Genomic DNA, 72089 nt, shown 5'->3' with positions numbered 1-72089 from the left:
ATGTGCAGGCCAACGCAGAGGACTGTGATTTTGCACCATAGTTGCTGCAATACTTTTACCATGTTCACTCAGTACAGAATTGTCTTGGTCCTTTCTGTCTTGGTTTCCGTAATCTGAATTTTTGTTTCCTTTTTGTCTGTTTGGCAGATTCTTGCCTGTAACTTTGGGGGGAGTGTGAGGGAAGGGAGTACTGGTACCTGCAGTTCCTGCTGCTGAGCTGCCTCCATCTCTCTTCACACTCCAGGCCCTTTCTGTGTCCCACGACGTGGGTCTTGACTTCTCTGTAATCAAGTTATCTAATACAGAAACCTTGTGTTTTGTAGGAGATGCTTTTTGGTTGAATAAAATATATAAAGATTTTTAAGGAATCATTAATTCTGAAAGGTGTCCTATGTTTCAGACTCATTAGAGAGTATAATTCTACTTCTAGTAATCTATCTTAATGAAACAACAAGACGTGTTAAAAGACTGTGGGCTAAGATATTTAATGGAACAATATTTATTATGATCACATGACGAAAACCTAAATGATACATGGTAGAGTTATTGTTAAATTATTGTACATCTATACAGAAGAATATTAGGCAGCTCTCTCACTCTCTCTCTCTTTTTTGTTTTTTGTGAGGAAGATCGGCCCTGAGCTAACATCCATGCCAATCCTCCTCTTTTTGCTGAGGTAGACCGGCCCTGGGCTAACATCCATGCCCATCTTCCTCCACTTTATATGGGACACCGCCACAGCATGGCTTGACAAGCAGTGCATAGGTGCGCGCCCGGGATCCGAACCCAGGCCACCAGCAGCAGAGCGTGCGCACTTAACTGCTACGCCACGTGGCCGGCCTGTTTTGTTTTGTTTTGTTTTGTTTGCAGAGGAAGATTCACCCTGAGCTAACATCCACTGCCAATCTTTCTCTTTTTTTTTTGTATGTGAGCCGCCACCACAGCATGGCCACTGACAGACAAGTGGTGTAGGGCAACACCCAGGAACCGGGCCCAGGCCACAAAAGTGGAATGTTCCAAACTTAACCACTAGGCCATCGGGGCTGGCCTAGGCAGTTCTTAAAATTCAGATGTTTCAAAGACATTGCAGGAATGTGGACAGTGGTCTTGGTCTAATGTCACGTGGAAAGAAGCAGAAATCATAAGATTCTGTATAGCGTAGTTAAAAGTGCATATGCTTCACACACAGAATGAAAAAAGTGCTGCACAAAATGCCACGAGGGCCAGCCCCAGTGGCCTAGTGGTTAAGTTCGTGTGCTCCACTTCAGTGGACCGGGTTCAGTCGCATGTATGTGTCAGTGGCTCACGTACAAAAAAAAAGAGAAAGATTGGCAGTGGATGTCAGCTCAGGACAAAACTTCCTCAGGGGGGAAAAAAAAACATGAAATGGTAAAAATACTTAACTGTAGTGGATGATGCAATTTCTTATTCTTTTTCCAAATGCATCTCTATTTGACTATTTTCCAATTTGATTGTGTACTATGGGCTAGGAGAATATCTTTTACTTTGAAAATACAGAATACGTACTGTATAAAATCTATGATTTTTATTCCTTTGAAGGCTTTTCTCGGGATGAGAGTTTACCGTTGTACATAGTTCTTGCAATATTCCTTATGAACTATGAGACCTCCCTTTTTAAAATTGGGGATAGCTTACTGGTTTTCTGATTACATCAATAAGAACCACTGCCATAATCAATATATGGAACATTTTTATAGTCTGCAAAATGTTTCCTTGTCCCTCTTTGCAGTAACTGCCCTACCTCGGCCCCAGGGAGCCATTGATTTGCTTTTGTCATTGTAGATTCATTTTGCTTATAATAGAACTTCACACAAACGGAATTATCAAATCTTAACATTATAGTTAAAATATTCCTACAAATCATCTAGTTCAAATCCTGTCAATAGCTTCCCAGTGCCTTCAAGATGAAGAAATTCCTTACTGTGGTGTATTGGTTAGATGTAGGTTTGGTTGCTTCAACAAGACCCAAATAATAAATTCATTTCTCCCTCCCTTAATGGTCTGGGCATATGCAGTCCATACCCAGTTTAGAAGCTCCACGACTCAGGGACCCAGGTTCCTTCTGTCAGGTTGCTCCACCATCTCTAGGGTACTGCTGAGAGGACTAACCATCGTGTCCACCTCCCAGCCAGCAGGAAGCGTGGGCAGGGGAAGGGCAGGACATTCCCTAGCCTAAGTGAATAACCAGAAATGTTCACACATTGCTTCTGCTCACATTCCATTCATCCAAATGTAGTCATACAGCTGCAGTAGCTTCAGGAGAGGCTGGGAAATGTGATGTTTATTCTGAGTGGCTGTGTGCTCAGCTAAGAATGGGAGATTCCATTTCTATGAGAGAGATGAGGGCATGAATATTGAGAGATGTCTAACAGCTGCTGCCACAGTCTACTCCTCTGTATAGCCAAATATCCATAAACACACATAGAACATATGTCCCACATATGGAGTATCCTCATCTCATCTCCAAGAAACATGACCTCAGAGTCTCCTAGAATTGCTACTTCGAGCTCAGAAGTCAAGATCTCTAGGTAGTGCTCAGTTCTCTAATAGGGCCGAGCCTCCTTGTCATATGGCAAACTATAAACTCAAGGCTTAGTTTACTTCTATTTCTCTAAAGCCTCTGTTCCTAATTCCTTGTATGTCCTTCTAGTTGTATTTTATTCACATGTAAAAAACAATGTATCCTTTTATGCAAAAGTAGCCTCTCTATACACTGTTTCACCTTGTTTTATTGAAATGCTGGGTTATAGAGTAGATGCATGTCTACTTTTGCTAGACCTCCTCTAATATGAATTGTGCCCATTTACATTGACACTCCCACCAACAAAGCATCCTAGCCCCTGTTTTTGCCAGTCTTGCCTGAGAGTGTGTTTTCAAACTTGTGCATTTTTCATTTATCTAAGAGATGAAAAATTACATCTTCATGTAGTCTTAATCTGTATTTCTCTTATTGTCAGTAAAGCTGATCATTTGGAGACATGTTAGAATCCATTTGTGTTTTCCTTTTCTATGAAACTCTATTCTTCTAGACCCATTTTCCTAATGTGTCATTTGGCTTTCTCTTCTCATTTTCAAACTCTTCATATATGTGAGAAGATGTTCCTTTTCCTGTGCTCTGAGTTGCAAATATTTTCTGAGTTTGCATTGCCTTTTGATTTTTCTCATGGAGTTTTATGCCTTGTAGATGTTTTTCAATTTGACGTAGTCAAATTTCTTACTTTTTTAAATGTCTTTTTGGATTTTGAGACATGGTTAGAAAAATTCCCATCACCCACCCACTTCAAATTATAAAGGAATCCTCCCACATTTTCTCCTGTACTTTTATGTTTTTTTAACCAACTTTAATGAGGTATAATTTACATATAACAAATGGCCTCCATTTAAAGGGCATAATTCAATGAGACTGGATTTCATGGGTTTACCCCCATGAAACCATATGCTTTCTTTTTAAATCTTAAATCATGATCCATTTGTAATTTATGTTAATGTTGATTTTGAGGCAAGGACTAAACTCTATTTTTTTAGTTTTCAGATTATTGCCCAGGTGTCTGAACACCCTGCACTGAGACGCCTCCTTTATCATACGCTACATTCCTATTTGTATTTCAGTCTACCTTGGACTTTCTCTTCTATTGTATTTGTCTGTCTATTCATATAATCTTATTGCACTATTTTAATGATTAAAGCTTTATAATTGGATTAATTTTAATGAAATGGTACCAGCTGCAGTACCAATTATGGCAGAAAGCATGGTCCTCCTCTGTTAGGTATTTGAGAGCAAGGTGGATGTCCTGGGTACTTGAGCTGAGAGTTTATCTTTCCTTATGCCAGCCCTCTTCTCTACCCTTAGAGGCAGGTACCCCATTTTTACACATCTCTCTGTCTCTACTCACTGCCTGTCCCTCTCTCTGGCTCAATCCTCAAGGCCCACTGCTCCACTTCAGCCCTGTTCAGGATACCCCTCACTATTGACTTCTGCCCTGCTCATCTCTCAATAAGGAAATTGCAGGAGGATTACAAAGTTCACAGGACTTATCAAGAAATCTCTGCTCCCAGTTAAACTTCCTTCACAGCACTATTGGACTTGGTGCCATTTGGGGAGAGCTAGCAGCCAGGGGCAAGGGCACTGATAGGGCCTGGCCAACTGTGGGCCTCCTCACTGGTCTCCCATGGCCACTGGTGGCCCCTCATCCTTCCCCACCATTAGAAATAGGCCACTTCCTGGGAACAGAGACTGTCTGTCTGATCACGAGGCACCTCTGTGGCTGGCAGGCTAGGCAATGAGTGAACATTTCCAAAATAAATTAGCACAAGCACCACATAGATCTAGATGTATGATATTCCCACCATCCTCAGAAGACTCCCTCAGGTTCCCTTGTAGTTAATACTGCCACAAAGGGTCATCCTGCTTCTATCCTCCATCACCATCGTTTCTGCCTGTCTCTGAACTATGTGTACAAGAATCACACTGTGTAAACTCCCTGGGGTGAGTCAGTTGGTCTTCCAAGAGGCAGATGCTGATACTGAGTTAGAACTGTAAAGGGTGTATTAGGGGTGACAACAGGAAAGATAAAAGTGGAGGGGGCAGGATCGGGCAGGGAAAACCATAATAAATTGACACAGCCGGTTTTTCACTGCTCAGGGTCCTCCTTGAAAATGGTTGTCGTGTAAGGCAAAGAGATTTGGGGTTATTTCAGTGTGATCTTATTTCTTTCTCTATATATTTGTCTTCTATGATATATCTGTGGCCTCTGATGAACACCCAGTGTGTGGCTGCATCTGTGTGTCTATATTTAGGGGAAAATAATTGTCTTCAGATCTCAGGTATAGATCTCTGAACTCACATATTCTCAAAATTATCTTTTCCTTCTTTAACTGGTAGGACCTGAATTTCAATAGGACAAGACGGCGGCGCGGGGGGCGGGGTCTCTTTGCTTTATCTTTTGAAGCAGAGATTGCGAATCTCTGGGCCTCAGCTCTTACACCCTTAGTTTAATTGAATGTATCTCAGTGACCATCTTCTGATAATCTTCTGTGTGGAGATATTTTCATTTAAACAGTGAGAATGGTGAGTGCCAACATGTCCCAGCCATTTTGCAGGCACTTTCATTATGTACTTAATCTTGTCTTCCTCACAGTCACCTCAGAAACGGATATCACCCCCTCACACACACGACGGGGCTGAGGGTCTGAGTAGGCCCCACTGAGAGTTGGTATTAGGTGCAGAGACGGCAGGAACACAGGCAAAGAATCGCGATACTGTGTGGTAAATTTGGAGAGATGCAAATCTGACAGTCATGGGTGGTGACTAGAGGATGAAGGGATGTGGTGAGAGGCGTCCAGCAGGGGTGGCTCCTGATCAACCTTGAATTCCCCAGGAAGAGTCTGACTCATCCTGAAGGCCAAGGCCTCCGCTTGGCTCATCTAGATCCTGTCTTCATGTTTAGTCTCACTGGGGCACGATAAATTCAGGCAGACAAAGGATCCTCAAAGAGCCAAGTTAAATTTCCAAACCTCCAGGGATTTTTCTGTCACACAGATCCAGAACTTTCAGAAATCTGAGGGAAACAAGAATCTTTATTTAGATTATGAACTAAGGGCCTTATGGCAACAGTGACATTGTGTTGAGGATAATCGCATGCCAAGACTGTGTGATTTCAAAACATGCAGTGGCTCTGCGTGGACTTCACGCTGCCTTCACACTCCCTGCTCAAGCTGCTTGCCTGGCTGGGAATGGCCTTCTAGCTCCTTTGAAGGGAATCCAACAAACCCCCACTGGGCACCTCCTCAACTCTTCCTTCTCTTCACAACCTCCTGCTTCATCCTGGTAAGATTCATATCTCCCTCTTTTTTTCTCTGCGGTCCTTCACTGCTGCTTCCATTAGGGTGATCACAAGATCTTTAATGGAAATCTCTCTCTGCTATAGGACACCTTAAGCCCTTGAAGTTAGGGGTGCGCCTCATCCCCCACAGAGCCCGGTACATGGTCTCTGTACAACATGCATCTGCAGAACTGCTCTTTCTGCCTTTCTGCAAAAAAGCCTCTTTCCTTCTCCACAAGAGATACCTGCTCCCCAGCTCAGTATGGGCAAATTCACGGCCCATTGTATGTATCTCCTGAGAAAGTTGAGTGATGTTACAATGACTTCCGCCAGGTTTATGCTTCCGTTGCTAAGCTCTGTAGTGCCATCCCTACATCTTCTCCAAAGACGCGACAAGAAAAGTGATGCATATGCTCTACAAGTCAACACATAGTGTTCAGATCATCTTACTAATTGGTGGAGGTGGAGGCGATGGTGGAAGTCCCAGAGGCCGCCAGCGTGGAGGAGGTGGAGGTGACGCGTAGTCCATGAGTGGTGATAGAGGGCAGCCCATGGCTAGGGCATGCTGAGTAATTCTGGGAAAGGAGCATGTGCCCTTGCAGCCATATTGACCTGTAGAATAGAATTAAAGTTTTGAAACGTTAATATTGCGGGCAAAAACACTAACTGCAACAAAAGCTGAACCTCAATGAAGCAGGAACAATACTTGTCCCCTCCCCCTCCACCAGGTTTCAAAAAAGTAGCATCAGTGCCACAAAACCCCACCCCTCCCTCTGTGTCCAATGGAGAACTTAGGGTAGTTATAGAAGTCAAGGCAATAAATTGTCACCACCCATGTCACAGCCTGTGTCTGCAAATGTAGGGAGGTAGCAGTCAAGTCCTAGAGGATCACAGAGACAATTCCAGACTACTAAAGAATGTATGTTCCAGACAAACAAGCATCTTTATCCAGGACCACTCTCCAGCCTGCCCTTCACCATGGGCACTCCAATTTTCCTACTTTTGAGACAATGGGGTAGTTGACTGGGTGACAAGGCAAAAGCAAATATCTAAAATCTTGAAGCCAAACAGCTCAAATGAACAGCTTTTCTTAGTGAAAGGTAAATATGGTCACTAGATGTACTTTGAAAATTCTCTGCTCTGCATTGAGAGGGATAGGCCTGCTCAACATGGCTAGAAATCTCTAGCCCTCTCTCCTGCAGTTTCTCAGTTCTACATTTCTTGGAGGGTAGGCAGTGCTGAATGATATAAAAAATTAACCTATGGTATAAAAACAGAAAAAATTCTTCCTAAGTCCTCAAATAAAAAAAGGCGTTGTGGTATTATTACCTGAAACAGCAGTGAACAGCATGGAAGAATGCAGCACTCAATTCACACAGTGAACAAAAAGGCTCAAAAGTCAAACTATGGTAATAACTTAGTAGCAAAACTGTCACCAGGTCCCTCTTCTTGACGTTCCAGTCTCCCTCAGATTGCAGTTTAGCACGTGTACTTTGAATGATGTCATTAACAATTTCATTAGTGCTTTCAAGTGTTTGGATGTTGTTCTTCAACAAAAGTTGTAGGGAATATTTACTCATTAATTTTACTTCTTTTTTGGGAATATAATCTAGGAAAAAGAGGATTTTTACCTTAAACTTACCTGCCTCATTATAAAGAATCTTATTTTGCCTCTTGGTTTCTTGAGCACATTTCTTTGCTCCATTGATCTATACAAATATGTAACAAATGATTCAGAATTCAAAAATATTAATTATAGCGATAGCAAAACCTACCTCACATAGGTAAGTCCTTACAGAAATAAAAAAAGTGGTACTTTGCATATAAGATGCTTGCTTTGGATTTAGATTGTTATACAATGTAATGAAATGGGACACTAGGATGAAAGAAGAGACAGCAAAATAAATGAACTAGAAGAAAGTGGAAGTACTTCAAGGTGAAGCCTTGAAAACAAAATTAAAGGATGGTTATACCTTTTGTTCACAAATGGATATTTTTTGACAAGTTCTGAGTTTTCCTTCATGTAGTTATTCATCTTCTCAGAAATTGATGTAATTTAACTAAAAAGAGATAAAAATCATTTCTAAGATTATTACCAAAACCAAGAAAATTGAATTACCCCATGTGTCAACAGTAAAGGCCCATTATTTGGCACTAACTTTTTAGCACGACTATGATCCCTGAAGAAAGCAAGGTTTAGTGGCATTTGACACGTAGGAAACATATGGAAATAAGAACCCTATTTCAATGAGATTCCTATTTAATCTTTTTCAAAGATGGGTAAACACAATAAAATGTCTTAGCCTAACATCCCATCATCAAGCAGTATTCTTAGAAAATGTGAACATTTCAAATAGCCTTGTCATCATCAGAGGAGAAAATGAGAAAAATCAAGCATCCTATGTACTTACATGTTGTCCTCCAATTATCAAATAGAATAAACAGATCAGTGTAATTGCTTTGAACAACAAAAATCAAAATGAAAAACAAAAAACAAAACACCTGACTTCTTCCAGGTTATCTCCACTTCCACCCACCCTTTAAAATTACCCAGAGAGATCCTTCTAAGTGTCACTCAACTGGCTGCTGAAAAGCCTCTAATACCTTTGTGCTGCCCAGCAGATTCCCTTTCATGAGAACCAGGGTGGGAGGCTCTTGAGGAGAAGGACTTTGGAATCAAACACACTTGGGTACAATCTTGGCTTTACCATTAGTCGCTAGAGGACCTGCATAACTTACAATCCTTATAAGACTAGCTTCTTCATCCCCAAGATGAGAATGTTACTATCCACCATTAGAGGAAAACAGCACACATAAAGCACCCAATTACAGGTGGATAACACATGTAAAGCTCCAGGACACAGCCCACAATTCCACACTCCTCTCAGAGGCATTGAATTCTGTCACCTGACCACAAAGTGCAAACTTATCTTCTATTTGCCCAACGTGAGAGCTCTGATACCCTGATCACTCTTCTCGCCATCACCACTGCTGCATTCACTGTGACAAACACCAGCAGTTGAGGGCCTACTAAGTGCCAGGCAGGCACCTTGGCTCTCAACAGACAGCACCACTTAATCATCACAGTCTAGGAAGCCCGTACAGAACGTCTGACCCCTATTTTGCATCATGTTCATTTCCACTCATTCTCCATTGGCGCAGTGGCTCCCTCTGCTTCAGACTCATAACCCTTGGTTGTGACACACTTTGCCTGGAAATATCTGAGTTCTTTTCTAAGCTGTAAGCTTCCTGATAGCTCCAATACTGTTTTATCATTTTTACATTTCACCAAGAGCTGGGTCACGTCAACGTACTCGCTGCAAACTGCAGAGCCATACCATCACTTACTTCCTGAACATTTCTGTACAAAATTAAACACACCCTATTGTCCCTACTCCTGTGATCTGTTCCTCCTCCTGTTCTCTTATCTCAGTAGATGGTTCCTCCTTCTATATTGTGATTTATACTCCAACCCAGGAAGAATAACATATTCAAGAATTAAGTGAATTAGACACCAGAATTCACTGTATATATTCCCAATTGAATTAAAATCCACCTCAAACACCAGCACTGAGAAAATATTATAAACAAACCTAAGGCCGAAAATCTTACGTTGATATACTCAAGGCTTTATCTAGGAGGGGAAGAAACAATTAAATTTGATGTCAAAACATATTATCAGCAAAAATCTATAGTTTCTGATAAAATTTCAAAATAATCAATGAAATTATAATCATTTTGTTCAGTATAAAGATTCAGAAGTTTAAAAATAAGAAAATATTAGAATTTCCTTTTTAAGTCATGATACTTCAGAAACCAACTCTGATAAAGAGCACAAAGATAAGTAACTTATTTTTGAGCAGAAGATATTTTTACATTTCACTAAATTAACACCATTTATGTAATTTTGATAATGAATATGGCAGGTATTTTTCTAAATATACTAATGCATCATTTACCTAATTTTTTTTGTCCAAACCCTGTATCCACACTGAAGTCCAGAACCTGGAATTGTTTTAAAAGCCTCCAAAAGAAAAAAAAAAGATGAGGAAGGACAAAATCCTTGTGCTAAAATAATACCTCCTTCAACCAGGAGAAAGCTTTTCTGAAATTTTACACAGAGTTGACTGTTTGCTGCATTGATAAACAATTACAACACATCAGGTCCTATGACTTTCCCAGACCACTAAAAACAGAGGGTCATCAAATGAGAAAGAGAATGGGAGATGGCTAGAGAACAAGCACAATCAACAACAGAAATGACACCTAACATTTCAAGAAAGGGTGAAAAGTGCTGCCCAGACCTGAGTCATCCCCTGCAGGATTATAACTCAACAAAATCCAGGCAGAGCCCCATTTTAATACCACGGAAGACACATTTTCTTGAGCCCTAAAACATATTTTCCTTTTCAAAAGATTTAAATGATGATCAGGTGCTAAGGCCAGCCCAAGAAACGTGCCAAGACATTGGAATATCATTACAGTATCAAAAGCCAGCCATAATAATGTTGTTACAGGAACATGCATCTATGGAGGGCAAACAGAAAATCATAGATATACCTTTAACTTCACGTAATGCTCGGGAACGAGTGAGCTTCCCTGTCCCCTGTCCCCTGTCCCCCAACCCGACAGGCAGGGGCAAGTGGGAGGAGGGATAGACTCACCAATTGCTTAATATTTATATTTCTTCTGAAAGGAAGGGTTTAAAAATTGTAGTTTTTGTGTTGCAAATATATTGTCTTGCTCACTGAGTTCTTTACTAAGAAGAGTCGAGTTTTACAAAGTTAACTTCCATTTCAAACATTTTTGTGTTCAAATTAGTAATCTAAAGGAAACAAATAAAAGAGCTGGACTCCTGGATCCTGATCCAACTTGTAAGGAGCTTGGAAGTTGTCACTCCTGTTTACGTAACGAGAAAAAAGCTGAAGAAACTGAAAGTCAAAAACTCTTTGGAGATCTGTCAGAGATCTGATGTCACAGGGGCAACTGTTGCCTGCAGAATTAGGGAAAGAGACTGGCTGGTGTGGTGACTATAATCATCACTTGTTGGACCAGAAGCTCAAGGTCATAAATCTCTGTAGGAACCAGAACAACACAGTAGGAAAATTAAACTGTAATTTATAAATTCTTGGAAGCTCAGTGTCAATAGAAACTTGCAAAACAGGAATACAAAGAAGAAAATTAAAAAGCACATAAAATTCAAGACCAGTGGGACAATTACAAAAGGTGTAACATACACATAATGGGAATACCAGCAGAAGAAAGGAAAGGAGGAAATATTTGAAGCAATAATGACTGAGAATTTTCAAAAATTAATGATAGCCACCAAAACACAGGTCCAGGAAGCTCAAGGAATTCCAAGCAGAATAAATACAAAAAGAAAATCTACACCTAAACATATATTATTTAAACTACAGAAAAACAAAGACAAAGAAAAAATTTTGGAGGAAGCCGGGCCAGAGCAGGGGTGTGTAACACCTTGCCCATAGAGCAGCAAAGGTAGGAAACACACCAGGCTTCTCTTCAGAAACTGTGCAACCAACAAGAAAGTAGAATGAAATATTTAAAGTTTTGAAAGAGAAGAACCATCAACCTAGAATTCTGTAGCCAGTGAAATTACCCTTTCAAACAACATTACAGAGTAAGGGAAACTATTCAGGGATAATGAGGGGTGTTACTCTAATGGTAAATGGGTCAGTTCTCCAAGAAGACATAAAATCCCTAATGGTTATGTATTAACAACAGAGTGTCAAAATACATGAGGCAAAAAATAGAATTGCTAGGAGAAATAGATGAATCCATTATTATAGCTGGAGACTTCAAAACCCTCTGTCAGTCATTGACAGATCCAGCATGCAGAAATTCAATAAGAATACAGTTGAACTGAAGAGCATCTTCAATCAACTGGAACTATTGATATCTGTAGAAGAATTCATCTAAAAGCAGAATACTCATTCTTCTCAAGCTCATATAGAACATTCACTCAGATACACCATATTCAGGGCCATAAAATACATCTTAACAAATTTAAAGTGATAGAAGTCATAGAAACTATGTTCTCACACCACAATGGATTTAAACTAGAAATGAGTAACAGAAGGATAGCTTGAAAACTGTAAAAAAATTGCAGACTAAACAACACACTTTTAAGGAACACATGGGTCAAAGAAGACATCTCAACAGAAATTTAAAAATAATTCAATCTGATAATGAAATAGGACCTACTAAAATTTGTGGGATACAGCAAAAGCGGTGCTTATAGGGAAATTTGTAGTACTGAATGCAAATTAAAGTTCCAGTGACTATCAAAATTCCTACATATTTATGATTAAAAGTATATCCATTCTTTAGTAAACTCACAGCAAGGATAGTTCTCCAGAGGAAAATGACAAATGCAGAAATTCCTAAGGAGGCAGTAATAATGATCAACTTCTACAGAATTCCGAAAACATCAGGCCCAAGATGGAAATGGTCAGATAGAATATGGACTAGCTGAAATATGATTGGAGATCATGAAGAACCTCAAAGACATTTACAATATTTCTGTCACAAAGTATCATCTTTAGAAGCCCTAAACCAGCCTCCAGGAAGTAACCACACCCCTCAAATATCTCCTCATGGAGGAGACAGAGGACAGATGGATTAAAAAGGAGCAGGAGGAAACTTTTGGGAGTGATGAGTGTGTTTTCTATCTTAATGTGGTGATGGTTTCATTGCTGCATACATAAGTCAAATATCAACAAATTGTATTCATCAAAAATGTGCTGTTATTATACACAAATTATACCACTCTTAAGCTGTGTGTTATACACAAACTTTTAAGAGTTTTATTTTACTGACAAACACATTGGAAATATTTTTTTAAGGTAACAAAACTTATGAATTTATAACCCAATTTATAATTGAAAAATACGTGAAATCAATCTTATAGTAGATTGGAAGCCTGGGTCTTCTGTTGTATATTCATGAAGTACCTGGATAAAATTCTTTGGAGCATCTTTGAAAACATGCCCAAATATGTGGAAGAATGGGCAAAAATAACAATCAAAAATGTTTGTTAAAGACACAAATGAGAATAATATAGAGAGAGACGTTTATAGATACGGACATAACTTAGAGAGATGGTCAGCTGCTATTATAATAATACTGGGATTATTATTCCAAAAAAATTAAGTATAGATTATTGTTTAGTCCAAGTTTCTAAAACCATTGAGTTTTTCTTTCAATGTTCTCTTTGGTTCTGAACCAGAGCTCATAATGTCAGATTTCTGAAGTACATCAAGATTTGTGTAATAGTGTGATCTTTTATGATTAAAACTGTGAGAATTGAAGTTAGTTAAAAACACCATTCCACATAGCTAATAAAAAGAATTCACATTTGTATTTCATAGTATTACACCTAAATCAATCAATAGCAAACGTGAAAATTAATTTGTAAGAGAATATAAAATTTCTGGAATGTATGTTCACCAAAACAAATGGCAACACAAAAAGGCAAACATTGTTCTATAAAAACTAGATTCATAAGGATTTTAGGAGAAAACAAACTTACAATGTAATTCATGCTAATCCACATACCAAACTTCAGTTTTGTGCAAATAAAGCTTCTCTAGAAAGTGGCCTCTGAAATCTATAACGTTTTCATCTTCAGCCCTCACAGCTGGAGTCAGTAAAATGTGTGCTTGTGGGAAACATACACTGTCTTTGAGTCACCACTGACTGAGAGAGAGCAGTAGCTCAGCACAATGGTTAAGTACGTGGATCAAATGCACAAAAAATATAAAGACCATCTGGTCACTACCTGGTAAAACATTCCCAGTCATGGGGACTCTTGTTACATCTGGCAACTGTTGGAAGCTGAAATCAGTAGTTCACTCCTACCTAGATTAGATCCAATGGGGCCAATAAATCTAAGATTCTGATACTCAATGACCATGAACAAGGATGGATGTGGGAAATGCAAGACAAGTGAGTTTATCCAGGTGCTCAAAGATGAGGTAGGGAAAGAGGGCATAACTCATCTATGAGAATGTAGCCTAGGTAGAGGGGGGAGAATTCCAAAAAAGACTATCAAGAAATTTCCTCATTTGTAGACTCAAAGGAATCAGAACAGATTCTTCTTTGATTGGAGGTATTCATTGGGATGATTCTGCCTCAATGTGAGGCTTGTTCCCTACCACTGGACCTTTTCAGATCCCTCTCTAAGAATCTGTTACATGCCAATCAAAACAAATCTAGTTAACTCTATGGGGTACTTTCAGTCTTTGTCTCCCTCTCTCTCTCTGTCTCTTTCTCTCTCCTGGAGATAGAGATGTTTTTAATGAGAGAACGAATACTTTCACAGTAAGAATCTGGAATTTCTTTATATTTAGACAATCCTGAGGACATTAAGGACCCTTTTTGCTTTGAGTAGATCAATACTCTGGACATGAACACTTTACTAAAGAAAGGACAACTCATTCACCTCCTGGTCATGTCACTCCTAATAATTTCCGCATTATAAACATCCCAGCTGGATGCAGCCACTTGTTTTCTGATGGACTTCTCAGGGATCCCATCAACCCGGTTTGAAACAGAGTCCCTGGGGGCAGCTTCCAAGAGCAGAAAGGAAAGGATGACTCAGAAGTTGCTAAAAGTGAACAAGCCAGAAAGCACAGAGCACAAATGACATTTCCCTTTTTAACAGACTAGCACCAACACCAGCGATTAGATACCACTCTTCCCAGGGCTGCCAACCTTCACATATATGAATTATGTACTTATAGGAAATAAAACTACACATGAGACGGACTCAACACTTACATAGCTTGAAGTAGGATCTTGACAAGTCTTCCAGGAGCCTATCTAACTCCCATGACTCCTATTAAATAAGAGTTTCTTATCTTTTTAAAAATGATTTTATTGAGATATAATTCACACAGCATACAATTTTCCCGTTGAAGACATACAACTCAATGGCTTTCAGTATATTCACAAATTCTTCCTTCTAGACACTATAAAGTTACTGTTTTCAGGTTTCCATCCTGTCAACACTGCTATGTTTGGTCCAAGCAATGCTGACAGGACCCAGAACTTGATGTGAACAGCTATGGGCAGAATCCATTCAGGCTGGTCAAGAAACCTGCTGTGAGGTCCTCGGACTTCAGGAATGCCTGAGTTCCCAACAAGGATTCCATGAAAAAGCTGTTATTTAACCACCATAAGAAACAGCCCAATAAAAAGGAAGCTATCACTGATGTCTGATATTTATTCACATTCTTATTAGTGTAACTAGGAGACCCAAGGAGGAGGAACCAATAGACCATCATCTGCACCTCCATGTCCTGGTTCTCTCAAGGGCCCTGAGGTTGCCAGGAAGGCGATTGGGAGGCAGGAATGTGGAGGGGGTCAGTGGAGGGGTGGGGAGAGGGTCCAGGGAGGAGTTGGAATTTGGGATGGATTATGGAGTGGGTGTGTCAGGAAGGGGGATGTTTGGCACCTGGGAGGAGAAGAAGGGAGTCAGGGAAAGTACTGGGTCAGATCAAGTCCTAGAAGGGAGGAAGGAGGGTTCAGACAGGTCAGTAGGTCAGCAGGACACAAGGAGCAGTGAAGTGAACTCTCAGGAGCAGTTGGAGGGGATGAGGACTTCGTCTTCCTCTGAGCCTTCTCCTGTGTGGGTGCTGCCTTAGCAATCCCTATGCTTTACACTCCCTTTTGACCAATCTCCTGCCTTCACCCCTGGTTCATCACAGTGCACACCTTGCATGACCTCATTTTTAGAATGCCCCTCTCCCAGCTGGTGCCTCATGAGGAGCCATCCCAATGACAGGTCCTCTCTGGAACCATCACAGACCTTCTGGTTTCTGGTCCTTCCCAACCCAAGTCCCCTGTCCCCCACTTCTGGGTGCTCCCTCCTTCCTTTCCAACCTCCCAAGGTTTCCCATGGGCATTTGCTTAAAAACATATAAAGCAAATTATGACAGAAGTGAAAGAAGAGTCAAATACACAAGTAGAGTGGGAGGTTCTCAGCAACTCTTACAAGAAGGAGAGAGAACACGTGTAAGAGGTAGAAGATCTTAATAGCAAATCATCCTAATCATATAGTGTGTATCCATATGTCTAACTATACTCACATAACAACTGTTGAGGACACATATATTTGTTTGTTTGTTTATTTATTTAAGTTGCCGAGGAAAATGTGCCCTGAACTAACATCTGTGCCAATCTTCCTCTATTTTGTATGTGGGTCGCCGTGACAGCATGGCCGCTGACGAGTGATGTAGGTCCATGCCTGGGAATCAAACTCAGGCCACCAGGGCAGAGCACGCTGAACTTAACCACTAGGCCATGGGGCCACCCTGAAGACGCATTAATTTTTACCACATATGATCATTTGCAAACTTAATCCTATTTATTTGGGCTATGAAGCAAATTTCAATATTTTTTGGAGGAATGAAATCACACAGAGTGTGTTTCTACTAATGTAATTGTGCTACAAGCCATTGATAGAAAGCTAACATGATATTTCCATATGTTTGGAAATTTTATAATATTTATAAATGTGATAAATAAAATATGACTGTGGGAAGAAATCCCAAAGGAAAAGAGGCTATATTTGAACTGAATGATATGATTATGATTAAATGCTAATAAAATACATCTCCTTCTGGTCTGGATATTCCACTTCGTGTGACCAGATTGTATGGTCTCAAAATCATTCCTAATTAACCAGATATTTTATCACCTGAAACAGCAGTGGATATGTCTCTTATCTATGTTACCCTGCTACCTGTTAGGATGGGCTTTACATTATGAACCTCAGTGGGGAAAATCCAAGCTGACTCTCTCATGATTGATCTCCTGAGATCTACAGGACAGTGAGCATTTTAAGAGAGAAAGGTCATCATCGTCTCTCCTGGGCCACATGGGGACAACACCAAGAGAGCTTGTCGGCACCAGGAGTGATGGGCAGGGAGAGTCAAGCAGGTGGGCAGGGGACCAGGGACCCAGGTGACTGGGACAAACCCCACTGGTGATCATCTCTCCTGGGCCCCATCCTGAGCTTCCTAAGGTGCTGTTCTGCATGACTGCACACAGTGTTTCTCCAGCTCATTCAGGCCCATGGAAGCTTAAAGTCGTTGCTTTAAATCCCACCATTTTTTATGATTACATTTAGTAAATTTACGTGTATAGTAAATAGGAAGCATTCCATCACTATTATAGTGGAAAATCAGTGTCTTTTACCATAAATATAAGGAAACCATAAAAAACAAGCAAAACAAAAACCAAACAAGGACAACAAAACAATGGTGCATATTAAATTCTGTTTACATGTTGTTGCCTGCCTAAAACGCCCCAGAGGGGGTCTGTCCTGTTTACAAAAGGAGAGACCAGTACAGGAGGGGTGGAAGTCAGACTAGCCCAGAAGTGAATGGGAGAGAGGCCCATCCTTCTCAGGGACTGAGGACTTCTATGAAGGGTGCCAGGGTCACCCAGATCATAGCTCCAGCAGGGAGGAGGGAAAGAATAAGAAGTGACAGAGGTTAGGGGCTTGGAACAGGTGAGATCTTTCCTGCAGCCCAGGAAGCACTTGCTCCCAAAGCCAGTGTCAGCCTCATGCAGGGGAGCCCCTCATGACCCCTGGAGGCCAGGCCAGGAGCCTTGGGCTTGAGACCCAGCTGTGCTGCTTCCCAGCTGTGTGACCCTGAGCGGGTTTCCTTCATTAAAATGGGAGTGTCCATGCCTGTGTCCAAAGACTGTCACAAGGACAAGCAGCAGCCACGTGCTGAGCCCCTGAGCACATCAGCAGCAGCATCTCCCAGGGGCAACTGTCCTCCTAGAACTGGTGTCTTAGAAGGTGTGCAGCCATTAAAGGGAACAATGATACAACCAAAGGCCCCTCCTGTTACGGGCCTGTGCTAAGCATTGCACTGTGCAGGCATCATCTCATGGCATCCTGAGGTCAGTACCATCTCTATCCCCCTTGCACAGATGGGGAATCAGGTTCAGAGTGGTCAGGAAGAGGGTTATACCAAGGCTGAGGAAAAGGTCAGAGGTGACGGGTCTGGGAGGGGATTTTAGGAGAGGGGGAGGCTGAGGCCTGGAGACTCCAGAGGGAGATGGGGCCAGAGAGAAGCTTTGCCCAGGGCCCAGCTTTGCTTGGGGTCTGCCCTGCTCTGAAGATGAGGACAATCCAGCCAGCCATGGTCACACCCTAGCTCCTCAACCTGAGACTGATGGTCAGTCATTGCTGTGGTGATGATATTATTGTCATATAATAGTCCTGCTGATGGCATTATTGTTATTGTTGTTATTGTGGGAGAGGGTGAAGCCCACTCTGACACGTGGCAGGGTCCTGGGGATGCTCACCTCTCTCTCTCTCTTGACCTCGGGATCTGCTAAGCTGGGCCAGGATCCCTACCCTGGGCCCCTGTCCTCAGAGCCACCCTTCACTGGTCACTCTCTGGTATCTCAGGACCCAGACACAGCCTTCCAGAAGGCCCTGGCATGGGGCAGACGCCCAGCACTCGGGTTGGAACCAGGGAAACACCTCCTTCCATGACAGCTTAGGTGGGGCGGGTCATACCAGGGTCTATTCACCCCGTCTGCCTGCGGTGGCCTCCACTGATTGCCAGTGTTGCTGAACCAAAATGAGTTCACTTCCTGGCGAGTTAAAAATCAGACTCTCCACCAGAAGTAGTTGTCTCACAGACTATGGTATATTAGCAGGAAATAGGAGACCATGCAGAGTCATTTCCAAAGTCATGGCTCTCCCTGAACAAAGAGAAGCAGGTCCTTTTATTTCAGGTGGGGAGTGAATATTTAAAAGGGAAGTTGTGTCATCACATGTAGAGGTGGGTAATTGCGGGTGCAGGCGCAGTCTGAAAACATGTTCTCCCAGACATCGCGTGGTATGCCAATAAGGCCTAGGCCCCTCCCAGGGTGGAGATTCTAGTATTAAGACGAGGAAAAGGGCATTTTCTGGTCATCTTCAGGTCGTCTGTGCTGGCGCTGCCCTTGCAGTGGGGCTCAACCTGGTTCGGGCCAGTTGACGCTGGTATCTCTTCCTGACAGTTCTGAAAAACAACCTCGAGGGAATGTTAAGCACCTTTCAACTTCCTTCAAGCTGCTTAGAGAAGGAACTGCGACAAAAATCCCTCCTCTAGCTTTTTTATCCTGCTTCTCAGTCTTGAGGGGCGTGGGCTGGAGATCCATCTTTGGTAACTGCTTCCTGCTGGGTATGCGCCTTGTCGTTGTAGGGACGAGTAGAGGAGCTGAATTTTTGCCTACCTAATCTAAGATGCGTTTGTGGGTCCCCAGGCATTGCCCTGAGCTGCTCCTATCCCTGTGTAACCAGCATTTGTCATTTTATTGCTTTAATGCTCTTTATCACAAACTGCACCAGACAATTAGGTATACGAGGTCCAAAGAGCAAGAGAAGAAGCATAGCCGTTAGGGGGCCCAAAAGTGGGAGGAACCAAGCTAAGCTGGGGAGGGTTTGTTTGACCCCACTCCAGATTTGTTCTGTGAGATCTGGTTGACTCTTTTCTGTTATCCAAGTAGCTGTTTTCAGCCACCTGGTTGCACTTTCTTCTATGGTTCCACTAGCATTAACATAGAAACAGCAAGACATGTCTGCTAAGGCACAGACTCCTCCTGGTCTGCCAAAAGATAATCTAAGGAATTCTACGATCAAGAACCATTTTGGCTAAAGAGTCAATGGACTTTTGTAACACGTTAAAGTCTAGGCTTGATTTGCCGGCCTCCATGGCCGCTATGGCAGTGACTTCCTTAATAGTGACTGCATTATAAATGGTACCTCCCACCAATGCCACCAGTGGCCCAATTAGGGCAATTACTCCTGCCACCACTAGGCCACAACTCGTTTTGTATGTCTATGGTGAGTTTCTTGTGTGTGTGTTTTATTTGTGAGAACTTTAATCTCATCTGTAGGTGGAGTTACATACCCTATCGTCCATGTACCTCTCATTTGGGTGGTATCTAGACATCTGACCTCCCATCCCTGGCTTGTTTGGCCCCCAAGGAACATGAGTCCCAAGTGTGAACAGACAAGGCTGAGTTCAGGAGGGGTAGTCTTATTTGGTAAGAGAGTTACAGAGGACTGTAACCACGCTTTGAGACCAGGCATCCTGAGTGGATCACACCCAGAGTAATGACTTTTGAGTCTGGGGCTAATGTCACCATTACCTTTAATCTGGTTTACCCACATACTCCATTTGGTCCCCGTATTTTGGCACTCTAATGGCCAACTTACAGTCACCCATTTTCCCCTGGAAGAAGAGTTTCAAATCAGAGAGCAGTTTGCAGGAAAACTCAGAGTCATCAGTCGTCTGCAACAACCTCTATTGATATTTTAGGCGTGGGCACCCTTTTTACTTGTGTGTGGTGAACCCAAAGGGATGACTCCTTCTAATTTTAGGGAAGAGTGTGTGGTTAGTAAAACCAAGCGAGCCCTACCCAAATAGGATTTATCTGATCTTGGGGTGAACTGCTTCTCCAAGTTTTAAGATAGACCCAATCTCCAGGCCCGTAAGGGTGGAGTTTGACCTCTGTCGGCATGGGAGGACAGAAGTTTCCACATTTATTGAGGGCACCTACCACCTGTTTCTGATTGATTATGTGTTTGATTGCCATGGAAACCTCTGGGTCTGGGTTTATGAGTGAATCTGAGTCCTTAGGGAATGGCCTCCTATAGGTCATTTCAAAGGGGCTGAGCTTCGGTTTGCCTTTGGAGCTGCCCTCATCCAAGTGAGGGCTATTGGCAGTAGTTTTAGCCAATTTTCGCACATCTATTGGAAGAGTTTAGCCAAGGTTTTCTTCAGAGTTTGATTGGCCTGCTCAGTTTTTCCAGACGATTGTGGTCTCCAGGCAGCATGGAGCCTCCATTTAATTCTTAAAACTCCAGCCACTTCAGAGGTTATCTTTGATATCAAGGCTGTCCCATTGTCACTCTGAATTGATCTGGGCAACCCCAAATGGGGAATTATCTCTTTTAACAACAACTTTATTACCTCACTTCCCCTTTCTGACCTACAAGGAACTCCATGCAGTAAATGTATCCACAAACACAAAAGGTATTTATATTCCCCGGGGGCCATGGGCATAACAGTAAAATCAACTTGTCAATCGTCCCCTGGTAAAGTTCTCCTGATCTGAGTTGCTCTGGCTAGCGTGGGTACAGGAGGTCTAGTCTGCATGTTGCTGTTTTGGCAATAAACACCTTGTTCAGTTATTTTGTCAATAAGTTCCTTCATACCTGGGGTGCTTATGACTTTCATCAGCCACAGGTATCAGGTCTCTTTTCTGTAATGTGTAGAATCACGAGCACTCTTAAGGAGCCCCCAAGCTGTTTGTTTGGGGACCCATACCTTCCCTTGTTGGTATCATCCAGCCTTTGATTATTGGGGACCATTGGTAACCCTTTGTGGTGGCTTCCCTTGCTTCATCAGAGGAATACACTGGCATAAACTCATAGAAGGGTAGAGTGGGAATTATTGGGAACTGGAGAAGCTCTCTGGATATGACCACTTTTCTCACAGCTGCATCTCCCAAGTTATTTCCTCTTATGGCCTCTGATTCTCCTCTTTGGTGGCCTTTGCAGTGGACCACAGCTACTATCTCTGGGCCCTGTACCACTTCTAGCAATCTAAGGATCGTTGGCCCATGTTTAATTTCTTTACTGCTGCTGTTAAGAAGTCCTCTTTCTTTGCAAATGGCCCCATGGGCGTGAACTATAGAAAAAGCATATTTAGAGACTGTATATATTGTTATTGTTTTTCCTCTTCCCAATTCCAAAGTTCTAGTTAATGCAATTATTTCTGCTTTTTGAACCAAGGTGTCTGGTGTTAGCCCCTTGACTTCTATGGTTGCATGCAGGGACACTACTGCATACCCTGCTCTTCTTTGTCCATTATGCATGAAGCTGCTCCCATCTAAAAACCATACTTCCTCTACATTATGCAATGATTCACTCTGGAGATCTTCGCAGATAGAGTAAACCTGATCAATCACTTCTAGGCAGGCATGGGTAATAGGCCCATTGGAATCAGGGAGTTGGGTAGCTGGGTTTAGGGTATGACAAGGTTTTAAAGAAATCTGAGGAGAATCTAGCAGCATAGCTGGATACTGTAGGACTCTGTTTTGAGATGGCCAAAGATGTCCCCAAGTCTCTAGTGGGCTAGAGACTTGATGGGAGGTCCACACCATCATAGACTGGCCCATCATCAATTTCTCTGCCTCCTTGGTTGATATGCAGGTGGCAGCTACAGCTCTCAAATATGAGGGCCATCCTTTTACCACAGTGTCTAGTTGTTTTGAGAAATAGGCTACCACTTTTTTTAAGGGTCCCATCATTTGGGTTAACAATTCTATGGCTATTCCCTGCCTTTCATGAAATATATGTTGAATGTCTTGCTCAGGTCTTGTAGGGCCAGCACAGATGCTTCCATTAGCAAGTTTTTATGCTTATTGAAAGCTTGATCACACAACTTGTCCCATTCAAAGGGGTCCATTTCTGGCCCTGTTTATCATAGAGAGGCTTAGTAATCAATCCAAAGTTAGGGATCCAAATGTGGCAAAAGCCAGCCACCCCTAAGAATCCTCGTAGCTGTCTATGAGTCTTTGGTGGAGCAAGTTGACACGTTGCCATTTTTCTCTCTTGAGGAAGGCTACGTTGCCCCCTTGAAATGATAAACCCTAAATACTTTACAGTTTCCTTAAAGATTTGTGCCTTCTTTTTAGACACTTTATATCCCTTACTGGCTAAGAAATTTAACATAGCTACAGCATTTTCATCAAAGATTTTCTTAGTAGGGCTGACTATTAGGATATCATCTACATACTGTACGTAACACAGTACTCTGTTCTAATTTTAATTTCCTTAAATCTCAGCCCAGAATTTCCCCGAAGATAGTAGGGGAGGATTGAAACCCTTCGGGTAAGACAGTCCAGGAGTACTGTTGCCTTTGGTGGGAGTCTGTGTCCTCCCATGCAAAGGCAAATATTTCCTGGGACTCAAGATCCAATGGAACACAGAAAAAAGCATCCTTTAAATCCAGCACTGTATAGAATCTGCTCTTTCCAGGGATATTAGCTAGCAGGGTGTAAGGATTAGGTACTACAGGATGTATGTCTCAGACTGCTTCATTGACAGCCCTAAGGCTTGAATAAATCTACATTCTTGCATTCCTGGCTTTTTAATGGGTAAAATGGGAGTGTTCCATGGGGATCTACATGGCCTGATCAATCCTTGTTCTAAAAGTCTGTTAATTATAGGAGGGATTCCTCTTATGGCCTCTGGCTTCAAGGGGTATTGTTTTACCAGGGCCAATGATCTATTTGCTTTAATTCCACATTTACAGGCATGGCACTGGCTGCTTGCTCCACCTGCCCTTGTGCATATACTTCTGAATTAACTTGGCTTAAAACATTTAGGGGAAATTCTTCCTTTTCAGGTGCTGGCGTATCTTGCAATAGGGCCATGAGCTCAACTCTCAGATTTTAGGGACTTGGATCTCTGTTCTATCTCGTTCTGAGCTTACTGAGGCCCCTAGCTTAGATAATATGTCCCTCCCTAAAAGGGGAACAGGGCATTCTGGTACATGTAGAAAAGAATGCCTTAACATTTTAGGTCCTATTTCACAGGTCAAAGGCTCCAGAAACCTTTTAGTTTCTCCTCTTCCTGACACTCCTTTTATATCACACGTTTTCTTAGAAAGCTTTCCCTTTTGGATGTTCAACACTGTGACTGTGGCTCCAGTGTCTAGCAAGAATTCAACTTGCTCTCCTCCCACTGCCAAAGTTAACTGGGGCTCCTCAGGGGAGATGAGGATTTGGTTGCCTGGAGACAACTGGGGAGCCACACGGCCCTGTCACATCTCATCTGTAGTCAAGGGAAGTTGGCAGGACCCAGTCCTGTTCAATCCCCTCCCTCTCTGGGGATGGTTCTGACAGTCCCACTGCCAATGCCCTTCCTGCCAGCAGTATGCACATCAATTAGCCCCCAACTTGGTTTGTAGCCTTCTGGTCCCTCAGTGGGGGCTGGGGTTGCTCACCAATGGTGTCTTCTTCCCTCTCAGGTTTAAGGTAACCTGAGGGCTACCGTGAGTAGAGCTGCCTGTCTCTGCATCTTTTTATCATCCTTTTTTTCCTCACCTTCATCCTAGTTGTTGAACACCCTGAAAGCAGCCTCTACTAGCTGTACAGAATTAGTATCAGGACCTGTAGCCAATTTTTGGAGCTTCCTGCAGATATCTGGAGCACTATGAGATATAAAATAGGTATTAAGAACCACTGGATTGCCTTGGGCCTCAGGGTCCCAATTGGTACACTGCCTGAGGCAGTCCTGCAGCCTCTGTAGAAAGGCGGAGGGGTTTTCTCAGGACCTTGCTGGATCTCCCTCAGCTTAGACCAGTTAACGGGTGGCTGACTCACCATTCTCACAGCTCTCAAAAGCAGACCCTGAAAATGCTCTAGGTTTTCCTGGTCATCTGGGTCATTGGGATTCCATCCAGTGTCCATCCCTGGTGCTGCCCATTAATTAGGCCTGTGGATATCTGACCCTGGGTCATATTCATGGCCTGCTTGCTCTCATGCTTTAACAGAACAGCTGGCTTTTCTTCAGCCGTGAGGAATGTAGCTAACAGGCTTTGGATATCTGCCCCGGTTGGATTATGGGTGGAGAAGATTCCCTTTGTCAAGTTGATGAAGTCCTCTGGGTCTGCCCTCAATCCTTTAGTGTGTGCCTTCCAATTATACAAATCAGAGGTGGGAAAGGGGATGTGCACATTAAGTCCCCCATCACCGTTAGGCACCTGTCTCACCGGGTAGATCCCAGGCTTGTAACTAGTTCCCAATCTAGTTGTACTATTTGGAAGAGGAGGGTAAAGAGTGTTGGGTTGCTGGAGAGTCAAATTCCCTGTAGGGGAATTACCTGGTGGGGACAACAATGGGGTAAGGGACTTTGGGGTTATAACTTCTGGCTTGAGTGGAAGTGAGGTCTGGGTATCAGGAGAATATGGTGGAGGCCTTGCTAGGGTCCCCGATTGGCCCGATGGTGGGACTGAAGCTGGGGTCAGAGAGTGAGGTGGACTCTGAGGTGGGCTTTCCTTGACCCCAAGTTTCCTGACTTGAAGGAGCAAGTCCTCTTCATCAGAAGGATCCTGTAATATGGGCAATATTTTTGAAGCCTTTGGTTCAACTTTAATTTGTAAATTTTACATCTTTTGGTAACCCTTCATTTTGATAAAGTGCCATAAAGCACTGGATATAGGGGATTTCTTCTCATTTCTTGGTTCTTTTGCAAAATATTATCTAATTATAATGTGGTGTTGAAATTTAGGGTTCCATTTTTTGGCCACTTTTCCTCATCTTCCAATGAATATTGTGGCCAGGTCGTATTGCAGAAAAAGATTAACTGCTTTCAGGTCAATGAGGAATGCCTGAAAACCTTCCAGTTCTGGAGGATGGAGCCTAGTGGGCTCTCCTCTGGGGTAGAGTTTGCCCCCCTCATATTCTGGACTCCTTTCTTATGATCTGTTTCCAACTTCCTAGGGGCAGTCTATAGTAATTAGTGGTGACACAGATGCCACAAGATCTTGCCCAGATGATATGTTGGACTCTGTTGGCCTGGAACCAAACACACACTGACCAAGGGTGACAATCTGGGTGCTCGAGTGGGTCTGGGCAATTGAGTTGGGGGTGCTGAGTAGGCAGGGTACTGTAGGATTCACTAATCCCTTCAAAGGCTAGACAGTCCCACAGGAGGGGACTGGCTAGGAGCTCTAGATAGCCCTGGCTGGAGTGTAAAAGTTCTGATTGAATTTCCTTTTTTAAGACAAAAAAGAAGATTAATAGCAAGAAACACCTGTGGGTTGGTCAGAGCTTCCAAAAGAAGGTCCTCTGTGTTGGTGATCAAATCATGCAACAGGATGATAAGACAGACCAGTTCATCCCACTGAGATCTAAGGATGTGGTCTGGGAGAGAAAAGGAGACTGGCAGGAATTCCTTAGCAGAGAAAAAAGAGAAAGCAGACAGGTTGGATGTGGGGTCCTCCCTAGAAATCACTGATAGAGGAGACAGGAAAAGAAAAAGGGATTTTGGAGTCCAGAATGTCAGAAAGGCAGAGGAAGTAAGATCAGTGCTGGGCGTCCCCGGTCACACAAACACAGACACAACACAAACACACAAGAGGCTCAAATTCAGTGACCTCTGGAGGGAACTCCAACCCACACCTTATCAGCTCTGATACAACTAGGCAACAGAAGGATGGCTCCCATCCCCTGGGCCTTGCAATCCCGGACCTGACTAGTCAACAGACTTCGAGAGACAACTTAAAGAAATGGCTCTTATAGCTATGCCATGGGCTTGGTGCTACTTGCCTCCGTTGGGAGATCCTCCGAGCAAGGCACTCGGCGTGGCTGCTGGGTCTCCCGATGGGGCAGCAATGTCAAGCCGGCGGCACAAGCGCCAGGAAGGGAGCCCCCTAGTGAGGCCCAATCCCCGTCCCCCAGTAGCGTGAACGGGTTAGCGTGGGTGAGCTGCCACTGCCCACTGCTCCATCCATTGGAGAGCAGGGTGGCTGGAGGATGTATTTATATGAGAAGTTTATTTAATATTTAATCTTTAATTAATATTTAAAAGGGAAGTTTTGTCATCATATAGAGGCAGGTATTAGCTGGCAGAGGTGCTGTCTCAAAACATGTTCTCCCAGACATCGCGTGCTATGCTAATAATGCCTAGTCTCCTCCTAGGGCAGAGATTCTAGTATTAAGATGCAGAAAAGGGTATTTTCTGGTCATCTTCAGGTCATCTGTGCAGGTGAAGCCCTTGCAGTCGGGCTTGCTCTGGTTCAGGCTGGTTGATGCTTGTCTCTCTTCCTGACGTAGTTCTGAAAAACAAGCTTGAGAGGGTGTTAAGCACCTTTAAACTTCCTTCGAGCTGCTTAGGGAATGCACTGGTGACACCAGGGCTGTCTGTTTGTCTTATGGGCTGAGGTGGGGAGTGAGGGTCTGAGAGTGTGCATGTTTGGGTGTGTAAATCTGCGTTATGGACCTGAGAGTCTGAGTTTCTGTGTGTGAGTATATCAATTGTGGATGTGAGTTTTCCACTGTGTGGCACTCTCTGTGTCTCTCAGTATGCATTTGTGTGTCTGTGTCTGTATCTCTGAACGAACGTATGTTGCCTGTGCAAATCTCTGTGTGTCTCTGGGCATGTGTGTCCTTGCTGGATCATCTATGGGTGTCTGTTTTATATCTCTGTGTGTGCTGGTTGTGTGTGTGAATTCCCCGCCCCTTTGTGTGTTCCTGATTGTATCTGTGCATGTGTGTGTGTCTGTGTTCTGTGTGTGTGTGTCCACTGTGTGTAGGGTCTGCCCTGTGGGGCTGTCTCATGTGGCCCTGAGTGTGTGTGTCTGTGTTCTCAGGGGTCGTTGCCTGTGTCTGCAGTGTGAGTCTGTGTGTGAGCCTGTCCATGAGCCCTATGCCTGAGTCCCCAGGTGAGATGGGGGTGATTTTGTGCCTGTGTTTCTAGGTGCTTGTGGTGTCTTATTTCCCTGTGAGTGTGTGTTTGTGAACCCCAGAAATGGGCAGCTGCAGAGGGGATCTCTCCAAGGGTGACCCAGTGGTGGGTGAGAAGGAGAGAATATGTGCTTGTCCCACCCCCAGGCCTGGCCCCTCTGCCCCTGCTCCTCCCAGCCTCTGATTTTCCCCCCAGTGGTCCCATCTCGGGCCCCAAGGATAGATGGAGTAAAGGATCAGTTCACAGGATTCCAGACCAGGGGGTTCAAGAGGGCTCTTGACAGCAGGAGGGGGTTATAGAATGTGGGGGAGGGGTGTGTGGGGAGGACACTGGGCGCCTGGGAAAGGGCTGGGGGAGTCCTGGGCCCTGGGGAGAGAAGAGCGGGTGGGCGCAGATGGGGGAAAGCTGAGGAGTGAAAGCCCCTGGGTATGAATGAGGGACTGGGTGCCTCTGGAGAGATCTGGAAGAGTCCTACGGGACTCCTGGGTTCCCAGAGAGCAGGTCCCTCACTCACCCATGCGGGACCTAGGCTGGGACCTAGGAGAGGCTGGTGCCTGGGGCTGCTCGGAGCATCTCTCTGGACCTCTGTGTCCTGGCCATGTAGTGGGTGCACAGGGCCACGCAGGAAGCTGGGGCCAGCAGGGAGAATCAGGCCCTGGGCTCTCTCTGATGGAGACTGGGGAGAATTACAGAGGGACTGCACTTAGCACAGGTTCATCCACAGAATTAATGCACAACACAGGCACACCATTGATGTTCATATTCGTATTTCATTACCTCCAGCCCCAATCTGTGTGCTCATCTGGGCAATCCAGAAGGAATAGGAGACTTGGAGGAAGAAGAGTGACTGATATTAATTTGAAAGAAATAAAAATGCTGAAATATTGGCACTCCTGATACCCTTCCAAATCAACTCTCTCAACACCCCCATCCTCACCCTCGCCATATGGGGAAACTGAGGTGGCCAGGGATTTGCCCAAAGTCACACAGTGGTTTCTGAGTTTATTGATGGTCACAGCTGACCCAACTCCTTTTTCCGAAGTTCACTCCTTTTACTCTTGCCAGTGACGGTTTTGGGCAGCTCTGGGACAAACTCCACCTGGTTGAGCAGAAAGAAAATCCATCCTGACTTAGTCCCGCCGTCACTTCCTACCAGTCCCCTTCCCCTCCTTTGCCCCTGTACAGTCCCCCCAGACAGGCTGGCACCATGTGGTGGCCTTAAGGGGGCCCACCAAGGATGCCAGGTTCTCCTCCTGACCCCCTGAAGTTGGATGCAGCCCCGGAACAGGCTTTGACCAGTGAAATGTGAGTGGGAGGGAAGTGTGCCACCTCTAACAGAAGAGCTGGGAACCACTGAGCCTGGCCGCCAGCTCTGTCCATCTCTTACGGCACCTGGCAGATACCTGTATGGTGGCTGCTCCGTTATCCTGGTCCCGAGATGAGGGGGTGTGGAGCAGAGGCCCTAGGAGAGCCTGGACATGGTGAACATGTGACATGAGCAAGGAAGACACCTTCCTTGTTATAAGCCGCTAAGACTTTGGGGGCTCTTTGTTACCCACAGTAACATCTAGCCCATCCTGCCTGCTGCGTACCCTCTGTTCTCCTCTCTGTGAGGCCACAGAGACTGATGTTAGAAGCAGGAACTCCATTGTCAGATACACAGGGGTTTGAGTTCCTGCTCTGCTTTTTATTAACTCTAATCTCAGGCAATTTACTGGGAGTCTCTGAGCCTCAGCTCCTCTCTGTGAAGCAGAGTGGTGAGACCATCTCAGGCTGTGGGGATGATGAAATGAAATAGTAATGCGTGTGCAACACTGAGTCCAGGGACCGGCCCACATGGCACGTGTTCACTAGACGTGAGCTCTACAGCTTTCTATCTGGATGGATTGTCAACGCTCAGACGACGGAGCAAAGCACTATCACAAAAGAAGGAAATGCGGACTTCCCACGCATGTATCCGTTCAAACTCTTTTAAATTAATAGGATAATATCATGTACATTCTTTCATTGCCTGCTTTTTTCTCTTAATAATACATTATTGCCATATTTTAATATTAAAAATAAAAGATCTGCAATATCATTTTAAATTACAGGATAATATTAAATTTCATGAATAACAATCATTTCTCTATTGTTGGACATTTACGTAGTTTGCACACAGCATTGAAAACAGATGAAGTAGAATAAAAAATATCACAATGTATTGCATGTTGTAAGGATAAATATCATTTTATTAATTTTTGTTCGTTATGTATGTGTATATATTGAGTTGCAATATAGAATGTATTTCTTAGCATGAATTCTGTTTAAAAAGTTTGGAAGCTGCTGATTTGGATTTCTTTCTCAACTTTTGAAAGATTTTAAATACCCTTCTTGGATATCTTTGGGCACGTGTCTGATTTTTTTTCTTTAGGTTAACATGCCAGCAATGGATTCCTTTTGGGTTTCTGCCACAGGTTCCTTCTGAGTAAGTTGGCTCCACCCCACCCCTACGCCAGTTGTTTCTTCCGAAGAGAAAAGTGCTAATTCTACTGGCTGTTGAAGCTTCAGCCCAGCCGCCCGAAGAGACTCGGGCAGCGGAGCGCCAGGACGGCTCAGGGGGACCAGCCCCGTCCACCCGCCTCACTCACCTTCCTCGGGTACTTGTACGGGGCCGTCACTGACTTCACGTGCTGCTGCAGCTCCTTGGTGAGCTGGTCCCTGTCCCGGGACAGGAACTGTGGGGCCAGGACAATAAAGGCCTTCACCACCTGCCGTGCAGAACCAGAGCGGAGGCTCAGGGTGAGCGCCAGTGAATTGTCTAGTTTACAAAGTGAATATATATTTAATGAGCGAAAAAAAACAAGCTTGACACTTGAGCTTTTGGAAAAGGACAGACCAGGTTCTAGTCCCAATACTCCAGTCTCCACTCTATGATTGGAAAGTTACTCAACCTCTCTCACCCTCAATTTCATTCCCTGCGAAATGGGGACAGTACGGGTTCATTCCTCACTGGGTTTATGTCAAGATTCCATGAGATAATAGATGTAAAACACGAAGTTAGTTTAAGTTTATTATTTTTTCTATCAGTATTATCATCCTCATCATTTTTACTATTGTTGTATGTATACTTTGTGCCGAGAACTTTGTGGGTATTTAATAATTGTTGGTAATTTATTATTCTTAGGTTATTATTTATGTCCCCACTTAATTGCACAGGGCCTTGCACATAGTAGGTGCCCAGTAAACACCTGTTGAATCAATGAATGTACGCTCTGGAGACAGATTGCTTAGATTCCCGTTCTGGCTCCCCCACTGTGTCATCTGGGCAACTTAATAACTTCTTTAGGCCCCTGTTTCCTTATCTATAAAAGGGTATAATGAGAGTCCTGAACTCTTTAGGTTACTGGGGGGATAAACGAGCAGGCACATAATAAGAGCTCATTAAATGTTAGATGTCAGCAGCAGCATTTTCAGTCACAGAAGAGGCCACAGTGCCCCCTGGTGACCACATAGTGTAAGTGCACACACACACCAACTGCGCCCTCTCTCCACCCTAGGTCCTGGGTAGACATGGCCTGGAAGTTTCCCCTGCACCTGCCTCCCCAGTGCCCACACACAGACACGATGACCCCCTCACCTCCCCTCGAATCGGGTCCGGGCTGCTCACCACAGCTGACTCAGCCACTGCTGGATGCTCGGCCAGGGCATTCTCCACCTCTGTTGGCCCGATGCGATACCTGCAGGATCAAAGTTCCTTCTCTGATTCTGAGCAGATACCAGGGCTGGGGTGACCAAGCCCTCAGATCTCATGTTCTGGAGGATCGTATCTTCCCTTGGCACTTGACAGAGGGAAACTGTCACAGGGGGTCAGAGGCCTGTGACAGGCTGTGTAGTGGGACCACTGCAGGAAGACCTGGACGCTCCATGCTAAGAAATACAAGGCACAGATGCTCTCTTCTCACTCACTGCCTCTGGTAGGAGGAGAGGGAGAGCTCCGTCCTCCCAGAGCTCTGCGGCCTGGCTTCAGGAGCTTCCTCCAGCATGGAACCTCTTGGAATCCTCAAACTTGATTTTAAACATTCATGAAAATTCTCCACCCTCTTCCCCACTATGTCAGCATTTGTTTTAGAAATTACAAAATAAAACAAACTCAATTTCTCCAAAATAACCAAGAGAACTTGTTACTTGTGTCATTTTTTCCCTTAAATCATGTAAGAGTTAGAGACAACAGATTGGGAGCCAGACCACATTGGTTCGAATCTGGGCTGCAACCTGTACTGTCTTTGAAACTTTAGGAAACTTACTTCACTGGTCAGTGACTCAGTTTTCTCCTGTGTAAAATGGGCATGATGATAACATTTACTGGGTTATACAAAACACTGAGGAGAGTGCTTTCACCTAGTAAGCACTCCATAAAGGTTAGCTATTATCATCATTATTATTATTATTTTCTGTGACATGTTGTGCCCCATCAGAGGAGCACAGAGAATAATTTCCTCCCACCAATAGGGGTCAAAGCAAGGTCTCCCTTCTCATCCCATCCCTCCTCTTAAAATTGCATGGTGTCTTATTATGGTTGTTCTTCCAGACCTTCCTGAACTTCATTTTGACTATTTCTTCCGGATGCAGGGGTTGGGGGAGGTGCGCAGACACCCCCGGGCCAGGGCCCTGTAGACATGGCTCTGTTCAGAATTAGGCTGAGGGTCCCATGACCAATACATGGAGAAACGTCTGGGCCAGCTAGATCCCACCAGGCGTGTGAGGGTGACACCTCCCGGCTCAGGGTCAGCCACACCTACCCAGAGGCATTGATGACATCATCGCCCCTCCCCAGGAACCAGATGTGGCCCTCTGCATCCATGGTTGCTCTGTCCCCAGTGCTGTAAAAGTCCCCACACTCCACTTCGGCTGTCCTCACCGGGTCATCCTGTAAAGAGAACAGCACCCCTCTGTGGAGAAGGCAGCGAGTCTAGAGACGAAGAGCCACAACCTGGGGCTCGGATCTGGGTCTGAATCCTCCTTGTCACGCCACCTGGCACCTGGCAAGTTTTGTCATCTCGCAGAGTCTATTTTCTTTACACGCAAACACTCAATGCACTCTACTGCTGAGTTAGTGGGCAATGTTACGCCAATTTCAAGGATAATTTTTTAAAATAACGCCTCGCTTTTGTGTGGCTCTCCAGCAGAGTACGATTTCCTAGACCACGAACTCCGTGTATTTGATTCACTGTGAGAAGCTCAGCATTCACACACTGCCTGGACAGACGGGAGGTGTCAATCAACATTTGCTGAATGAATTTTCTCCCCAAACACCACCTCATTTGATCCCCACAGGAAGCCTGTGAGGCTGGTATTACTTTAATTACACTTTGATTTTAGGATAATGGCAGATTTGCATGCAAGTTGTAAGAAATGATACAGAGCGATCCCGTGTGCCCTTTACCCAGTTTCTCCCGACGGTAACATCTTCCAACACTACGCAGTTCAACATCACAACCAGGATACTGACATTGACGCAATCCACCGATCTTACTCAGATTTCCCCAGTTTTTCACTTGTACTCATTTGTGTGCGTGTGTGTGTGTGTGTGTGTGTGTGTGTGAGTGCATTTAGTACAGTGCAATTTTATCACACGTGTAGGTTTGTGTATCCACCGCCACAGTCAAGAGACAGAACAGTCCCGTCATCACCAGGAGCTCTCATGTTGCTTTTATACCCACGTCCACCTCCCTCCTCCTCCTTCTCCTCCTTCCTCTCCATCCTTAACCCCTTGGCAATGCCTAAGCTAGTCTCCATTTTTATAATTTTGCCATTTTAAGAAAGTTACATAAGTGAAATCATATAGTATGTAACCTTTGGGAATGGCTCTTTTTTATTATCTCATTCAGTGTACCTCTCTGGAGATTCATCCAGGTTGGTGTGTTCATCAATAGTTCAATGCTGTTATTGCTGAACAGTATTTCATGTTATGAATGAACCACAGTTTGTTTACCCATTCACCCAGTGAAGGGCATCTGAGTTGTTTCCAGTTTTTAGAGATTATGAATAAAGCCACTATGAACATTTGTGTACAGGTTTTATGTGAGGCTGGCATTTTTTATAGCCCATGTTACAGAAGAAGAAACTGATGCTCAGAGAGGCACAAGAGGCACAATCACTTGCTCGAAGTCACTCAGCTGGTCAGTGGAAGCACTGGTATTTGAATTTAATTCTTGCTCTACAGCCTATGCACTTGACCGCTTACCAATGTGTTGGGATCTTCCCTGTTGTGGGACTTGACATAATTTTAAGAGGTTCCAGAAAAAAAACATATAAAAAATGTTGAATCACATCCATTTTAGACTCTCTTCCAATTGTTCTGATTTGGCTCCGACACGTTTTAAAAAGCTCTGGAACTACCGGTAAGTTTCAAGATCAGAGCATTTAGCAGGAACAGGATGAAATTAAAATTTGAGCAAATGTTTTGTTTGTATTATAGTTATGGTTATAATTGCCTTCTGCTTTTGGCAAGTGATACGGTTTTCCACTTGTGATACCAGATCAACTTTTTTTTGTGTGTGTGTGAGGAGATCAGCCCTGAGCTAACATCCGCCAATTCTCCTCTTTTTTTTTGCTGAGGAAGACGGCCCTGGGCTAACATCTGTGCCTATCTTCCTCCACTTTATATGGGACGCCGCCACAGCATGGCCTACCAAGCAGTGCGTCGGTGCACGCCCGGGATCCGAACCAGCAAACCCCGGGCCGCCGCAGCGGAGCGCGCGCACTTAACCGCTTGCGCCACCGGGCCGGCCCCCCAGATTAACTTTTTTTTTTTAAACAAATGTTTTAAAGTAAAATAATAAGTGGATTTAGAGAGAAAAATTAAGTAAGTGATAATATAGATGGTGCACAGATAAGGTAAAAAATAGTGGATGTGGACACAGATGACTGAAATTTAGGAAACACTGCGCAAGGGGTACAGCAAAGTCACACCCCCATTCATGCACCACTTGAACTGCTGTCCAGCTCAGTGTGCTGGGTGTTGATACAGTTGGCCTGACACACCCCTGTGGACACACCTTCCAGGAGGAAATGAACTCTCTTGATGCCAATCATCTGAGGTAGGGTCAGAGACTGGAGCCTGGACGATGGGACTCACAAATCCAGGGAAGGAATCATGCTCCCAGGGCCAAAGAAAAGCTCCTGAATGGTAGGGGCACAGTATCCCATCTACCACACAGACGTGGGCAGAGTCCACACAGAAAGCCAAGTGGGTACTTAACCTTGGCTGCTTTTAAAAACTGCTGTGGGGGTTCTGGCCCTGTGGCATAGTGGTTAAGTTCGCATGCTCCACTTCGGCGGCCCAGGTTCCTGGGTTCGGATCCCGAGCACGGACCTACACCACTCCTAAAGCCATGCTGTGGTGGTGACCCACATACAAATTAGAGGAATCCTGGCACAGATGTTAGCTCAGGGCCAATCTTCTTCACCAAAGAAAAAAAAAGCTATTGGGGAGTGATGTAAAGAAAATGGCCTACTAGGAAGCTGTGAGCTCTTGTTCCCCTACAAAACATCAAAAACAATCAAGCAAGCAAACAAACTACCAGGAGCTGTCTGAGCTGTCTTTGTAGGAGCTCTGGAAGAGTCAAAGGTTTGCAACAACCTTGGAAATACCCAATCAAGAAAAGCCACCTTCAAAATGGTAGGGAAGTTTCATGCCATTTTCACTCACCCTCGCCCCACCTTTCCCCAGCATGGCAGATTTGGTCTTGAGTAGACAGCAGCCAGGTTCCCAGTGCCCCTGCTCCCACCAGAGGGAGCAGAGCAGATCTTATTTGCAAATTATTGTGTAATCTGTTCTAAGCTGTCTGGGGACACCTGAAGGGCTGATGCAAGGCCCTCATTTCACACGACTCAGAATGCAGACGGGAAGAGCAGCAGGCACTGCTCATAAAAGCTACACGGTGGACTACAACTAAAGACGCCTGAGATGAGAGACTGTGGGGGAGATATACAGTAGACCATCAAGGTCTGGGGGAGAAGCTAGGGTAGACTTTCCAGGAAATTGAGATATTCAAGACAGCTGTGAACATGCGGGATTTAGAAAGCCATCACACGCCCAGGCAAGACGCATGCTCAGAACGTCCTGAGAAGACCTGAAGCTTCCACCTCAGGCTGATCCCCAGGCTCAGAGCAAGGCTGGCCAAGTTGTGGGGAGTTCCTCACACACAGCCGGTCTGCACAGTGGTCATTCTCGTTGTTGTTGATGTTTGTGCTTGTTTGTTTGAGCTCCTGGCACTCAAGGAAATCTCTGTCAAAAGATTAGCTGAAGGCATTGCTGGGAAGATGGCAGCATAGGAAGGCTCTGAACTCACCTCGTCCCACCGATGCAACAAATTTACAACTACCTGTGGAACCTCTGAGAGAGAACTGGAAACTGGATAAAAAGAACCCCCACAACAAGGGACAACACTGACAGAGGTGGAAGAGGCAGAAATACCTTTCTGCTGAGGAAAAAACCCTATTCTAGCTGCAGCACTTCACGGCTGGGAACAATCTTAAGGTATGAAGCTTTTCCTGGAGGAACAGTAGGTCTGAGCAGGAGAGCTATGCCACAATAACCAGCCTTTGAATTCAGCACAACAGAGATGATTGTCATAATACCTGGCTTTGCTTGCTATTAAAACCCATGGGGAATACCTCCAGAAGAGGTATGGAACATGAGAGAAAGAAAAGCTTTCTCTTAAAGGCCCCACGCACAAATTCACCATTCCAGAAACCAACAAAAAATCACCAGAAAGAAAGGTGCATAGTTCTTTGGTAACAGAGACTCACTTGATAAGCTCTGAGTATGTCTAAGAGAGGCAGAAGGCAGCTGGGCCACATCCCCAGGGACTAAGTCACTGGTGGCAGCCATCGCTGTGACCTACTACAGGCATGCCGACACAGATGCTGGCAGATGCCATTGGAGTTCTTCCCCTGGTGTGTTAGCCCAAGGGTTTGCCCTGCCCACTAGAGCACTGATTTAATCCAACTAAGCCAGGGTAGGCAGCCTGCGCTAGGGACTGGCCCCACCCGCCAGCAAGCCCAGGGAACTTGTGGACCTGCATAGGTGGCGTGTGTGGGACCTCTTCAGTGGGGTGAGTGTGTCTGCTTCAGTGGGGTAGGGTGTATGCACAGGGCAGGACTGCACTGGCTGGGTGTGTGGGCCTGCAAGTGCTGGGGCTTGTCAGCTGCAGCAGACTTGTGCCACTGGCCTCCTTAAACAGCCACCCAGGAAATCTGTCCCACCTTCCAATGCCTGAAATGATTGTGTGTTGCCATGCCTAGGGCCGGCCCCACCCAGCTGCACTCCTGAGAGAGCTGACAACAGCATCACGTCCTAGAGGCCTGTGGCAATTGTGAGCCCCAGAGCCTAGCAACCAGTCACGCTGGGGGCTCACTTAACAGCAAAACAGCAGCAGATGTGTGCTATTAGACCTTGCAGCCAGTTATGCTGGGGTTCTCCTTCCCCATAAAGTGACTAAAGTGACTGTAGCAGCTGCATACAGCTGAGCCTTACAACCAGCTGGCCTTGGGGTCAGCCTAGCCTACCCATGCACCTGCAGCAAGAGCAACCCCACCACAACAGAAAGGCACATGTAGCCCATGCAGGGGACACTCCTGGAACACTTGGAACTGGTGAGGAGAGGGAAGCACATTGCTGGGCCCCATAAGGTACCCTTATATAAGGCCACATCTCCAAGATTGGGAGATATAGCTAATCTACCTAATACTTAGATATAAGCATAAAGAAGTAGGCAAAATGAGGAGACAAAGGAATAGGTTCCAATTAAGGGAACAGGACAAATCCTCAGAAAAAGAACTAAACAAAACAGAGATAAATAATCTACCTGAAAAAGAGTTCAAACAAAATGTCATAAGGATGCTCACTGATCTTGGAAGAAGAATAGATGAACACAGTGAGAACTTCAACAGAGAATTGGAAAATATAAAAAAAAAATCAGAACTGAAGAATACAATGATAGAAATGAAAAAATCACTAGAGGGAATCAAGAGCAGAGTAGATGACACAGAAAAATGGATCAGTGTGCTGGAGGAAAGAGTAGAGGAAATCACCCAAGCTGAACAGAAAAAAGAATTAAAAACAGTGAGGACAGTCTAAGGGACATCTGGGACAACATCAAGCATACTCACATCCATATTATAGGTGTCCCAGATGGAGAAGAGAGAGACAAAAGGGAAGAGAACTCTTTTGAAGAAATGGTAGCTGAAAACTTCCCTAACCTAAGGAAGGAAACAGACATCCAGGTACAGGAAGCACAGAGACCACCAAACAAGATAACCCGAAGAGGCCCACACCAAGACACATTTTAATTAAAATGTCAAGAATTAAAGATAAAGAGAGAATCCTAAAAGCTGCAAGAGAAAGGAAACAAGTTACATACAAGGAAACCCTATAAGGCTATCAGCTGACTTCTCAGCAGAAACCTTACAGGCTAGAAGGGAGTGGCACGATATATTCAAAGTGCTGAAAGGGAAAAACCTACAGCCAAGAATACTCTACGCAGTAAGGTTATCATTCAGAATGGAAGGAGAGATAAAGAGTTTTCCAGACAAGAAAAGCTAAAGTAGTTTATCACCAATAAACTGGCCTTACAAGAATGTTAAAGGGGCTTATTTAAGTGGAACAGAAAAGACCACAAATAAGAATAAAATAATTATCAAAGAAAAACAATCACCGGTAAAGACAAATATACAGTAAATGTATCAGATCATATAAAGCTAATATGAAGGTCAAAAGACAAAAGTACTACAATTATCTATTTCCATGATAAGAGGTTAAGAGATAGACACACGCAAAAAAGAGGTTAAATATGATATCAAAAACATAAAATGTGGGGGAGGGAGTAAAAGTGTAGGGCTTTTAGTAAGAAGTCAAATTTAAGAGACCATCAACTTAATATAGATTGCTGTTTACATAGGTTATGATACATGAATGCCATGGTAATCACAAAAGAGAAACCTATAATAAACACACAAAAAATTAAGAGAAAGAAACCCAAACATAACACTAAAGAGAGCCAACAAATCACAAGGGAAGAGAGCAACAGAAGAAAGGAACAGAGAAAAACACCCAGAAAAAAGTAACAAAACAGCAATAAGTACATACTTATCAACAACGACTTTAAATGTCAATGAACTAAATGCTCCAATCAAAAGACAGAGGGTGGCTGAATGGATAAAAAAACAAGACCCATATATATGCTGCATATAAGAGACACACTTCAGACCTACAGACACTCACAAACTGAAAGTGAAGGGATGGGAAGAGATGTTCCATGCAAATGGCAATGAAGAGAAAGTTGGGGTAGCATACTTATATCAGAAAAAATAGACTTTAAAACAAAAACTGTAACAAGAGACAAAGAAGGGCACTATGTATTAATAAAGGAAACAATCCAACAAGAGGATATAACACCTGTAAATATCCATGCACTCAACATAGGAGCACCTAAATATATAAAGCAATTATTAACAGACATAAAAGGAGAAATAGACAGTAACACAATAATAGTAGGGGACTTTAACATTCAACTTATATCAATGAATAGATCATCCAAACAGAAGATCAATAAGGAAACAGTGGCCTTAAATGACACATCAGACCAGATGGACTTAGTAGATACATACAGACCATTCCATCCAAAAACCAGAGAATACACGTTCTTTTGAAATGCACATGGAACATTCTCCAGGATAGATCACATATTAGGCCACAAAACCAGTCTCAACAAATTTAACAAGACTGAAATAATACCAAGCATCTTTTCTGACCACAATGATATGAAACTAGAAATCAACTACAAGAAGAAACTAGAAAAGCCACAAACATGTGGATATTAAACAAAATGCTACTGAACAACAATTGGGTCAATGAAGAAATCAAAGGAGAAATCAAAAAACACCTGGAGAGAAATGAAATGAAAATATGACATACCAAAATTTATGGGATATGGCAAAAGCAGTACTAAGAGGGAAGTTTATAGCAATACAGGCCTACCTCAAAAAACAAGCAAAATCTCAAATAAACAATCTAACAGTGCACCTAAAGGACTAGAAAAAGAAGAACAAACAAGGCCCAAAATCAGTAGAAGGAAGGAAATAATAAAAATCAGAGTGGAAATAAATGAAATAGAGACAAAAAATAGAAAAAAATCAATGAAACTAAGAGCTGGTTCTTTGAAAAGATAAACAAAATTGACAAACCTTTAGCTAGACTCATCAAGAAAAAAAGAGAGAAGGCTGAAATAAAATCAGAAATGAAAGAGGAGAAATTACAGCAGACATCTCAGAAATATAAAGGATTATAAGAGAATACTATGAAAAGCTGTACTCCAACAAATTGGATAATCTAGAAGAAATGGATGAATTCTTAGAATCACACAACCTACCAAAACTGAACCAAGAAGAAATAGAATTTGAACAGACCAATCATCAGTAAGGAGATCGAAACAGCAATCAAAAACCTCCCAAAAGATAAAAGCCCAGGACCAGAGGGCTTCTCTGGTGAAATCTACCAAATATTCAGAGAATACTTAATACATATCCTTCTCAAACTCTTTCGAAAAATTGAAGAAGAGGGAAAGCTTCCTAACTCACTCTATGAGGCCAACGTTACCCTAATACCAAAAGCAGACAAGGACAACACAAAAAAAAGAAAATTACAGGCCAATATCGCTGATGAACATAGATGCAAAAATCCTCAACAAAATACTAGCATATCAAATGCAACAATACATTAAAAAGATCATACACTATTATGAAGTGGGATTTATTCCAGGGATGCAGGGATGGTTCAACGTCCACAAATCAATCGACATGATACATCACATTAACAAAATGAAGAATAAAAATCACATGAGCTCTCAATAGATGCAGAGAAAGCATTTGACGAGATCCAGCATCCATTTATGATAAAAACTCTGAATAAAATGAGTATAGAAGGAAAGCACCTCAACATAATAAAAGCCATGTATGACAAACCCACAACTAATATCATCCTCAATGGTGAAAAACTGAAAGCTATCCCTCTAAGAACAGGAACCAGACAAGGATGCCCACTTTCACCACTCCTGTTTAACATAGTATTGGAAGTTCTTACCAGAGCAATCAGAAATAAAAATCAGAATGAAAAAGAAATAAAAGGGATCCAAATTGGAAAGGAAGAGGTAAAACTGTCCCTATTTGCAGGTGACATGATTTTATATATAGAAAACCCTAAAGGATCCACCAAAAAACTATTAGAAACAATAAATGAATACAGTCAAGTTGCAGGATACAAAATCAACATAGAAAAATCAGTTGCATTTCTACACACTAACAACAAAATAGCAGAAATAGAAATTAAGAACACAATCCCATTTACAATCACAGCAAAAAGAATAAAATAACTGGGAACAAATTTAACCGAAGAGGTGAAAGACCTATACACTGAAAACTAGAAAACATTGTTGAAAGAAATCAAAGACACTATGAAACAGAAAGCTATTCCTTGTTCTTGGATTGGAAGAATTAAAATAGTTAAAATGTCCATACTTCCTAAAGCATTCTACAGACTCAATGCAACTCCTATCAAAGTCCCAATGACATTTTTCACAGAAATAGAACAAAGAATCCTAAAATTTATATGGAACAATAAAAGACTCCATGAAACCAAAGGAATCCTGAGAAAAAGGACAAAGCTGGAGGCATCACACTCCTTGATTTCAAAATATACTACAAAAGTATGGTAATCAAAGCAGCATGGTACTGGCACAAAATCAAACACACAGAACAGTGGAACAGAATCAAGAGCCCAGGAATAAACCCACACATCTATGGGCAGATAATTTTCTATGAAGGAGCCAAAAGCATACAATGGAGAAAGGAAAGTCTCTTCAATAAATGGTGTTGAGTAAACTGGGCAGTCACATGCAAAAGAATGAAAGTAGACCATTGTCTTAAACCACACAAAAATTAACTTACAATGGATAAAAGACTTGAATGCAAGACCTCTGAAACCATAAAACTTCTAGAAGAAAACATAAGCAGTACGCTCTTCAACATTGATCTTAGCAGCATCTTTTCAAATACCATGTCTACTCAGGCAAGGGAAACAATAGAAAAAATAAACAAATGGGACTACATCAGACTAAAAAGCTTCTGCATAGCAAAGGAAATCATCAACAAAATGAAAAGACAACATAACAATTGGGAGAAGATATTTGCAAACCATACATCTGATGAGGGGTAATATCCAAAATATATAAAGAACTCATACATCTCAACAACAAAGAAACAAACAACCCAATTAAAAAATGGGCAAAAGATCTGAACAGACATTTTTCCAAAGAAGATATATAGACGGCCAATAGGCATACAAAAAGATGTTCAACATCACTAATTATTAGGGAAATGGAAATCAAAACTACAATGAGATATCACCTCTTGCGTGTCAGAATGGCTATAATTAACAAGACAAGGAATAACAAGTGTTGGAGAGGATGTGAGGAAAAGGGAACATTCAGACACTGCTGGTGGGAATGTAAACTGGTGCAGCCACTATGGAAAACACTATGGAGATGCCTCAAAAAATAAGAATAGAACTACCATATGATCCAGATATTCCACTTCTGGGTATTTATCCAAAGAACATGAAAACACAAATGCGTAAAGACATATGCACCACTATGTTAATTGCAGCATTATTCGCAATAGCCAAGAATTGGAAACAACCTAAGTGCCCATCAACAGATGAATGGCTAAAGAAGATGTGGTACATATACATAGCAGAATACTACCCAGCTATAAAAAAAGTGAAATCTTACCATTTGTGGCAACATGCATGGACCTTGAGGGTATTATGCTAAGTGAAATAAGTCATATGGAAAAGTCAAATACCATATGATTTTATTCATAAGTAGAAGATAAACACAATAACAACAACAAAAAAAAAACACATAGATACAGAGATTAAATTGGTGTTTACCAGAGGGGAGGCGGGGAGGAGGAGGGCAAATGGAGTGGTAGATCACATGTGTATGATGATGGATGGTAGTTAGTCTTTGGGTGGTGAACAGGATGTAGTCTACACAGAAACTGAAATATAATGATGTACACCTGAAATTTATGTAATGTTATAAGCCAGTGTTACCTCAATAAAAAAAAACGAAATAAAGTGAATAGATATGAAGAAAAAAGAAGCTACTTTGAGCATTGCTTTGAGCAGTGTTCTTTTTTTGAATGCCAGCGATAACCATCTTATAATACATGTAGTGTAGTGTTTACCAAGACTGGTAATAGCAATGTTTCTAACAAGCTACTTAAGAGCTGCATTCAGGAAAGTGTTCTTTCAGTGAATGAAAGTGCTACCCATTCTGTACTGCACATAGGGAAGGGTTTAACAAGACTTCTACTAAAGACGTTTCTAACAAAGGTGTACTTGCAAACTGAGTACAGGACACTTTTTTCAATAAATGGAGATGATACCGATTCTTGTAATGCATGTAGTGAAGTGATTAAGACTTGTAATAAAGATGTTTCTAAAAAACTGAAAACAAAACAAAAAACAGAAAAAACATTAGCTGGATATGACCTAAAGGAACAGAAACTTCAGTGATCACACATGACAAACAATAGTCTTTGCAAAAAGAACCTAGAAAAATCTCAAAACAAAGAACTACTATAGGCTTCAACAGTCAGAAAAAAAAAATCAGCTACTTCAACCCCTGGAGAAGTGGGGGAATCTGATTTCCAGAGTTACCACGTTATAATGGTGAAAGGTTCAATTTTCAACTAAAAAATCACGAGGTGTACAAAGAAAGAGGAAATGCAGCTCATTCAAAAGAATGAAATTGATTGACAGAAACCATTCCTGAGAAAGCCCAGACATCAGACCTAGCAGGCAAATAATTTAAATCAAATGTAAATATGCTCAAATAGCTCATAAAAAAAATGGACAAAACTAAAGGAAGTAAGGAAAATGATATATGGACAAGATGAGAATACCAACAAAGAGAAAGAAATTATAAAAAGGAACCAAATAAAAATTCTGGAGCTGAAAAGTACAATAACTGAAATAAAAAATTCACTAGTGGGTTTCAACAACATATTTGTACTGGTATGAGAAAGAATCAGAGAGTTGAAGATAGAACAATTTGTTTCTTTCCTGTTAATCTGTCTCATGTCAATTTAATTCTTAGACCAGCCAGAAGAACCTACAGTACTTACACAAACCTAAATGGTATAGCCTACTACACACCTAGGCTATAAGGTATTCATCTTATGGGACCAGTGCCGTGTATGTGGTCCATCGTTGACCAAAACGTCATCATGTGGTGCGTGACTGTAAAGAGCTCCTATAACTCAACAACAAAAAAACCCAACAATCCAATTAAAACATGAGCAAAAAACCTGAATAGACAATTCTCCAGAGAAGATATACAAATGGCCAACAAGAACATGAGAAAGATGCTCAACATCACTAGCTATTAGGGAAACGCAAATTAAAGCCACATTGAAATACCACTTCACACCCATTAGGACGGCTATTAACAAAAAATCAGAAAATCACAAGTCTTGGCAAGGATATGGAGAAATTGGAACCCTTGTCCACTGCTGATGGGAACATAAAATGGTGCAGCCCCTGTGGGAAATGGTTCCTCAAAAAGTTAAACATAGAATTACCATATGATCACAAACAGTAGAAATAACCCAAATGTCCATCAAGAGATTACTGAATATACCAAATGTGCTATATACATACAATGTAATATTATTCAGCCTTAAAAAAGAATGACATTTTGTTACATGTTACAACATGGATGAAACTTGAAAACATTGTGCTAAGTGAAATAAGCCAGACACAAAAGGACAAATATTGTTTGATTCCTCTTATATGGGGTACATAAAATAGGCAAATTCACAAAGACAAAAAGTAGATTAAAGGTTTCCAGGTGCTGGAGAGAGAAGGAGAGGGAAATTATTGTTTAATGGGATCAGAGTTTCTGGTTGGGAGGGTGAAAATTTTATGCACATGCATAGTGCTGATGCTTGCACAATATTGTGAATTTACTCAACGCCACTGAATTGTATGCTCAAAACGGTGAAAATGGTAAATTTTATGTTATATATATTTTACCTCAAAAAAAAGAAAACAAAAAGCAAACAAATCTCAATGGAAGAGTGACAGCGTCTCATTGTCATGAGAGCATGCGAAATGGGAGACATAGATGTGGGCATATGTGAGGACATCTTTGCAAAATAAAATATGTCACGTCCAATTAAAAAAAAATGTCATTGCTCTGGACCACCCCGTTCAATTTAACCAGCATCTCTGTGGTTGGAGCCAAGCACTAATATATTTTTTTAAAATCTCCTCAAGTGATTCTAACATGCAGGTATGGTTGGGAACCACTGATCTAGCCACATGTAACTCTGCGTTTATTTTCTCTTTTATCCAAACTTAAAGTTGTGCTGCTGAGAATTAAGGCTAGGGCCTGCATGCTTCCTTTTGAGCAATAGTATCACAAGAGGCCCCACGGAGGCCATCGTGTGAGGACAACAGTAGCACCAAGAGACCTCCAGTGTCTGTGACTTTGGAGAAAGGAGATGGAGTCTGAGATGAATTTCAGGGTCTCTCCACCCTTCCATGGCCAATCTTGGGAGCTAAGAATTTCCTCTTACTGGCTACTACTAATCTGGGAAGGCTAGGGTTTGTCAGATTAAGAGTTTCAGCAGGTTACCTTATAGCCTATCACAGTTTTCTATAACCCCTCATTTCTCATTTAGAGTTTGGGGCCAAAACCCCTATTCATTGGTTTGAATTTTAGACCTGCCATAGTGACATGGGGAAGACACCTCTTCCAATCTGTAGTTTCTTTCTCTGTAAAGTGGGGATAATGGTGCCTCCTGGAGGCTCAGCAAGGTTAACAGATTTGTTCTCACCCTGTTGGTAAGTGGGATGACAGGATTTGAACACAGTCAAAGCCTGCATCCTTAACCACAGGAGATCACTGGACCACAAGTCTGGTGGTTCTGAAGCCAGGCTTCTTTCTATCCCATCAGTCAGCCCATAAGTGCCAGATGGGTTAGGACAGGAAGGAATGTGAGAACACACAGTGAGCTTGAGACTAATTAGAATAGGTTTCACTGAGCTGGAGGGAATAAAGAGATGTGAAGTCTCAGGGTGCAGAGTTGAGCCCACTCCCTTATCACCTCCACAGCCCCCTGCAGGGACTCTTGGGGCCTGGCTGAGGGCAGACGGGGTGCCCTTACCTGGTAGTACATGAAGAGGCCTATGGGCCTGGTGGGCTTGATCCTGATGCCAATGTTTCCTTCAGTGTTGGGCGGTAGGACACTGCCCTTGTCATCAATGATCTAGAGCAAAAGCCCTGTGAATACCGAGCTACAGGGCTCCCCCAACACTCCTGCCCCGTCCCAGCACTGCTGGCGTATTCATGTGACACCAGCGGGGATACCTGGGGGAGGAGCCCTGTCAGAAAATAGAATAAAGTGTCAAAAGTCTTTGAAATCAGCAAATGGTGAAACCCAAGTCACGGGTCTATTTGTTTCATGGATATATAGACATGGCAAACGTGCCTTCAGGTTAGAAAACATGGGTCAGGAGAATCTGAAAGCACCAGCTGGTGGAGAGAGCTGCCAGGGCTACCTCCAGGGCCTCTTTTCCCATCCACTCTGGGGGCCTCTAGCTGTCAGGGTGAACTGCATCCATGCTCGGAATACTACAGTTCTCAAATGAAACCTCCACAGGAAACTGGAGGAAAAACGGGAGGAGAGGAGGAAGGACAACTGGTGGGCACCGCTGGTGTCACACAATGGTCCACACTGAGTCCTAACTGCTCCCTGCCACTGCCTTTAGGATCAGACCTGGATGTCGAAGGGTGGGATGGCCTTCCCCATGGAACCCGGCTTGATCGTCACTCCCCGGAGGTTGCCACAAGTTATTCCCTGTTCAAAAAAGAAAGAGAATTGGGGCTGACCAAAGAATCCAGGCTGATCACAGAGTAGCAAGAATCACACACAGCATCCCTGCTCATGATGTCATTTGATGATGCTCAAAGAGCCCTTGTGGGGAAGCTAGAAGGTCTGGATGCTAGGCTCAAGGCAATGACCCAACTCTATTCAGCAGACATTCACTGCGCCTGTCATGGGCTGGGCCCGTGTCAGCTGCTGGGGCTGCAGGGTCCAGTGGGGGAGGCCGAGAGAGAAGCAAAGGGGTGTGCCTGGGGCTGTGGGCATGTGATGTGGGGTCTGGAAGGCATGCTGTTTGCCAGGCATGTGTCCACTTGCCAGGGGAAGGCCATGAGTCTGCTTAACAAACATTTCCTCAGGGCTGTTGAACAGCGATAGGAACGTTGCCTCAACTACTTCTCAGAGCTGTGTTGAGATTATTCAGATTGGTCATGGTGTCCCCTCTGCCACCACTGCCCCACCCCCATTTATCCTCCTGATGAACCTTACTCCTCCTTTATGGTTCTCTGAAATATTCTTTCTAAAGCTAACTGCTTTACAATCAGGCCAGGGCTTGAATTTTGACTCCGCTACTCACTAGCTGTGTGCCAATCAATCCCCCTGGATCTCCTCCTCTGTAATTATCACAGGGGGTAATTATCACACTGACCTCTCAGAGTCCATGTGAGTGTATGGGAAACCCCTTCACACAGTACTGGGCACACACCAAGTTAGCTCAATAAACGACTACTACTAGCTATTACTCAGGCCCCAGAAAAGTCATGGGGAGATTCTTCTTCTGTAGTATTTTCTGCCACGCATCTATTGTAGCCAACCGGGCATTACAGTTACTCTTGCTTGTCTGTTCCCTCAGTGGATAGCGAGCATTCTGAGACTAGAGATTGCCCCGTTCATCTCTGCACTCCCAGCATCTAGCACAGCACCTACCTACAAACAGCAAGGAAAACAGTAGCTGCAATGTGAACACGTCTGGGGTTGGACAGTGGCCAGCACTTTATATACTTCCTTTCAGTGACTTGATCACAGCCCGGCAAGACAGGCATTGCGGTTTCCATTTTGGAGATGGGGAGGCTGGGACTCTGGAAAGTTCAATGATATGCTAAGTCTTGAAGCCTGTAATTGGCAAGGCTGAGACTTGAACTGGGGTCTGAGCTCCTGGGAGAGGAAGCTCTTGCCCCTCTGCTGTGTCGCTGCTCAACTACAGGCACATGGAAAATGTTGCACAGATGAGTGAGTAGGTGTGACAGTGCTTGGAGAAATAAAACATGAGCCAGGTGTAAGGGAGTATTCTGTTGTTGCAAATAGTTAATGCAAAGGGACTGGGGCCATGAGTGTCGTGTAGTTCATGGGTGAGTGCAGTTCTCACCTTACCCTCCTCCTTGTCCAAATAACAAACATTGCATCACATTGCATGTGAGCCATGCAAGGACAGCCAGAGTCTTAATATTTCTCAGGCCTGGAAGCAGAACAATTAACTCATTATTTAAAATTATTTTGCAAAAAATTTACAGACAAGTATGTGAATTGAGACCAGAACGCCATTTTGCTACAGGTCCTGAGATGGCAGTCATCCCTCTGTCAGCCACAGGGATGATGGAGAGTGGGGGGAGGGGCTCTGTCCAGCCTCAGAAGTGGGTGCAGAATGTGTTGGAAGAGAGATACCCGCCCACACTGTCACTGATAAAGTCCTTGAGGTTCAAGACGGGCATGATTCTCTGGACGCCCTGCCCACCTGGCTGCTGCTCAGTGATGCTCTGTGGGATCACACTCGGTGTGTGTGTTTGCACACATGCACACACAGAAGGTCTCTGCTCCCTCCTCCACTCCTGCTAGTGTCCCACAATCAAACCTGTGTGCTGTCCTCATAAACACCCAGAAATGAACTTCTGGGGCCAGCTCTGCCTTCCCCTGTGGTTGCTGCCTTAGGACGGGATGGTGAAGAGGGCAGGACATGTGGGTGGTGGTTTCCACGTTACTGGAGAGACCCTCCTATCCTCTCGTCCCTCCTGGACTCCCCTGAGCTAATAATCACAGGGACAGTGGCACCATGTCCCTAGACCCCTTTTTAAGTTTTTGTCCAATAGTTTTCAGCACACCGGTCTCTTGACAAATCAAGGAGCTGTGAATTGTCTTTCTGCAAATCAACTTGGGGTAAATTAGCCTAGAACCTGGAGCCTCCCATTGGCTTCCATCAACGCTGGGGGGCCTCCACACACACTCATGGCATAATTCAGCTCATCTGCTGGGCTCAGTGGCTGAGCACATCCTGCCTGGCCCAGAAGGGACCATCCACCTACCGTCTCTGACTGTCCGTAGACCTGGTGGAGCAGAACCCCTGTCTGTCTTCTCCACTGCTCTTGCTCTTCAGGCAGCAGGGCCTCCCCGCCAGCACAGCTGTGCTCCAGGGTGGGGAACCTGAGACTTAGGGGAAGGCAAGGTGTCAACAGAGCCTCGGGTCAGGCCTTGGACCCTTTGCCCCACGCCCAGGGCGTTAAGAGCTCACAGCGTTGTCATCCGGATCCTTCACCCTCCTGCTTCCTCACTTTCTTACTTGCCTTCTGGGCAACTTACTGATGGTCAAGGCCATCAGGTGAGTGGAAGTCACTCACTTCCTGTTAGTCCCTGTTAACTCTTCTGGCAGAGGGTGGGTGGTGGTGATGAGGCTAATTGGTTAAATAAGGGAGGTTAGGATTAAATTTTGATATTGATGTAACAAGAGGGTGAAAAATGTGTTTATCAGACCTTGTCTTAAGAAGCATTCTATGCGGCTAAGAGGGATATTTTCATAAACCATAAAGAGGTGAGGGATAAGGCCCCAGGGACATGCTAGAATGGCAATAGAACTGTACTGCCCTCTATGGAGAGTGGGGTTATGTGAACTGAAGGGTTTTTGTGTTCCTGAGGGGAGAATGCAAGTTAGGGGTTGGAAATGAATTGCTCATGACATCAAGGAAGGTTGGGCTGAGTGTAGGAAGAGGGAGGAGGAGGGACATAGGTAACAGCCCTGAGGGAAGGAATTTCAGAGAGAACAGAAGAGTCTGCTGTGAACATTTGTAGCAGTTTGCTAGGTACCTTATGTGATGTAAATCCTCTCCTGCGTTTTCCCATGAAATTTTCTATAAATAACACAAAAACAATCACAAAATAATGATGGAGTCCCTGAAGGAAATGAGAGAAGTGATTGAGGTCTGACTAGTGCTGGCACGGGGCTGAGCCATGCCAGCTCTTGGGGATGAAGGAGGTGGCAGACGTCTGGTTCACCTTTCCACCCTTGTCACCCTCTCCTGGTACATAGAGTCAGGAGTGACGGACAGGAGGGCTGGTCTCATTGAGGGTGTCTTCCTCATTCTTCTGGATCTTTATCCAAGCAGATAAAGTGGGCAGAGTTTCCAATGGAGTCGTTAGTTATGCCCTGGGTGGATTTTTACTGGGTTTGGACAAAGGTCATCATCTGAGGAATGTTGCAAAAAGTAACTGTAATATGAGCTTTGAAATACAGATGGAAACAGAATCCAGCCAGAATGAGGCTTCATGAATAAAATCAAGCTGTCTTTCAGAGTTAGCTTTGTAAGGGTAGTCATTGAACTCCTTAGTATTTTAACTCTTACGTCTAAAACATGCTAGGTCTGATTTTTGAAGTAGCCATTTCAATTTCACAGTCTCTAAAAGATGCATAAATGCCCATAAGGTTCAAAGAGCAGATTTCAGTTTAGCTAAAAATTAATCTACAAACGCAGTGAAATGCAAAAATAAAACTACACATCCATCAGATTGGCAAAAATTAAAAACTCTGACAATAACAAATATTGCCAAGGATGTGGAACAATGGCCATTTTCCTACCCTGCTGGTGGGAGCATAAATTGGTTCAATACTTTGGAAAATAGGGTGGTAGGGTGCGGTGTCAGTGTGACCCAGCAATTCCTCTCCCGGAAAAGCCCTACAGAAATGTGTGCTTAGATGCCCCAGGGTGCACGTGCAAGAATTCAGTGCAGCATCAATCACCGATAGTCCAAATTGTAAACTACCCAGATGTCCATTAATGGTAGAACTGATAAAAAATGGGGAATATTCATAAAATGGAATATTATACAGCAATGGAAATTAATTACAGCAATATGCAGCAACATGGACACATCTTAGAAACAGAATGTTGAAAAAAGAAGCCAGGTGTTACAGAATGATGTGATTACATAAAATTCAAAAGCAAGTAAAATAGAATAATTTGTTTAGGGTTAGTTCCTTACGAAGTTAACTATAAGGGAGGGGAAGGAAGGAAACACCATAAAAACCAAGACATTGGATTCCTTTAGGGAAGATGGAGAGGTGAGAGGAGGTCTTTGGGATCCTGGCAATGCTCTATTTTTATGATGTGGGTGATTGTTTATACAGGTGTTTTATTTTCAATACTTAATTATTCTGTAAATTTATGTCATGTGTTTGTTTTTTCACAATAAAAATGTTTAAAAAAGAATAAACCCACAATGATGCAAACCTCACTGAATGTTTCACTTACATATCTGAGTCCTGATTTAATGAACTAATTAGACTGATAATCCTGATAATTATAAACACCACTTACCACATGCACACACACACATGTGCACACACGCCCCCACACACACTACCCTCAAAGAATCAGAGTTAAAAACAGTCAGATCGTGGTGCATTGGATTCCTTAAAATCCTACCCAAAGATGGTTATTATCAGCCACAGCCATTTCTGCCATACCTGGTTAAATTCTGCTGCAGAATCAATCGAAATACAGATGTGCAGCAAGGCACTGGGTGATGGGGTATTTGAAGAGCGTCTAGAAAGTGAAGAGAGAAGGAATTTTATTTTTATAGTTAAGATTAAAAATATCAGCCAATTATTAGCATTTTAATTCTGATCCCTCCTCTTCGGAAGCCCATTTATTCATTTGTTAAGTCTTTCAATATACATACATTAAGCATGAATTTTGTACGTGGCATTTGTCAGGTACTGTTGGGGAACACAAGAAGAGTAAGATAAAGTCCAAATCTGGTGGAGAGTGGGTACTAATAGAGGAGATGAAACAGGACTCAAACGATAAGGCAGAAGTTGGGAGATGTCATAAGAGAGATTTGAAGAAAGTTCTGAGAGAACATAGCAGAGGGAAACATTCCTTCTGAAGAGCTGGTCCAGGAGCATCAATGGAACAGGTGGCATTTAGTTGGGGCATTTAAAAAATGGATACAGTGTCTACAGGCAAGGAATGGGGGAGGGTCTTGAAGATAGAAGGAATAGTTTCAGGAGCTGAAGAAACATTGAAGCAAAGTTAAATAATATGATTTATTTAGACATATGGGAGAGGAAAAAGAAGTAAATTTAAGAAGACTGGGATTAGTTGGAGCCAGATTATTTAGGGTCTAAAATGTCTGTTTTTCAACATTGTTTAGCTAGAGGTGGGAGTCCTTCAGAATTTTGGATCTGGGTGGAGATATGCTGGGAGAGCCAGGAACACTAAAGGGAAGAGAATGTGGGTTTGGGGGCCTGCCTGGCCTGAATTCAAATCCTGTTACTTCACTTCTCTGCAACTCTGTTTCCTCATCTGTAAAGTGGGAATATCCATATCTTCCGTATAGAACCACAATGGGCACTTAGGGGAGGTCTGCCTCCACCCTCTGTCCCTCTCGTTCTGAGTCTAAATCTCTGGCTTTTACTTCTGCAACATCTCACATTCATATTCTCTTTGAAAAAATTTTTTTAGTTCTATTATTACTTCCCAGTCTCACTAAAGAATACCTCTCCATGCCCTGGTTCTACTCCACTCCAGCCACGTTGGTGTCTGTAACCCCGACCCAGGCATAGAGCATTGGATCTGTGACCTGGTGACAGACAACTGACTTAAACTGGGCCACTCAGCTTCTAGTTGGTCTGCCCTGGTCATCTGGAAAGGGAGAATATCAACCTGGGAAAGCTGTGGCCGCCATGTTTGGTTCAGCGCATGTCCAGAAGCAAAAGTATGTCAGCAGATAGAAAGAAGGGAGCAGATAGAGAAAAGCAGGGAGGAGACGCAGAAGCTGCCTCGATTCCCGGTGTCTTTCTGGTTCCTGTTCCAGACCCTTGTCAGGCTCAGCCTCTACTCCTCTCTTCCAGCATCATGGCATGTCCCGATGTCCTCCCTCCGTATGTTCCTTTTGCCATTAAGCTACTTTGAAGTGAGTTTCTGGTACTTGCACCCATGGGAGTGTTGCTTCGTACATAAGGATCAGAGATAGTGGGTGTTAGGGGTCTTGCCCAGCGCCTGGTGCTTACTAAGTCCTCACCAAAACTTGGCTCTGGTTGTTATTGTCTAAGTTGTAATTTATAACTCATCTTGGTGCTTTGCAGCTTTTGGTAGGGGTGTGGAATGGGGAACAGGGGCTCTTGCAACAGATGTGGCAAGAAAGTCCAAGTTGAGGGGTTGGGCAGAGAGAAAATACAGGAGAAGTTTTGTTTTGTGAATTTAAACAGTAAATTTTTAATTTAACGTTTTTTGTTTTAGTCAATATTTCCCATCTTTCATAAGAGGGACTCAGTAAATTAAAGTTAATTTAAACTAAATCAAAATTTTATTATTAAAAATTCACAAAAGTAATAGGTGGAAATAAATCAAAATAACAAAACTTTCAAATGCTAGGGGTTTTTTTGGTCAGTTTGTAGAATTAACACTTTGAAATAATTTAAGATTAAAACACACTAGCACTTCTGGGACACCCCGTGTAGTGGAGGGAGAATTAGACCTGGAAGGGTGGGAGGCAGGGAGGTGGGTTCAGTGTTGCTTGTGCAGCTTTAAGCCTCAGGGACTGGCAGAATGTGGGCAGTAAATAATGACGGAGAGGCAGGTATTGATATGGGGGCAGGAAGGAGAAATGGGAAGTGCAGTTTGAGGTGCTGCAGGGACGATCAGATGGACTCGACCCACCAGATCAACATGGGAGAATTTGCGTGGAGAGAGAAGACTAGACCCAAGGTGCCGTTTTGAGAGCCACCTGAATTGATGTGCTTGCTGGAGAAATGGACGTGGAGGAGATTGCTTAGAAGGGAGAGGAATGGTGAAGGCAGACCCTCAGAGGACTGCAATGTTTTGGAGTAAGCTGGGTGAAGAGGAAGTGGCTGCAGCAAATGGAGAATGTTCTATGGAGAAGTTGGATATTAAGGGAGAAAAGATGGGTTGGTCCCACATGTACCAGGGTGAAGGGAAGGTATTTTTAGGATGGGAAACTTTGAACATGTTTATGGACTGAGGGAGTAGAGTTAATGGAAAGTGAGAGATTAAAAATATAGGAGAAAAGATTTAATAGATTAAAGACTAATAGAGAGGGCCTCCTAACAGAAGGGCAGGGAAAAGAACAGAGTCCCCAGTGGTTGTGGGGAGGGGGGTGGACTTTGAGAGGTGGAGGGGCATGTCTGCCTCTAAGCAAGGGTGCGAGTGGAGAGGCAAAGAGAATTTTCAGGTGAAGGGAAGTACATTGAAAAAGTTCATGCAGGTGACCTCAAATATCATCACGGCGTTTGCACAGCAATAACAGCGACTGCTACTGCTTATTGAGTGTTTTCTATGTGCCAGCCTCAGGACTAAGCACTTTATACACTTTGCCTGTATCATCTCATTAATATTCCCAACAATTTTATGAGGTAGTAACTATTAACCAAAACTCCCATTTTACAGATAAGGAAACTGAGGCTCAGAGTGACAAGTAAACCACTAATCAATGTCAAACATGGGATAAGAAACTAGATTGTCATATTCCAAGGGCTCTGTTCTTAAACACTTCATTAAATTGAGTAACTACACACACACATGCACACACACAGACCCACACCCACACACACACACCAGCTACCTGGCTCTGGTGGAGCCAGGATCCAAGATCCAGGAGACCTGAGCTGGTTCTGGTTGCTTTAATTTCTCAAAATGCATATTCTGGGTCCCAAGTCCACAACATTTGATCCACAGGTCTGGGGAAGGGCTAGGAAATGTGTGTTTTCTTTATGGTTACATCCTGATGTGATTCTGATACAATGATTGATTCAGTGCTTCACACTTTGAGAAACCCAGAACCAGGGTCATATTATGCTCATTGGCTTCTTTGCTAAATAAAATATTTCTCAGCAAGGTCTAGCTTTTGAGCTTGAAACTGAGTTTCTTCTGGGATTTTGTTGATTCTGGACGATTTGTCTTCTTACCTGGACAATGACGTTGGGGTCAAACTGAGGCAGATGATGGACAAAGACTGTAGACCCTGCTGTCCGTGGTTCAAGCAGGGACCCCAAGATAGCCGTAATCCAGCCTGGGTCTGACAGGCACCAGAAGACATCAGACATCTTCAGCTGCTGCAATTTCCTGCTAACTCCAAAATACAGTTGCCTCAGCTATGTGATCATGGGGGGATGTGATCAAGGGATGGGGACTCTGGTTTTCAGGGGCAACCCATCTGTGTCTCTCAGACACCTCCCCCTGAGCTGATCCTAATCTCTCCTGCCCCCCTTGGACTAATTCTCTCTCCTCCAGTGTTTTCTGTATCTCAGTGAATGTCATTACTGTCCATGAAACTGTCTAAGCTCAAAATCTGGGAATCAACCTTGACTTCCTACCTCTTATCTCCCACATCTAGTGAAAAGATCCTGTCTATTCTATCTCCTAAGTCTCAAATGTATTAACTTCTTTCATGTCTCTGGCACCTTGTCCAAGCCACTGCCATCCTGGATTATTCGAAGACCCTCTTACTGGTCTTTCTAACTCCATTTTAACTTTTTCCAATCCATTCTCCATCTTGCAGGCACAGTGAATCTTCTCAAAATACAGATCTGATCAGGTCTCTCACTTACTAAAAGTCTTTCAATACCTCCCCCTTGTTTTCCTAATAAACTCCAAACTCTACACCAAGGCCCACAAGACCCTGCGTGATCCAGGCCCCGCTCACTTTCCCAAATCCTTCCACCTGTCCCTCACCCGACACCCTGAGCACCAGCTATTCCCAAGTCTCTGTGGTTCCATGAATGCTACTTTTTGTATCTTTGTGCCTTTGCGCTTATTTCTCAGGCTGCACAGAATCCTCCCCTTCTTTCCACCCCCATTCCTCCAGGGTTTTGCTACTCAATTGTTATCATTAGTGCAGATACCTAATGTCCACAAGAAGCCTTCTCTGCCCCTGGTCTGGTTAATAAGTTAGCAAATATATAGAACTTGGTTTAGTCTAATTATTACTAGCTGGGGGAGGGGCAGGGCAGAGAAGATGTTTGGTTTAAAATTGATTAAATGATTAACCCAAGGCTACAGCTTCAGCCTCTATGATTGTTTGTTCTAGGTTAGGGGCAGGGGCTTGGTGCGGCTTGGTTCCAGGTGGGATTTTCCCTAAGAGCTCATGATTGAAAAACTCCAAGTCTGATTTGTCCATAATGGGAGAAAAGAGAGGACCCATCACCTCAGGTCACATTGCTAGAACATTCTGTCTTTTCCCACCAAACCCTGGAACCACTGACAGGGACACAATGGCTTGTCATTTGTGTGGTTTGCAGAGTGCCTGCTGCCTCCACCCTCATTTCCTCCACACCTCCTGTGAAGGTACTCAGGCAGGACCCAAATGTGCCTCATGTGTCATCCAGAGGCCTCTGTCAGCAAACACTTAGGATTCCCAGCCTTCACCCTGTAGGCCCTCGGGGGTCTGAACCGAAGAGAGTAGAAGGGAGAAACAGGATGGAGTCAATTCTACTCAGAGCTCCTTTCCCAACACGCACACACACAGACACTCACACCACCCCAGATCTGTGGCCCAGCCTCTAAGTCGGTGCCCTCTTTCCTACCATGCAGGGAAGCAGGATCGTAAGGCAAGTCCATGACTGTGTTTTGCCATCTTGGGCAAGCCCGTGGTCCCACTGGTGAAGAAGATGACCATTGGGTCCATTGTCTTTGACTTAATACAGGTGTGATCTGGGGATGCTGATCTGCAAAGGGATTCAAAAAAACAGAGAGAAGTCATGTTTCCTGCATCCTCTAGGGAAGCAAAAGTAACAATATGAGGCTTGAGGTTGAAAACCAGGGGTTTGTAACACTAGAAGAAAGACTGGTTCTCCCAGTATAAGGCATCAAACGGAGTTTATGAGTGCCGTGGAAAAGAGGACTGACATTTCCTCATTTAAAAAATGGGGACAATAGAGTGGATTATTTTTTAACTGAACGAACACTGAAATGCCACTGACTATTTTTCAGACAATGCTCTAAATGATTTACAAATAAGAGCCCATTCAGTCTTCAGAGCAACCCTGAGAGAGGAGTACTCCTCTTATCAAGCCCATTTTGCTGATGAGGAAATGGAGGCTCAGAGAGGGTAGGTAACTTACCTGAAGACATACAGCCAGCAAGTGGCACAGCCAGGGTTCAAACCCAGATAGTCTGATCGATGGACTGTGCTCTTTATCACACCGCTAAGCTTGTTTTTCATACAAGCTAGCTTTATAGGAATTTAACTCCATAACTGGTGATGAGGGGTGGGGAAGAGAAAGTCAGGGAGAGTGAGAGTGAAAGAAACACATTCGTGCATCTGCCCTGGCGTGAGCTTGAGATGTCAGATAGAACCTGCACTTCCCTCAGTCAGCCTGGAGTCCTGGGTGCTTCTCTTAGACCGGGAGTCTCTTGGGGCGTCTATGATGGTAAACGCCAGCTTTCTATGGTGTTCAGTCAAAGAACTGCAAATCATCCCAGTACTGGAGGAAACAACAGCTCCACTATTCTTGCTGAGAAATGGTACCATACTGACTCTGGGCAATTTAAGGGATTTTTAAAAAGTATTCTTTATTTAACTATTTCATTTAATTCTCTGAGTTCAGACTCTGGAATACGATGTGAATTCACCATCATGTTTGCCTTTTGGGGTTGAAGTAAAGAGCTTTAAAAACTGAAGGGTTGCCTCAAGAAAGCAGACCGAGTGTGGTTTGTGTGTGTGATATGAGAAGTGCCTGAAGGCTCACAGATTCAGAGTTTTGGTCTCGGAAGTGGTCTTCCTAACCTCCAACACTTCCCTAACTTGTCCTGCAATGTCCCTAAGGGCACCCAGCCCCAGGGAGATGGAAAGTGTTTGCTCACAAAGCTTCCTGCCAGCCACTGCCTCAATTTTCCTTGCAGTTTCCAGTTTCACCTTAAAAATTCATTTTAATCTTTCATCCAACTCCTTCATATATTTACCTCTTATATAAAAATAATATTTTAGATTTCCCACCTACAAGGAAGATGTAACACAATAACCATCCGACCTTAGACATCTCCTTTGCGGTCCCAGGGTGATGATACTTTAGTGAGAGAAGCACAGAAGTTCAATTTCCTTATATTACAGATACAGCAACCACAGGCAAAAGAGGAGAAGGAACCAGCCCAGGGTCACACAGCAAGGCAGTGGCATAGCCGGGAAGAGAAGTTTTCTGGCCTTAGACCTGGTGAGCTTCCTACCACTGGCTGCTCGTCTACCAGCACTTGGGAGTGGAGGGCCTTCTCCCGCCATTCCTCAGAAAGCACATTCATCAGACCAGAAACTCACTCAATCAGTGATCGGAAGTCCAGCCACCCTTTACGGCTGTGGTCAGACACCAGCAACTTGATTTTCAGGGTGGGACACTCAGAAGCCACAGAGTCCACCTCTGGGGCAAGGGTATCAGTGGTTACGATGCCCTTGGCTTTAGACACTTGTAGTCGGTAGAGAATGTCCTTGGCCTTCAGTAGGGTGGTCCCTGGCATGAAGACAATCCCTGGGGATGAGAAAGGAACAGTTTGTTTCAGTTTCTCTTTCACAACCATGGTTCAGGCCTGGCTTATCTGCATAGAAATCCCCTAACCACTTGCTTGCAAAGTATGGTCTGCAGACCAGCAGCATCAGCACCAACCGATACACAGAATCTCACACCCCACCTCAAACCTACTGAATCAGAATCTGCATTTTAACAAGATGCCCAAGTGATTCCCATGCACGTTAAAGTGTGAAAATGCTGCCCTCACCTTTCCTACACTAGATGGATCCAGCTGGTAGACAGATGGACCCTACTTTACACAATTTCACATGGGATCTGGGAATACAGGTGCAAGTAGGACAGTGTCCCTGACATCAGGACTAGCACATCCCTACCCCCGTCTTTCTCCTCTCACTTCCCTCTCTGTCATTTCCCTGTTGTCATCTTGAATCTCTTCTCTTTCCTTCATTCCTCATATCCAGATTTAACCTCATTGGCCTTTGAACTTTCCTCCCTTCCTTTCCATCTTCCATCACCAACAATTAGGTCAAGCCTTTGTGTGTTTCTATTGGACTCCAATCTCTCCACCAGAGGCCCTGCCCTGAATCTTCCAGCCACCCATCTTTCATATTATTACCTGCTTAAGTTCCACAGAGCACTGACTTTTCCCCACCACACTTCTCTGCACTAACACCTGTGCCCTCTCTCCAGGGAAGCACCACACTCTCCATCCTGACATTGAAGGTGCTGCCCACTCTCCACCTTTCTCTCCCACAACTCTAATCTCTATTTCAAAATGGCCATTCTCACCTAGGCTACGCCTGACTCTAAGGCTTTGCATGTGCCATGTCCATTCATGGAATTCCCTGCCTTTGCTTCTACTCCTCTGGAATTCTGCTCATCCCAGGGGGCTCTGCTCATGTCTTGGATTTCCCATGGGCCTCCTCTTAGATCTACAGATGACACAGTTTCTCTATGCTCCCTCTGTTGTTGCTGTTAGTTCTTGATTCCACATGACCTTGATAGATGAACCAACTATTTATTTGTGAGAGAATATGAATGAGACAGAGAGAGAGAGAGAGAAGTATAAGCAGGAGTATGATGGATTGTTATATAAGCATGCATAGAAGAACTGAAGTGATTTTAAAAATCCATGAGTCCCAGACTGATTCTAAATCATATAGCTAAATAGATAGGTATTTAAAAGGGGTAGGGAAATCTCTACAGAAAAATGCTAACTAACAAATGTAGAGGGAATGATATAAATAGAAAATCTTCACATAAAACCACCATAATAATAGTCAATTCAGTCAAGAGTCATCAAATGGATACTCAAACCATAGGGTGAAGGACTGTTGGGGAAAAAGATATTCACACAGTCTCATAAATATTACACCACAGATTACTTATTAATTACAAGGGGAAAAGGTGCCTTTACAAAGGTGGATACCACCTCACTAGAGCGATAAAACAATATCACTGGTGATGGGAGAAATCAACTTATATGCCCCCTGATGTGATGCACTGAGAAAGACACAACATCGCTGGTCTACTACTCCTGCTAAAAATGTTTAACCTGAATATAATCATAAATCAAGAGTCAGAAGCACAAATTCTGAGAGACACTCTGTAAAACAACTAGCTTCTGTAAAAGAAAAACAAAAACGTCATTGTCATTCAGAAAAGGCTAGGAAATCATTCTAGATTAGAGACTGAGGAGACATGATAACTAAATGCAGTGCATGATCCTTGATTAGATTTCAGATTTAAAGAAAAAAAAGGCTATAAAGGACATTATTGGGACAACTGAGGAATTTTGACTATGGATGTATGTCAGGTAACTATATTGTATCAATGTTAGACTTCTTGTGTGGTAACTCTATTGTGGTTCTGTGAGGGGAATGTCTTGGATCTTAGCAGATGAATACTCCAGTATTGATGGGTACTTATCTTGTATTTATGGGTGTCACAATGTCTGTAACTGATTCTCAAATGACTCAGTGGGGCAGGGGCCTTAAATATGGTAAAATGCTAACAATTGATGAATCTTTACAAAAAGTAATAGCGTCTGGACTGTGCAAGTGTGTGTGTGTGTGTGAATGGGAGAGAATTACGATATTGTGTTTGAGAGTGGATGAGTGTGAGGGAGAGAATGAGTGACAAAGGATAAAAGAATACATGAGGGAGTCTGAGCAAGAGAAAGACTGTGAAGAAGAAAGAAGGTAGGGGAAGAGAAAGCACCTAATATTGCAGGACCAATTGACTCTAGGCCAGCCCTAAGGTCTATTGGGGTCTCTCTGAGTCACTGACCTGTTCGGATGCAGCCCACAGTCACCAGCCACCACTCAGGAACTCGAGGCAGAATCAAGGCTAGACGGTCTCCCTGCTGCAGGCCACAGGTCTGCGTGAAGACGTTGGCTGCACGGCGCGTTAAGTTGTCATCTCTCTGAAACTCCACTTCAGTTCATCCCCTTGGTTATTCACCCACCACAGGGCTGGGTTTGGACTTCTCTTGCCCTCCTGGTCAAGATCATACACCATGGGTTACTTCCTGCTTCAAAGGAAAAGGGCACTTATTTGGCCAACCCACTGCCATAGTCATATTCCAGTGTGAGCAGAGCTCAGGCAATGAGACCCCATGTTAAAGCAATTAAAGAGCCAAGAGAAGTTAGCAGTGGGTGTGATGCAGCCGAGTTCTTCTGGTCTACCGTAGCCACCTCCTCTCAAGTCACATAAAACCATGAATAGCCTTCATGTCTCCTATTGAAGACTTAAAGCTCCATTCCCCCATGTGTCTGTCTTAGTTCCATATAGACAGTGGATTCCCCTCTATGCTTCAGTTTTCTCATCTATGAAATCGCAACACTAACACCGCCTAGAAGGTAGTGAAGTTTAAATGAGTTATTTAAATTAATAAAGTGTATATAACAGTGCCTGGCCCAAGTAGGTGCTCAATGAATATTACTACTGTTATTATTGCTACACAATGAAATAAAAGAGCCTAATTTAGTTCCTGAATATTTGGGGGGAATTTATTTTTAAATAAATTACTTCTAGAGGTGAAATCAGCAAGAAGGCAGACTAGGAAGCTCCAGGCCCTTGTTCCTTCAGAGAAACACCCAGTAAACAAGAGACCAAAATGGTTTTGTGGGAGCTCTTGAAATAGTCAAGGATCTGCAGCAACCCACAAACGCCCTAACAATAAAAACCATACTCAAAATGGTAGGACATTTTGTGATGTTTTTGCTCACTCTTGCACCACCCCCTCTCTGATGTGGTGTAGCACGGTCAGGAGGAAGCCACCCAATTCCCAGCCCATCCTTGGGACAGAAGGAAAAGAGTGGAACTTGTTTACGACATTCTGGCTTGTCTGGGGGCTGCCTGAGGGACTGGTTTCTGTCTCGTCTGACTTGGTGCTCAGATGGGAAGGGTGGCATGGTTTGAACATCAGGTTGAAAGTCTCTGAAAGCAGTGGCAGATGCCAGGGTGTGTGAAGACTGTAGACCTGTAGCCACTTAGAGCCAAGAAACTACAGACAGAGGAATACAGTAGAACATCTAAGGCCCCAAGAAGAAGCAAGGATGATACTTTTATGGAAATTAAGGTATATAAGATCAGCCATGTGCATGGGAAAATTGGAAAAAAGAACATGCACAGGCCCAGGAAAGAAACATGCCAGAGAAGACCTGAGAAGGCCTTAAGTTTTGACACTGAGAAAATTACTGAAGGTCTTCCCCTGCATGGAGCCAATCTGCACAGACTGAGAGAGGTGGCTGCTGTTTTCAAATGTCCAATTTTCAACAAAAGATCACAAGGCCTATATAGAAATAGGAAAATATAGCCCATTCGAAGGAGCAGAATAAATCTCTAGAAATTGACCCTAAAGACACCTAGGCTCCAGTTACTAGACAAAGACTTTTAAATGACTGTCTTAAATATGCTGAAAGACCTAAAGGGAAACACGAAAAAAGAACTAAAGCAGATCAGGAAACTGATATATGAACAAAATGAGATGATGAACAAAGAGATGGAATTTACAAAAAAGAACCAAATAGAAATTCTGGAGCTGAAAAATACAATAACTAAATTTAAAACCTTACTAGAGGGGTTCTATATCTGACTCAAATAGGCAGAAGAATCAGTAAACTTGAAAACAAGTCATTTGAAATTATTGAGTCTGAGGGGCAGAAAGAAAAAAAAAATGAATAAAAGTGAATAGAGCCTAAGGGACTTACAGAATAATACCAAGTAGAAAAATATACACGTTTTGGGAGTCCTAGAAGAAGAGAGAGAAAAAAAGGGACATAGAGATTATTTGAAGAAATAATGGCTGAAAACTTCCCACATTTCAGTAGAGACATGGATATACACATACAAGAGGCTCAATGAACTCTAAACAGGAAAACCCAAAGAGAGCCACACAGAGACACATTATAATCAAACAACAAAAGCTAAAGACAAAGAGAGACTCCTGAAAGCAGAAATAGAAAAGTGACTCATCATGTATAAGAAATGCTTAATAAGGTTATTAGTGGATTGCAGGCCATAAGGTGGTGGGATGATATATTTAAAGTGCTGAGGGGGGAGAAAACTGTTAACGAAGAATTCTACATCCAGCAAAATTATCCTTCAAAAATGAGGGAGAAATTAGGATATTCCCAGACAAACAAGTTGAGGGAGTTCACTTCCACTAGACTTTCCCTATAAGAAATGCTAATAGGAGTCCTCAGGTTGAAATGAAAGGACAATATAGAGTAACTCAAATATGAAAATATGATAAAAGGAAATGAGAAGAGCATTAAAACATATCACTACAAAAAAATCAACCAAGCACACAGGAAGGCAGTCAAAGAGGGAATAAGGGACAAAAAAAAAGCTATGACATCAAGAAAACAATTAACAATATGGCAATAGTAAATCCTTCCTTATCAGTAACTACTTTAAATGTATGTGGACTAAATTTCCCAATCAGAAGACAAATATTGGCAGAATAGATAAAAACAACAGGATCAAACTGTATGCTGTCTACAAAATGATAGAATATGATAAAAGCAATAAAAAAACTCTCAGAGGTTTTCTTGCAATAAAAAGCTCACAATATAATATCAATTTTAAAAAGCAAAACCATACTTACTTTGTAATCCAAATTTATGTTAGTGATATTAATTAATTCATTCAATATTACCTAATTCTCATTATTTCTAAGGCTAAATGTTTTTAGATGCCATTATGTTCTTAGACCAAAAAGATACAATGGTGAACAAGACACACATATAGAAACATACGTAAACAGTTTTAAATATTTATGGCCAATTTTTGTTTTCTTGTTTAAATCAACTTTCTTATTTTCCCCACATTTTCTATAATGAGCATGCTTTTTTTAAAGATTTCATTTTTTTATTCCCGAAACAAAACATGTTCAGAGTAAAAAATCAGGCAATGCAGAAGCTTATGAACAGAAAAGTTTCTTATAGACAGAAAAATGTCTTCAAATTTCTAAATCACATATTCACTCCCTGAATGTTAACACTGATAATTTTTGGTGTATATTCTTCCAGGGATTTTTTTCCATATATGTGCAAACATGATCCTACTACCTTTGACTCAGATGATTGGAACAAAAGAGTGTGTTTCATGTATTCATATCTGTGAAAAAATCAGTGCTATGAAAAAATCTTTGCCCAACAGATTAAAGAATCTTAGCAAGTGTACATGACTGGTGTGCACTGCCCATATAAGGGGAACAGAGCATGGAATGTTCCTGCAGGAGTTTAAAAAATGATGGAAGAGCCGGCGTATCAAGGTAGAAAACAAGTGTTGTTGCTCAGAATTCAGACAGTATTTTAGCCCTTAACTTTCACAGCTCGAAGAAGATATTGCTTAAGCAGTTATGCATTTTTGTGCTAAGGATTAATCTGATAACATGATATTAAGAGAAGGGTGGAAGAAAAAATACAACCCTTAAATGGGATTTGGATTTTAAAGTTTTATGCAGTGAGGTTTGAAATTGAGAGAAATTGAGAAATCATTTTAAAAGATAAAATGTTGAGTAAGCAACTCAGCAATAAAAAGAAACAACCAACTAATACACAAAGCAACATGGATGAATCTCAAAAACATCATGCTGAGTTGCTGAGTAAAAGAAACCAGACACAAAAGGCTGTATCCCGTATTATTTCATTTCCGTGAAACCCTAGGAGAAAGAAATATAATTTCTAGTGACAGCAGATCAGTGGTTGCCTGGGGCTCAGGGTGGGGATGGTTGAGCATTGACTGGGAAAGGACAAAAGGAAACTTTTGAGGTGATATAAATGTTCTAAAACTCATTAAACTTTACATTTAAAATGTGTGCATTTTATTCTATGTAAGTTATACATCAATATAGTTGATTTAAATAAACAAAAACCTACATAGCTACTCCCTGCTAATCTCTAACTAAAATATACTTTGAAGAAGGAAAATTGGAAAGGCTTATCCAATCACTTAGGTGATTCATGAGTGAGAAGATTCTTTCTGAATATTAAAACACATAAGAATTTTTTGCCTATAGAAAGGGTTTGCCTTAATATTAATTAAAATGAAATGCAAGTTGAAATTTAGTGATTTCTGTAAATTAATGATAGAATATGATAGACTGAGAGAATTTAAATCCTAATTGACATAGATAAAACACTTTCCTCACAGTGATATAATTCACATTATTTTCCATTGCATTTGGAACACTTACCAACCTCAAGAAATTGCAAAAGTTTAAAATAGAGTATGTTTTCTGACCCTAATGGAATTAAGCTTGAAATCAGTAACAACAAGACGATGAGAAACCCACCCAACCCACCCCAACTATCTGGAAACTAATCAATACACTTCTATGTAATCTATGGGTCAGAGAAGACTCAAAAAGGCAAATAGAAAATATGTTGAACTGAATGATAATAAAATATGACATATCAAAATTTGTGTAATGCACTTAACAGGAGTGTTTAGTGGGAAATTTACATTTTTAAATGCATGTACTAGAAAAGAAGGAAGGCTGAAGGGTAAGCATGTAAGCTTCCATCTCCTGACGCTCAAAAAAGGCCAGCAAATCAAATCAAAGGAAAGTGGAAGAAAAGAAATAGTAAAGATAGGAGCATGCATCAATGAAATGGAAAACAAATACCAATAGAGAACATCAGTAAAGCAAAGCTTGTTTTGAAAAGATAATAAAATTGGTAAACTCTTAGATAGACTTATCAAGAAAAAAAGAGGAAGTAAACATATTAACAATATCAGGAACAAAAAGCGTACATTATTACAATTCTTACAGACATTAAAACAGCAATACGAGAAAATTATAAGTAACTTTTTGTCAATAAATCTGACAATTTGGATGAAATGGACAAATCGCTAGAGAAAAAAAAAATACAGCTTGCCAAAGCTGATAGAATCATAATCTTAATAACCTTGTATCCGTTAAAGAAATTAAGCTTTCCTACAATGAAAACATACTAGTATGTTAAGAGTTTGACTTGAAAAACTGATGCTTTTTGTTTTTTTCTAAGAAAATAGTGATAGTTATATGTCAATTACATCTCAATAAAACAACAACAACAAAAGAAAATAGTAATAAACTTTTAAATTCTATCTGAAATGTTTCAGAAGAGCACCTAGAACATTGTAAATGTTCAGTAAATATTTGTTGAATGAATAAATAAAAACAACTCTGGGATATAAATAATGAATGATAAGGACCTTCAGGGTTCAATTAAATCTAAAGATGGGATCAGGCTTTTATTTCTCTGGACAAAGGGAATGATTTGTTTTTCTAAATTGGGCAGTGATCAAATTTTCTGGATGTAGATTATTACCCAAGTTTCATTTTAAATATGGCTACATATAAGAATGATTGTAATTTAACTTACAAAGAAAGTGGTCTAAATGTAATTTAAAATGATAAATGGCATGCTATTTCTTTGTAGATTGTCATTGATGAAAAATGGATGAACTCCTTACAGTCTCACCAAATGACCAATATGTAGTCTGGTATGTCAAACTGAGGCACAGTCATAGAGAATCAATTCACATGGATGAACCAGTAATTGATGGACACCCAGACTTTAAAACAATTTACCAAGGAAGATTACGCTAAAGGTCTGGAAGTCAAAACTTTTTGCATTATGTTTAATTGGGAAATAATATGTATTATGCCATTAATATTTAGATAAGTTGGGATAATCTTGTTTTTATACCAGAGGTTGCAAACTCAGAGCCTACAGGGACCAGGAAAGTAAGCCGGGTTACTGGGGCAAGGTTGTGAGAGAGAAGCCTGCCAGGTTCCTCCGGGGCAAACTGGAGAGCCATGCACGTCCCAACGGGGCAGCAACCATTTAGCTCCACCGATTGCTGCCACATGGGAATGAATGTTTAGTTATTTTGAGATGTGATTTCTACATAAGAAGCCCCAAAGCCCAATTCTGGTTCCTGAACTCTATTGCCTTCTCTGCATGAGGGCTGCCTGTGCCAAAGCTTCCCGTATTTCTCTGTGCATGTTTATAATACATCTGTGAGAAAGTAAACAGCCCTTTGCTAAAATAGAACCAAGTCACAGCCAGGCACCAATGTTGTTTATCTTGTGCTGGTTGTGTTGCTGTTCAGGGTGCTGCATGCATTTAGATTCATTCAACAAATAGTTAATGTGCCAGGCATGTTCTACACTCTGGGGATATAACAGTGAACAAAACAGGAAAAAATTCCACAGCCTCATGCAACTTGGATTCCAGTGCCAATGACACTACGTGTGTAAGAATTACAAAAGATTTAGACTCTCTGTGAATACCACGGAGGAGTCTTTTATGGGATGCTGGGACAAAGTCTAATAGTTTCAGAGGAACATGAAGACCCTTTTAAATTGTATAGGTCCTAGGACCGTTACTAATTATTTATGTAAAATTATGGAATTAAATTCAGGAGCCACAAAACACATCCACTGGCTCAAAGAATCCCAGGCAGACCTGACTACTGGATATTAAGGAATTTGGAATGTTTGGCAGCATATAAATTAATTTCCTTCAGCAAACATTATGGGACAAAGAGCCAGACATTATGTATCAATGATATTCAGCTGGGAGTTTTTTTAAATCTTTGTGGTTAATATATTTTTGACTATATTTCTTGAGCAATGTTTAATGTTAAATTGCATCGAGATTGGTAGGAAGAATTTGCTCATGTCATGATTTTTTGGCAAAACTAACAGAAGTTAACATCCCAAATGCTGTACTCAGCTCTTCTAAGACATAAAGTGGGGAATCACATCATCTAAAGAGGAAAAATGAAGAGTTGTATGTTTTGTTTACTTTTCTATTTCTATTATCTAGAATAATGTTTGGCATATGTGAGGTGCTCACCAAGTCTTAGCTGAATGAATGCAGTATTAAGGAGACAGAATGAATGAATTTGGACATGAATGTGACCTCTCCTGTACAGATTTGGGAGGTTGCTCCAGGAATCAATTGAAGTTGAGTGTAATATCCTAGGAGCCTAGAGTAACATAGGGTTTAATTTCCAAGGACAGTCAGGGGTTATAAGTTGGTGGCCTGAACAAGCAACTGTATTCCACCCATGGACCTATATTGTCTAGCTTATAAGGCATTTTCTTTTGTTTTATAATGAATTCTTTGTCAACACTAAAAAAATAATCAGAAGAGTTCACATAAAATGGTTGGATTTCTAACTTACATTTTATAGGTAAAATGTGTTGAAAAGTGAGTCAAAATAAATTCTGTCAATCTGTTAAGTTTTGGGCTGTGTTGTTGGTTAGCCATGGATCAGCTTCTGGGTGATGCTTGTTAAGTTGTAACGGGAGGTCCAGGAAGCCAGAGTGGACTGTGGTGGCATGCCCTCTGGAGGGTCTTTCATAGCAGCAGCAATAAAACCTGTGGTGCTTATAATGCAAGTTTCAAAATTAATTTATTCCACAAATGTTTATCAAAGGACTGCTAGGTGTCAGGCACCATGCATCACCAGAAAGACACTGACCATCATCAAGGCAATTGGAAAAGTGGAAACAGACAAATCAGAAGTGTTGTAAGAATGAAAATTAATGGGATGGGGATTCTGGGGTAGGAGAAATTTGGATATATGGAGGAATTGACCATGACTGATAACAATGACACAAAACCCAACAAAGACTGGCATTCTTTGGGGGAATTTACTTGGTGGTTATCTCCATGGGTTGATGCATGAACTAACTAATAAGGACTTTATGAAGAGACATGAGGGAAAAGTGATTGCATCACTTCCTCCTCTCTACCTGCTCCCTCTCCAGCCCATCTCATGATTCAAAAGGTCTTAACCAGATTTCTGGTCTAGACAGTGATGAAAGTCAGTTTATAGTTTGAAGGCAGAGATGTTTTTGCATCATCAGATTGTGAGATGTACATTCATGCATTGCTTAACCATGAGTATACTGTTCTGAGTTCTGAGAAATGCATCGTTTGGTGATTTCATCATTGTGCAAACATCGTAGAGTATACTTAAACAAGCCTAGATGGTATAGCCTACTATACCCTTGGCTATATGGTACTAGTCTTATGGGACCACTGTCGTATATGCGGTCTGTCATTGACCAAAACATCAGTATGTGGTGCACGACAGTAACGGATTATAGAATCAGACAGCCTGGACCGAAGTTCTGCTCTTTCACTTATTAGGTATGTGATTTTCATAAGTTATTTAAACTCTGGAATCTCAGTTTCCTCATGTGGAAACTGAGGATAATAAAAGTGCTCATCTAATCAGAGTAGTAGATGTAAAGTGTTGACATGGCACATAAAAAATGCTCTCCATAACTGAGGGCTCTATTTTCCTTGGGGTCATCATGGAAATTCAGAGGAAGGAAAAAGGAAAAAGTGAGGGGGAAGCCCCCATGAAAGGCTTATAAATGTTGAATACTAACATATGAATACATGTTCATAGGAAACTTAAAAATTATATCAACTCTGTGACTCATCTCAGGTGAATTCTCTCTTCTGTACAGAGAGAATGTTGGGTGAGTTTTCACACTGTGCACATCACCAGCTGGAACTTAGTACCCGGAACGCCACCCATCGTCTACCCCAAGTCCTAGTGTCACCACTGCTGCTCTCCCAGTCTGTCTCTGGGGCAAAGGCAAACCAAGACCTTGGGTTTTTCTGCAGAGATATGTAACCTCTAGAGGCCACAGGGACTGGTTTCTCTGGCCATACCCCAAAGCTATGTTCCCATAGGTAGTTGATAGGGAGGATGCCAGTTGGACATGCCATCCTCATAGGAAGATGGATGACATGACTTACCTATATGTGTCAGATGCTCATGTGCACAATGAGGTGGTCTGTCCCCTCCCTCTGAGTGTAGCCTGAAGTTAAGCCCAAGTTTGATGAGATGAATTCCAGTTAGACTCACAATCCCATTCGTTGAAGACTAAGAGACTCAGACTAACATTAACTTGTGCGCTTTGTGATTAGAACTTTGTACTTGTTCACGGTTATGGAACACTGATTGTGTACCTGCCGTCTTTTTTCTTAAATGAGATTATCCTCATTTCACAGATGAAACCACTGAGGTTCAGAGACGTGAGACAGTGGCTAGGCTGATAATTGAACCCCAAAACATAAGTTTTTTCCATGACACTGGTAAGCTGAGGCAGAAGCTGTTCTTGGTTCTGTGCCCTTCAGCTACTAGGAGCAAGACAAGGCCAGTGAGGTCACTCCTGTTCTCACCCCCTCATCACAGATGCCTCCTCACCTTCTCCATTTGAGTCCAGTAGTCCAGTATATCGCTTGCAAAGTTAAATTCCTCGGGTGTATCATGGTCATTCCATCTCGGGGCTTCAGCTCCTGATAAAGGCAGGGAGTGCAGGTGCTAAGGGGCCGGGAGGAAGCCATGGCAGGATTTGCGGACACCCCAGAGGACCCGGAACCTCATCAGCCACTGCATGGTGGGCAGTCCTCAGGAAGCAGCCACAGAATTCTCCAGTCACCACCTGCCTTGGGAAGAGATGGCTAATAGATTGGTCATGGAGCAGGAATTTCCTCCACAAAATGGAGGCACGTTCCTGGTTAATTGCTATAGTTATAGCTTTGTTTCAGCTCACTGGAATTTGGAAGGCACAACTTATTGATTTAGATGTGGATGTCTCTTCCCAGCTGAGGAATGACGGGGCAGAAAATGACAGGGAGTAACTCAAGATACTAGATGAGGTTGGTACCTGTTTCTAAGGGTCTTCTCCTTCTCCTTTACCCCCTGAGATTTAAGCTCAGGGTGGCAGCCATGTGGACATCCCCTTTGTGGTAGAAACTCACAAATTCCTTGATATCCTTCCTCTGGAGACCTGTCTTCCCACTGAGTCCAAATGTATGGTTCTCATGGAAGCTGTCATATTTTTAGATGATTCCACCTCCTGTCTAAAGTTAATTGGTCCAGGGTTGAGCAGTCATTCGCCATGATTTTTAAATCCAAACTGGGCTAATCATAATCCCTCTCCAAAATGTTTGTGTATGTGCTTGTTACCAAAGAATATATAAGGCAGTATCTCTCTGGTGGAAGCCATAAAATGCACATTTTGGGAAGTGACTGTGGTTATTATTTCTGTCATGTGGAGGTATCCGCTCTACATGACAGAAGACAACTGATGTGCAGTGATGTGGAGATGGGGGGCAGAGAGTATCTCAGAGGAGTTCAAGTCACTGGTTCATATTGTTCCTGAGGCCCATCTACATCTCTACTCCTCTCTTGTTAATATCCTGTCCTGAATTCTATGAGCCAACCATTTTTCCTGCTTGATATTAGGTTTCGGTCTCTTGAGACTATAAGGATGTTGACAAATATATACCACCACGCTCAGGAATGCCAGGTTAATATCACAGCACTTCTCTACTGGACTGGGATCTGGCTTCAGGGTCTTCCCCAGGACAGCTTCCGGGCAGCTATTACCAACCATTAGAGTTGACACATGAGATGAAACTTCTGTGCCACTCCAGATCCCAACAAATGCCCCTAACATGGGAACAGAACCCTCATTTATTAGGGTGCTTTTTGAAGTTTGATTGCGAAAATTGGCTTAAGCTAGAACCATCTTTCCATGAGAACGTCGCCTGAAGAAAGCCACTTTGCAAACAGCTTTGACATTCAAGCACTTTATCACCGCAAACAATTAAGCCCCCTCCTCCTCAGTTTCAGCAACAAGATAATCCTGTTTGACAATAGACCCATAGAATGGGTCAACAAAACTCGACTCAATTTATTTTTAGGCTGTAAAGACCCATAATAACCTAACCCTAATTAGTTTGGATGCTGTCCCCAGAACTCCACTACGTATTTCTAGTGGAGGAGGCAATGCTAAACATGCAATTGGGTTACTGTCTGCAGAAAAGAGGATAGATCTATGAAAAGTTCATCCCTTAGAGTTTGCTTGTCAGCATGGATCCTTGGGCCACATGAACTGAGGTATGCCCTCTTCTCTTTTAGTGCCTGTCAATCAATCAACAGTACCATCTTCGGTTTTGTCAGCACTTTGGGGCAAGAAGACCCTAAGATATCACCTGGCCCTTGGACATATTCCTTTTGACCCTCAGTCTTTGGAAATAAAACTTGAACTGCCAACATTTAAAATTTGGGAGATTTCATTTAAAAGTCTTGAATGAAGGTTTCTCTTGTAAACTTAGGAGGTCTAGCAACACAGCGCATTTATTTCAAGCTAGCACCAACTGGTTGGTGCTAAAATTAATTAATACTATATTAGGGGGTGAATTACATACCGTCAAAATTCATATATTGAAGTCCTAACTCCCCATTACCTTGGAATGTGACTGTATTTGGAGATAGGATCTTTAAAGAGGTATTTAAGTTAAAGTGAGATCATTAGATGGATCCTAATCCAATTTAACGGATGTCCTTAAAAGAGAAGATTAGGACACAGACACACCCAGAGGGAGAATGCCATGTTAACATGAAGACAGCTATCCACAAGCCAAGGAGCGAGGCCTCAGAAGAAACC

The 72089-nt window shown here is 42.7% G+C and overlaps 1 pseudogene; it reads right to left on the bottom strand.

Moving 5' to 3' along the window:
* Positions 1 to 28372: 28372 nt before the first annotated feature.
* LOC131422583 (acyl-coenzyme A synthetase ACSM1, mitochondrial-like) lies at positions 28373 to 70030 on the bottom strand (annotated as a pseudogene).
* Positions 70031 to 72089: the final 2059 nt, after the last annotated feature.

This window comes from Diceros bicornis, chromosome 26, assembly GCF_020826845.1.
Source record: "Diceros bicornis minor isolate mBicDic1 chromosome 26, mDicBic1.mat.cur, whole genome shotgun sequence".
Lineage (NCBI taxonomy): Eukaryota > Metazoa > Chordata > Mammalia > Perissodactyla > Rhinocerotidae > Diceros > Diceros bicornis.
Note: the sequence above shows the minus strand (reverse complement) of the source record. Positions and strands in the feature narration are given on the sequence as shown.